The sequence below is a fragment of the Cyprinus carpio genome, chromosome A11, assembly GCF_018340385.1.
Source record: "Cyprinus carpio isolate SPL01 chromosome A11, ASM1834038v1, whole genome shotgun sequence".
In the NCBI taxonomy this organism is placed as follows: domain Eukaryota; kingdom Metazoa; phylum Chordata; class Actinopteri; order Cypriniformes; family Cyprinidae; genus Cyprinus; species Cyprinus carpio.
This window is the reverse complement of record NC_056582.1, coordinates 24,457,294-24,529,382: the sequence shown is the minus strand read 5'-3', so window position 1 is coordinate 24,529,382 and position 72,089 is coordinate 24,457,294. Positions and strand designations below refer to the sequence as shown.

At 34.8% G+C, this 72,089-nt stretch overlaps 2 protein-coding genes and 1 pseudogene across 2 annotated transcripts; 1 reads left to right on the top strand and 2 right to left on the bottom strand.

Annotated features, from left to right (window-relative positions):
• Positions 1 to 28,880: 28,880 nt before the first annotated feature.
• Positions 28,881 to 37,333, bottom strand: LOC122146684 (annotated as a pseudogene).
• A 2,351-nt stretch (positions 37,334 to 39,684) lies between these two features.
• LOC109072691 (ras-related protein Ral-B-like) lies at positions 39,685 to 44,529 on the top strand. Its single transcript, XM_042766903.1, has 5 exons — positions 39,685 to 39,807; positions 40,463 to 40,607; positions 42,138 to 42,346; positions 43,542 to 43,719; positions 43,803 to 44,529. Exons 2-5 carry the CDS (start codon positions 40,494 to 40,496, stop codon positions 43,920 to 43,922), a joined length of 621 nt encoding a protein of 206 aa, XP_042622837.1. The 5' UTR covers positions 39,685 to 39,807; positions 40,463 to 40,493; the 3' UTR covers positions 43,923 to 44,529.
• Positions 44,530 to 47,356: 2,827 nt separating this feature from the next.
• On the bottom strand, positions 47,357 to 56,734 carry LOC109107602. Its single transcript, XM_042766988.1, has 14 exons — positions 56,669 to 56,734; positions 50,399 to 50,587; positions 50,216 to 50,342; positions 50,023 to 50,133; positions 49,743 to 49,910; positions 49,587 to 49,629; positions 48,882 to 49,079; positions 48,677 to 48,802; positions 48,459 to 48,585; positions 48,229 to 48,365; positions 48,050 to 48,149; positions 47,884 to 47,963; positions 47,699 to 47,802; positions 47,357 to 47,533 (listed from the first exon to the last, which is right to left on the bottom strand). Exons 1-14 carry the CDS (start codon positions 56,732 to 56,734, stop codon positions 47,418 to 47,420), a joined length of 1,692 nt encoding a protein of 563 aa, XP_042622922.1. The 3' UTR covers positions 47,357 to 47,417.
• Positions 56,735 to 72,089: the final 15,355 nt, after the last annotated feature.

Genomic DNA, 72,089 nt, shown 5'->3' with positions numbered 1-72,089 from the left:
GATGTTGACATCTGCATTGAAGAATGATGTGCAAATGTGAGCATGCCTGTGTTTTAATCAAGTTATTGACTCTAGTAAGAAGCCAGTTGTCGGCGCTAAACTTCTTAGTTAGTCCTAAGTGTAGTCAGCTATTTGTTTTATTTTTTGTCTAAGAGACGAATTCAAAAACTTTATTCAGTATACATTAAAAAGTGAGATGCCATAGTTGATGGGTCCCTCCAATGACCTTCAAATACGCGAGATGGAGAAAAAAAACAATAGAACGTCAAGATGGGGCTAACAAGTCGAACCCTTTGGTTACCAGCAGTTCAGTCACACAACACTATCTTCTTCTGTGTGTAAGGGCCAGTAAATAATTAAAAAAGTACATTTTTGGGTGAACTATCCCTTTAAACGAAATATGTTTTACATGAAAATACCATTTCAGATTTTTACTTCAAAATTTCATGTTTAATTCTAAGTGTTACTTGCCATTTCTTTCATCTGAAGTGGTTTGTTGGCCACCAAACTGGCCAGTCCGGTCTGGTTTGGTGGTTTTAAATGGGTTTTGGACTGATTACTCCTTGACCGATTGCTCTTTGCTCAGACTAGTTCTGAAGACACAGTCTTAATATGCTATAGTGTTCATGTTTAACTGGCCAGAAAGAGCATTAAGAATGTAAAACTTTGTATTGTACGTTGTATACTATGCAAATAGTTGACTTGGTTATTCATGTCCGTAAAACTGATTTTGATTGAAGGCACAAATCTCATAAGAATGTAAAACGTTGTATTGTACGTTGTATACTATGCAAATAGTTTGCAAGGTTAACAAAATTTTCCATTTACACAGAGAAAGATGCATGGGGAGGAAAAGAGCTTAAACCAGTCTTGAAGTGGTTTGACTGGTCCTTAACTGGCCAGTTGGTCTGGTGTGATGCGTTTTCGGGAGGTGGGTGTGTTCAAGTTGGAAACAAGTTGTTTTATGTTATTATGTGGTGGTTTTGTTGTGTTTTGTTGGTTTTTTGTTGTGGTTTGATGGTTTTAAATGGATAGTTTAAATCAGTCTGAAGTGGTTCGTTGGCTCAAGCAGCAAAGATCTACAAGTTACTCAATCAAAACTCACACTTCAGACGCATGGCACGTCACTCCAACTGGAAATGCCAGCCAATAAATGAGTTGGTATGGGTTGAAATGAGTTGGTTTTTGTCAACTGATCCACTCCAACAGTACCTGAACTGAGGAATTGATTCAGACTCGAACCGAAGACCGATGAGCCGCAGAAAGAGAAGCAACCCATGCTAGTTAGCGCTCCCGTTGTACGCAGGCGAGCACGTATACGTCGATTCGACTAATTACCTTGTACAACTATTGATTGATATCTTGATTAATTGCCAGGGTGCGAGCGGGAACCCAGGTGATGACCTGGAGTGGAGATTCCGGGCTGGACGCTGGGTTTTGCCCGTTGAATCTTCACGGTCGCCATTATACTGACGCGACGAAGGAACCCGACAAGGTCGAAAGCATTGATGCCATTGTTTAAACATTGGCATGCCGCGTAGGTCATCCCTTGGCAGGTCCCCTGGCAGGTGCATTAACACACCGGCTTTGTTCTGATTCACTGGTGGCTATATGGAGTGCATTATTGTAGAAAACATTGTGGCCCTCCCTTCTGAAAAACTAGCATGGAGCAACTGAAAGAATGCGTAATGTTGGTGCATAATGACGTCGCTGCTTGGCAGGAAACATAGATGCAGAATGGCTTTTCCTTTCAGTGCGCTTTACTCATGGAAATGAAAGCCCCTTCTGCTTGTGGAGAGGTTGACAAACACCGTTTCCACACCACACATATCGGGTATCCCATTCCCAAACAGTTATCTCCATACCCGCTGTTAGCCCTATAATGAGAATTGTGAGGGGAAACTTTGTTACACACGTGTTTATCGACTTATAACCAAGATTGAGAATATCGAGGCCGGGGTTTTCTTGCTGATCTGAGGAGAGCGTACAACACTTTAGCACTTAACCACAGCAGTGGAATCCCATTTATTTTCTCAGAATAAAAAAACAAAAAAAAACTAATATATAAACCTCTGGTAGACAGACCACCATAAAAAAAAAAATAATAATAATTTAAAAAATTAACTTTTAATATAAATATTATATATAATATTTGCATTTATTTACTGTACTTTTAAATATATATATATATTTCTTTTATACATAAATTTTCATTTGCATGCATTTTTAATTTAATTACATTAATCACAATGATTTGTGGGATTTAATTACACTTTTACATTATTTATTTATTTTTTATTTTTTTATTTTATTATTATTATTATTATTATTATTATTAGCTATTTCATTTATTTATTTAATTATATTTTGCTGATGATTTATCCCACAGCTAGTTGGATTAGTGCAACCCTTTTTCAGTCATTTTTTATTTTAAATGTCTCTAGAGAAAATGAATGCTAAATATTAAGTCTTTGTTGCATTTTATTGTCCTGTGATCATGCACTGTTTACTATAAAAATTAAGATTTTTACTAAATAAAATTATTGGAGTACATTTAAAAAAATAAAATAAATAAATACTATTTCAGCCTTTCAAATGTCATGTTTAATTCAATGCGTTACTTGCTTGTTTCTTTGTAAGTTGTTTCATCCCTCCTGTGTGGTGTGTGTGTGTGTTGTGTAGTGGTGTGGTTGTGTGGTGTGGTGTGTGTGTTGTGTGGTGTATGCTCAGTACTAAACAGATTTTAGGAAGCGAGATGTCCAGGCGAGTTAATGGGTCCATGAGTGATTCATATGTGTTTTCTAAGAGTGAGGGACCTCTCTCAGATTAGCGCACGTTGTGCAGTGTCCAGGCTACTTAATACATGCAGACAATGTATTAGTCTCTCCACTCGGCTAATTCTTGGCCGTGAGGGAGGGCTGGGAAGAAACACAATAATGTGAGCATCATGTTGAATGCAGCGGCGCTATTCGCACGATTTCAACCAGTGATTCCACGACATGCCATTGAGTGGTGAGTGATCGAGTTTCAGTGGTTCAGCAGATTGGTGTGGCTGTGAGTCGTACGTCGGTATTGAATGGTTGTGAATGTGGGGTTTTTATTGTTATTTAATTGTTTAATATGTGTTGCTTTTATTATTATTTAATTGTTATCGAGTTTCAGATAATAGTAGAGACATGGTACCACCGATAGCATCTCTAGCAACAACTCTACACCTTTTGACGTTTTGTTCTGGTACGAATCAAGCAATAGAAGATGTCGTTTTTTCTGCTTCAGGTTGTTTGTTTTGTTTTTATCTAACAAACTAGTCGTAATTGAACCAAATTAATATAATTTTTTTTAAATGTATGATTGGACCCTAGAGTCTCGTAGACTAGCATTCATGAAGTGTTTATTCAAACTATGTCTCTATATTTCATAGTGTTTTAAGAAGCATCCCATGATGCACCACATTTAACGTTGGTGATGAATGTCCAGAGTGACAGAGAAAAAGCTGAAATGTAAGATGTAAGAGTTTTCCTTTGTGTTCATCATTCCACTATAATTATGAAATTGATGTAATGTAGTATGTAAGAGTTTTCCACGTTACCATGTTGTCAAAGTGAGCCCAAAGACTTTGCTTACCTTACTTCCGTACTTTATGTTAAAAGAACTGTAGTGAAAAGTTTCCCAGTACAAAACATCTAAACAATCTTAAATCAAGACAGAAATTGGGCTGAGAATGTATGATGAATGTCCAGAGTGACAGAGAAAAGGCTGAAATGCAAGAGTTTTCCTTTGTGTTCATCACTCCACTATAATTATGAAATGAATAAAATAGTAGATGTTTAAACTTTACCATGTTGTCAAAGTGAGCCCAAGACTTTGCTTACCTTATTTTCATGTAATTTTATGTTAAAAAGAAATGCTAGTTGAAAAGTTTCCCAGTACAAACATCTAAACAATCTTAAATCAAGACAGAAAAGAGAAGTGAAATGAATTAATAAATAATTATGTTTTCAGACAAATTTATAACATTGAGGGAGTTTTTGCTTAAAACGAGGAAAAAAATCGGCCATTGTGCTAAGAAAAATTATTATTTATTTTTTATTTATTTTTCTTACCTGTTTTAAGTATACAATAGCTAAAACTAAATAAACTAAAACAAAATTAATAAAATTAAAAAAGAAAACAATAAAAATTTAGAACTATTATTAAAATCCCAAAAAAAAATGTAAAAAAAAAAGTGAAAAAAGAAAATATTAAAATAAAATCTATTTCTAAATATTAACAAAACTATAATCAATTACACTAATAAATAATAATAATAAAAAGTCTCCCCATTGGACATTTCTAAATTTACCCTTAACTCATATTTTAATTCTTTAGCTTTTAAAAATATGAATATGTTGCTTTTGCTGTGTATATTTTTTCCCTGTATTATACTGTATATATATATATATATATATATATATATATGTGCGTGTGTGTGTGTGTGTGTGTGTGTGTGTGTGTGTGTGTGTGTGTGTGTGTGTGTGTGTGGGTGTTTCCTGTTTTAAGTATAAACTCTTTTAATTTTCAAACATTTTTCATAAAAAACTTATATCTTAAGTCGTTTTGCTTCTCAAGTAAATGTATCTTAAGTATGTTTCTTACTGGAAAACAAGACAAAAGTATTGATGAAAAACATAACGTTTTTGCAGTTTAAGGTCTTTCGGTGTTGTGAAATATCCTAGAAGAAGATTTGATTGTTCTTTCAGAGTACAGGTTCTTAATATTTCATCTTTAGTTGTTTTTAAGTAGGTTTCAACTTGTCAGATGTTTCTCCTTAAATTCTTAAAGCCAAAAAATAATTGACCTTGGAAGAATTTGTTCATATTAAATTCTCAGATTTTATTCGCAAACTTCAGACAGTCTGAGCCGTTGCTGAGGTGTGTCTTGTGGAACAATTAATGAATGTCCAAAGTTACAACTTAAAAAAATCTTTTTTAAATGTAGTCTATGTATACAGTATGTTAAACTATCTTTTGCTTTTCTCGCATAACTTGAATCAACTCACTCAAAATGTCCATTTATGTGAGTTTTCATCTCTTTTACTATTCTCACACATGCAAAAAGTGAAATAGTATTTTTTTTTGTAAAATATACTAATGTGAATTTTTGAAATATAATGATGAATATTATCTACTGTAATCAAAATATCCATTTGTGTGAGTTTTCATCACTTTTCATGTACTGTTGCAAAATAGCAGCAATAAACACAGCAATAACATGCATATTTTTGCAGTTGTGCAATCTGCAGTATGTGAAATATTCTGTATATTTGTAAAACTGTGAGCATGCACGTTCAACAAACAGCCTCAAGAGCCCAGGTTTGGCTGGAAGACTCTCGTTCCAGAGTGTTGTTTTCGAGTTTCAGCACGCCGGCATAACGATCTATGAATAGGCATTACATTTGTTTAATTAAGCAGTCTAAGTGGATCCTATGAAGATGATAAACTAATCCCAGATGTCTCCAACAAACGAATATATGTAAGCAATGAGAGATGTTTGCAGCAGCGGCGCAGATAATTACCACGATTACCACGTTACACAAGAGCTTGAATTTGTTGGTGCCATGTAGGCTCTCACAGATGGCATTGTGTTGGTTTAAGGGCTAAACATTTGAAAGACGTCCCTCCATGCATCAACCTTCATGGCTTCCCTTTAGTGCCTTTCTGCGGCTAAACAAGGGCTTGTTCTGTTCCAGCAAACACTCCAAACACATCTTCCTGGATTTATTTAAGGCGCCCATTCATCTCCGTTGGGGGAAAATATGCATGCATTTATGTGATTTGTATGATTACCATCACAATATGCCTTTGCTGGGGATGTTCATCGGAGGGCAAATGAGATGGGCACTTTTTTGAAGCTCTTTGAAAGTTGGAGCTGGCGCTGTGTGCCTTCTCCTCATTGTTTGGGACTCTCGGGTTGGCTCGCTTGGTATTCCTGCTCACAGATGGCCTAAACTTTGGCCTGGAGTAGATGTGCTTCAGGAATTCATGCTTCAGGCTGCTGCCAGTCCAATTCACTCACTAGTGCAGGTCTTTCTTCAGCACTTTCCAACTCAACGTTTTCAGACTCACTAGTCAGTTTTTCTTTTTTATTTCTCTTCTTTTTTCGCTTTTGTGTTTGTTATTTCTGTTGTTTTTTTCTTTCCTGTGTTTCTCATTTTGTTCTGTTTGTGTCTTCTCACTTTCAATGGTGCATGCCTTCATTTTGCAGAACAGCTTTGTTTGTCAAAAAAAACGGGTGGTAGAAATCATGCACACTATGAAATCATTATCACTGAGAAATTGCTGGTAAATTGAATGATTAATTACAAAGAAATGGCAACATTGAATTAAATGTGATTTGATTGACTGATTTGATTGTAAAACAATTTGATTGTGAAATATGTGAATCAACTTTACAATGAAAAAAAAATGGTGTAGGATTTACTTTAAATAATTTTTAATATCACAAATAATTACAAACAAAACGGCAAGTAATGCATTGAATTAAACTAGAAATTTTGAAGCATAAAAAACAAAAATAAAACATACTCAAATAAAATTTATTTACGACTCTAAGAAAATCATAAAACGTACTGTAATGATATTTACAACTTTGAAAATCAAATACAAAAATATGTGAATCAAAACACTAAATAAAAAAATCGCTCAGAAAATACTATTTAATTTCACAGTAATGTAATGCATCAAATTAAACATGAAATTATAAAGTTTAACAGAAAATTCTTTTTTACAATGTAATTTATTTAATATTAAACTATTTTCTGTTATTGTTGCAAAATATAAGAATCAATTATACACAAAAATTATGTTGAATTTACATTAAAACAATTTTCATTTATAAATTTCTAGTTAATCTAATTAATAATTACAAAGAAACAGCAAGTAGCATATTGAATTAAACATTAAATTTTACATAATTTTTTTTTATTTTGTAAAATGTACTCCAATAATTATTTTTTTTTTTACAACTTTTAAAAAGTTTATTTAATGATGGTTTATTTAATGTTAAACTATTGTCTGATATAGTTTCATAATAAACTAAAAAGCAGAAAGACTAAAAAGAATATTTTCTTGTAAAATAAACTTTTTCCAAACTTTGATTTTTTTATTTATTTATTTATTTTTTTTTTGTGAATATGTAAGGTTGATTTGCCTGAAATGTTTGACCATCCTAACAACTGACAATTGCCTAGCAACCTCTCGGAACACCCTAGCAACCAAAGAACTCTTTACATTTGTAAAAATACAGTTTTTAATGTTCCCTGAACATTTTTATTGAATTTTTTTGCTGCACAGACTGACAAATGTGTCAAAAAAGTGCTTGTGTTTCGTTCATCATCAACTTTCAGATCCAGCTGACGTCTCTCCACCTGCGTTCTCCTACAAGATCCCTTTCACATCCATCCACGCCGCAGCTGCTTTCTGTGTACGTCAGCGCTGACTGGCAGACTGAGCTGATTTGTTTCTGTCTCGCCGTGTCACTTCTCTCAGGTGCTTCTCGTCACACTTCTGCTTATTTGCCTCCGTTGGTAAATTAAAACTTCATCCCATATTTATGCAGCTTGACGCTTCACTTCAGTATGATTGATGGCTGGGCCCCCCCCATTTTCTGTGAATGCTTGCACACATATATTAACCAGTCAGCATAACCTATACAAACCGATGGGAGACCTTTTGCCAGGATATAAGGTCCATTTAACACCATAAACTGAAAACTGAGAACTTATAGATTGTAATTCATGTATTTGACTGGACTGTTTTGTATTCAAGATTTTATTCTTTCACAAATATTTTAATGATAGTGGATCGGTTTGTCCAAAACTATTCCAAAATAAAGCATCTTCTTTCAAGCAAAGATAGTGAATTAGTGATCAAAAATATAATTAGCATAAATTAGTGACTTTCTCTACTTTTCTGTGACCTGGTCTTATTTTAGATACTTATTTTAGATATTTTGAAATACTATTAGTTTTTATTAATATTTTCACTCAGTTTGTATGTTTATATTTTCCATTTTCAGTTTAATTTAGCAAATTTTTTTGTATTTTTGTGTTTTATCATTTTTACTTTTCTTATACATATAGGTCCAAAATTTAAAAATAGGTTATTAAAGTCAGCTAAAACTAAAATTAACACAGAAACAACTAAATTATTTTCATTACTTTAATAAATAAAATAAAATTATATATATATATATATATATATATATATATAATAAACTATAGTTGCCAAGGAAACATTTAACATTTTTTTAGTTAAACTTGATGTAATAAAATAAATAAAATAAATAAACTGAAACAAGTTTTAAAAATTGACATTTAAAAATTAAGAATTAAATTAAAATAATTATAAAATAATTATGAATTGAAAAATAATCAAATAATTAAAAAATTAAACAATTAAATAAATATAACTGACAGAACACAACACAATTACTGAATATTGCTTGAAAAATAATTTTGTTGTGGTGAAAATAAAAATATAAAATCTAATTCAAAAATATTAACAAAAACTAGACAAGTATTTCAATGATAGTAAAATAATATGTTTTTTTTTTTATAATAATTTTTTTTTATGTGTAAATGTTACTTTTACTGTGTAGATTTGTTTTCTCCCTTATTGTACAGTAAGTGGGATCGAGTTCTTCTGTTCTTTTTTTTTTTTTATTTATTATTGATGTGTTTTAGTTTTTTTTCTTCTGCTGATTGGTTGGTTAGTATGATGTTTTACAGCTCCGCCGATTGGCTCTAAAGCTTCTCCCTTGCCAAAACTGAGCAAAGATGGCATTTCAGGTATTTCAGACCTCTTTCTATTGATGCAGTCGATATCTGAATCTTTTCTCTGTCGGAATGATGTGATAACGGAGTTATCCGATTAAGACCGTCTCCTGATCTCCTGAATAATTAGATCATTTTCTGTGCGCTTGAAAGCTTGGCTTCTTGGCAGCCGTCGCATCTTGATCATTGTGAAAGCGGGTTCATTCAGGACGGATGGACTGGTTGGTCACGTTCGCGGTCTGAATGGCCATGTCCTGCCCGCTGCGCTGGACATTAAGGTGCTGATGGACAGCGTTAAGCCTCTCTAAACACTTGAGTATGAACAGAGCTGCTGGGAGAGACACCTGGCTCACTGGGTTAGCGCTTAGGGAATAAGTACACAGACTCTGTCTCTGCTCGGGCCCCTCGGTGCATCTCTTGATTGTGTCCATCAACAAGCTTTGTGTCTTCTTTAAACATTGAGATGCACATTCAAAATGAACGCATCATCTACAGGAGGATTCATGCATCGTATGTTTGGCGATCCACTGAAAAAAAAGAGGACGCAAGATCAGCCAGACGTTTGCTGCTCCAGCGGCTCGCTTGCCAATATTGTTTATGTTTCAGTATCTGCGACATCGGCTAATTTAGTACGAACACAAGCTGCGAGTTCGTCCAGTAATGACACCCTCAGATTGCTTGTTGAACCGCTGCCATCGGTGTGCTTTTTACCACACGTGCAATTACCAGGTTGGTCGGCGATCGGGACACAAACGGGGTTAAATGACTGTGTGGGATTTTGGCTGGAGAGTTTTTGGCCGGTGTTCTGAAATATTCGGTGTCTGAGATTTTCGGTGACGCTGGGCGGAGCTTACATGAATATTCATGTGTTTCTGTTTCGCGTTAAAGCGACTCTGATAATATTAGTACGTTTTCACCGGAGCCCCAAAAACTGTTCAACAAGGTAGGTTTAATTACGTTTCAGCTTCTAACGAAGCAGATAAGCAAATGGTTGAATATCATTGTTCGTTTTGTGCACAAAATGTTATTGTTTGCTGTTTAAATGTTTACTCAACGATTACAGCCACCTGATTTGCCGAAGAAGCAGCCTATCGTTAGAATACGCTACAAGTAAATGGGCCAGTAGCTGTTAAATAATTTTCTCATATTCCTCTGTTTTGCTATTAAATGTATGTAATTTGAAGTTGTGTAGCATATGGTGGCACAAACTTGCTCACTGTATTGTAAGACTGTAAGGTGAGAAAATGAAGAACGATATAAAGAAACTCTTATGTTCGTAACAACTTCTGATTTAACTTTTTTTTTCTCCTTAAAAAAGGATGTCACGCTGGAAGTGCATGACAGCCTACAGTTCATGTGGAGAAGCTGTTTGTTTGTAATTAATATATCTGTTACAAATCAGACAGAGTTTTGATACTTTTGCCTGTTATTGTTTTTCCTAAGAGCTTACGCAGCAGCTCTTCTAATGGGGGAGGACTTGTATCTTGTTTTGTCAAGTTTTATATATGAGGGGCCACTATTGCACACAATACATAAAGACATGCGTAAACGTTGTCTGCAGAATTAACTTTATGCTTTTTTATCTGATGCAAGGGGATTGGTGGATGTGTACTTTATCAGTGTAATAGGTCTTAAACAAATCACATGATGCAAAATAACAAAACTTGTATAATAGCCTACTATTTGATACAAAGTGTTGTATTATGTAACCAGTGTTTTAAAGTTTACTACAATTTTTGTTCCTGAAAATCCACACGTTTGGAATCAATGATAATCAAAGGTAATCATAACCAAGCACAGAAACCTAATAAAACAGGTTCATGGATATAAAGGGTTTTGTAAAAATAGATCATGTTTGGTGGATATTCCACGAAATATTAAAAACATGTGGGTCATTCTTGAATGCTTATTCTGCAGCTGGTGGTATCAAACAATATGATCCATTTGATTGAGAAAGCATGTTTCTTCTCCAACATTTAGACTGCTTTCAATGTGAGGTTTCTTTTTTTGTTCTTTTGTCATGGTGCATAAAATTCTGTTTTGCCATTTCTTGTTCATATAGGAATTTACTTTAATAATGTATTTAATAATTTACTTACCAACAGAAATCATATAACATGTGCTTTGCTTATGTTTGATCAGTAGGCCCTATCCACTGAACACATATATACAAGTTGTTACATCCTCCTGTAGCTTTCCATGTTGTTTTTTTTTTTTTTTTTTTCTCTAAACATGACCATGTATTCTAATACTTTATACAGGTGTGTGTAGTAAATGTCATTTATGTAATGCCTTCACGCCACATCGGTTAATAAAACTTTTAACACACCGGGCATCAGTTGAAGTCGCGTATTCAGCAAAAGCAATCTACTTTTTATCATTTGAATGAATAGTACAAAATACTGTACTGCGTAGGGTTGCGTTAGCCACTTTATATTAAACTACAAAACATTTAATTGTTATAAGTTTGTAGAAAATAAGCAAAAAATTGTTGATTTGTTCCAGTACTGCAAGGTTGTGGATTTCAAAAACTTGAACCAATACACATTTGAGTCAAAATGACTTTTTCAAGTGCACCACAACTGTGTATATGAGTAAAAACAATAATAAAGTGTATTAAACGACCTTTGTACATTTTTTGTTTAACTATATAGTGCATATATAGTGCGATTTGTAATTTACTACTGTATAGTGTTTTTTTGACACAAATACATAAAAAATACAGAGATTAAGAATGTTTATATTCCAGTTCATGTGTGCATTAAAAAAAAAATCATCTTTTGCTTTGTGTTATTAAAAAACATCTTTTTTTTGAATGATTGAGCAAAAACGATGTTTAGGAATGACACAGAATAATCTCATTACATTTTATTATGGCACAACAGATACATTTTGGAACATGTTATTAAACGACACATTTTAGGACTACCCCCTAATATTATGAAAAATGCTTAATTGTTTTGTAGGCTCATTTGGAGCATAGCTACCTCAGGTAAATCATTACGCCAATCCACAATCTTTAAATTATTTTGCATATTAGAAATAGTAATAAAAACAACAATGACACTAAGCATAATGTCATTCTACGCTAAAACATACCTTTTTGAAAATCGTTTATGTTTCAGTGACAAACGTACTAATATTTTTCAGAGACGCTTTAAACGCGAAACAGGAAACTCATGAAATATTCATGTAAGCTCCGCCCAGCGTCACCGAAAATCTCAGACACCGAATATTTCAGAACACCGGCTACGGCGAACAATTAGTTATGCAAATACATATAAGAGATGTAGAAAGCAGGAGCTGGAAGGATGCGATGCCCATCATGTAAGCAACTTCTCGTTTTGTCGGCCAGGAAACACCAATTAATGAGAGCCTTCAGTTGGACGACGCGTAACAACAGAGCGGCTCGGAAACTACGACTCGGAGCAGTCAAAGACGGTGTCTGTTGTGCTTTTTGCCGACCCTTCAGGTAGACTGTAAAAATAAAACATTGTTTTTTTCCTTCAGCGATCCGTCTATGTCATGCCATCCCCTCGTTAATCAAAGCCAGAGCTCCGCAGGTTTGCTCTCCTCGCGCAGTTCGTGAACGTGAATTTGCTTAAAAGAGCTTTCGAACGTGCCTTTTGGAAAAGCAAACGTTTAGCCACTAATTCACAAATCCCTTTAAGAGGCTGAGAGTGTTGGTGGTTATCCCACCGAAGCTTTAAGTCTAACCCTCGTAATGATAGATGTTTGACGTCTCCTGCGCCGCCGCCTTCTTGACTGATGAAGTCACTTCACGCTGGTAGTGGATTATATGTTGTGTCAGTCTTGACCCAGAATAGTTGACCCGCCTGTGGTGGATGGAGTGCATGTGGTGCTGACCTTCAGGCAGAAATAATTCAGACGTAGCTGTTTAGAATGAAAGGGTTGATGGGGCATGCGTTCTGTACTAAGAAAAAAAAAAAAAAGGTCCAAAAGTCACAACGAGAGCTCTTTTATAGTACATATGTGACCCTGCGACCATCAAAGTCAGGATAAGAGTCAATTTTTTTCGAGTTTGAAGATTTATACATCATCTGAAAGCTGAATAAATAGTAGCTTTTCCATTGATGTATGGTTTGTTAGGACAATATTGGTAGGCCGGGTTACAACTATTTGAACATTCTGGGAACCTGAGGGTGCAAAAAAAAAAATCAAATATTGAAGAAAATCGCCTTCAGAGTTGGCATATGAAGTTCTTCATGCAATGCATATTTTACTAAAAAACCTCAAAAATTAAGTTTTAATATATTTACCGGTCTAGGAAATTTACACAAAATATCTTCATGGAACATGATCTCTTAAATTAATATCCTAAGGTGTGCATTTTTGGCATAAAGAAAAATCAATAATTTTGACCCATAACAATTTTTTTTTTTTGGCTATTGACCTACAAATATACCCCAGCGACTGGTTGTTTGTGCTCCAGGGTCACATATCAATTGATTTCTCTTTGACAACAATGATGTAAGACTTTAGTAAGAGAGAAAGATGTTAGTCTAGATGTTTCTCCTCTTTATTGGTTTTATGAAGAACCTTTAAACTTTTAATTTGCACAAAGTGGAAAAACCTTATTTAAAATGTTCATGACAGTAAGGAAAACGGTACTTTTTAAGACCTTTTCACTAAGAGGTTCTTTGAGGAACTCAAATGTGTTTTTTTATGGAATCACTGCAAAAAAAATCATGTGTTTGAACCTTCATCCCCCTAGTAAGATGTGAGAAAATAGCGATGCCACAGAAGAACCATTTTTGGTTCCCTAAATGGAACCCTTCAAGTGTTTAGTTTTTCATTTTCACAGTTTCAACCATTTTTTCTAGAACATTTGATCATCTAAAGAACCCTTGTTACTATAAAGAACCTGCTTTTAAAGCAAGTACTTAATGTTAAATTCAGCATGAAAGGTCCGTTCTCACCAAAGAGCCTAGAACTATTGTTGTAAATTGTGTTTCAAAACAACAAACTATAATGATAACAACACGGAGGATAATGATTATTGTTGGAAACCACTTTCAGAACAAACTTTTTCTAGTGATGAGCCATAAAACCATTGACTAATCTACTCGACTTTAAAAAGCTCAGCATTTAAAGCAGCAGATGCTGACAAAAATGCTGCTCGTAAGTGCTTTTAATAAACCATACATTATCGTGTGTTGGTGTGTAAACTAATATAGTTATTATAGTTATCGTTCTTGGTGGTAAATGGGCCTTTACTAGTATTGCCTTATGGTTAGTTGCATGCGATTTAAACTAAACGTTAACTACCTGGGACCCTTATATGTAAGATAATTTCTCTATGGAATTCTTCCACCATTAATGATATTTATTCTTTGTGCTATCTTGCATTATTCTTAGTATTTGATCTTCTATACTTTACCCAACGTGATCGAGGACCTCCCGCAGAAGCAGCAGCCCATCAGTGTTTAGCGCTATCGCACCTCAGCGAACTCTCGTAAGGAATGCAGCAGCAATCATCCCAGGTGTTTGGGCACAAATTCCTTCAATCTGGCAGGTTGACAAACTCTTGGTCCAGTAACACCCTAATGGGGCTCTTTAAAAGCTGCGCTAAAATGCTGCCCAAAAACTGGGGTTCAGTCTCTCCAATTTCAGCGCCGATGTTTAAGATATGCATTCATATTTTAATTTGCTTCTTTTAGAATAACAACTGAACTTCAGCAATAGATGCCTCTGGCAGTGAATGGTTGCCGTCAGAGATGAGAGTCCAAACAAGCTGATAAAAACAATCACAATAATCCACAAATTAATCCACAGCACTCCAGTCCATCAGTTAACATCTGGAGAAGACAAAAGCGTGCGTGTTTGTAAGAAACGAATCCATCATTAAGGTGTTTTCAAACGTCAAACCATTGCTTCAAACAAGTCCATAATCCATAATAATGCTTCCTCCAGCGAAAAAGTCCATCTCCTGTTGTCTCTCACATCAAGATCCAGCCGCTTATTTTTTTGTTTAGAGGCTGTTTTTGCTTGTTGTAAAAAAAACTGTGCTGGACCTGTTGGTGGACTCTCATTCTGACCCGGAAAACCCATTCACTGCACGAGCATCCATTGATGATACATTGATGCAAATGCTACATTTCTCCAAATTCTGATGAAGAAATAAACTCATCTACATCTTGGATTTTAATTTTGGGTGAGCTGTTCCTTTACAGGCACTTTAAATAATTTGGATTTATTTCAAGTGTCTGCCAAATACATTCATGTAGACAGAAAATAGAAAATATTGAATACTTCAAGTAATGTAGTTTTCCCATCCCCGCTCTATTCACAGTAATCCACTGCTGCCACCAATATGTGTAATATTTTTTAGTCACCAAAGTCTTTTGACTATTATGGTTTGTTTCGGGTTTCCTTGAAGGTAAACTTGGATTGGTAATGTAAGCCAAATTTATAATTTGGCGTATGCGGTGTGCTTATGCCAGATCAGAGGCACTACCACACTGTCTGCCAGGGGATGGCATAATTTTTGGAGTAATCCTTGTTTGTTTTGAACCCAGTTTGTTCAGTCCCTATTTTCACAATGCTCTCGTCTGACAATTGGTGATCTAAGGATTTCTGGTGGGAGCTGCTGCGGTTCTTGAATTCTGCTGCTGATCTGTATCGGTGCTTGCTGTTTGTTCACCTAAAAATGGTTTTATTCCAGAAAGTGTCTCACTCTCTGAAAGAACGAAAGCTGTCTCTTTATGAGTGTTTAATTGGCAGTGAAATCACGGTTCCATGTAAGAGTTTTTCCTGTCTCTTCAACTTTTGAAAAGTCATTAACGCCATGCTTGATTTGAACTTTTTTAGATTTGCTGTTTTGTATAAATGCCCCCAAAGTGTTTTATTATACTGGTCATAATCCTCTCGCTCGACCCCAAAAAGACCATCTGCTCGCCCAACAACTTGGCGAATCCCCTCTAAATCCCCCCCCATTATCTGTGCGGGAGGGGTGGCCCCTTTTGCAATTTACGTAAAATTTTTGTTTTCAAAAAACCTGCCCAAACCCTTTTGGGGCATTTTTCCATGAAATTCATGAGGGGGCACAACTCCCCTTTTTCCGCGAGCCGGACTGTTGAATATTCAAATGATGGAGGTGGTCGCGCTCCTAACAAGGGGCGGTCCCATGGATTTTCATGGGGGGAAAGGGGGGGCCCTTTTGAAAGCCCCAAGGGAAAAACCCGGGCCCGCCCTGAAGGGGGGCCGGGACCTCGGGAAAGCAGCCCCAAACCCCCATTTTATTTTTTTGGGTGGCAAAATATAACAACGCCTTTAACAGCAAGAGCCTTTGTCCTGAGCCCCCATAGCCCGGTACCTAAACGATCTGCTGGTGCACTTGTTCTCGGAAAGCCGAAAAACCCATTTGATGGTACTGGGGGCCCCGTTTTTAAGGACAAAAAATTTTTTGGTTTTTTTTTAAAAAAGAGAGAGAGAAGAGAGAGAGAGGAGAGAAGAAAAGGGGCCGAAATGCTTTAAAATGAAAATTTTTTTCTGTTTAAAAATTTCTTATTAAAAGTGCAGATTACAACAACTTTTTGGGCTAATTTATTAAAGCGGAACCTTGATTCTAGGTAAAAACAAATTAAGAAGTTCTGCCCAATTTTTTACTTTTCATAAACATAAAAAGAAAAAAAAAAACCTAATCTTAAATTTTTAAAAACCGTGGTTCTAAAATCCTTCCCCCACTTTCCCACCCCTTTTTGCATTTTTTGGGCAATTCTCTCTTTTTAACGCTGATTCAGACCACCAAAGGGGTTTTGAAGTGTCCCCAAATATACCTCTGTAAAAAAATACAGTTTTAAATTCAGGGTTTCCACATTTTAATGCCCTTTGTTTGGAACATAGATGCCCCCCTTCAAACCGGGAATTATGGTAAATTGTTTGTGATTTTCCCACTCGCGGGGCACTTACGGTCGAATAAACACCCCATCTAAAGTGAGAGAAATCCCAAAATGTGCTGGATTGAGAACCACTGCTTTAGAATGATGCATTAAATATATTAATGTATATTTTATATGATATATATAGGGGCATCTCAAAAAAATTTGAAAGCGTGGAAAAGTTCATTTATTTCAGTAATTCAACTCAAAAAATTCAGTGACACGACTGAATATTTTAAATTTTTTTTTCTTTTAATTTGTGGGGTTTGGGGCCCCAAAATTTAAAAAAACCCCCCCAAAATTCCCCAAACTCAACAAAATTAAAAATACTTCTAAACCGTAAAAAAAAAAAAAAAAAAAAAAAAAAAAAAAATTTTTTGTGAAATTTTTGGGCCCTTTTGGAAAGTAGGGTTTATTTCTGTACAGGGAACCTACTTGGTAGGGGCCCCCTTTTTCTTTAATTTTCTGCCCCATTGGCGTGGGGATGGAGGGGATTTATTTGTGGCCTGCTGAGGGGGGTATGGAAGCCCATGTTTCTTTTCAGGGGGCCTTCACTCCTCTCAATTTTTTTGGTCTCTTGTTTTTTCCCCTTTTCCCCCTTGACAATACCCCACAGATTCCCCCCTGGGGGTTTGGTCCCGGGAGTTTTGCTTTGGGCCCTTTAAGCACACTAACCTATGGGCTTTTTAAACCCCTTTTGGTCTTTTGGGAGTGTGTTTAGGGGCCAAATTTCCCGCTGGGAAAAAGAAAACAGCATCTTCCCCCAAAACTGGGCAGCAAAGGGCCTTAATTCTCCTAATTTCCCTTGGGGAACAGGGGCAGTGACTTTGGGTTTTCAAAAAAACCCAAAGGACCACACCAGCCGATGACATTGCACCCCAAATCAACCCCAGACTGTGGAAAAAATTAAAACTGGACTTTAAACAACTTGGGCTATGAGCTTCCCCCCTTCCTCCAGGGCCCAGGGCCTTGGTTTCCAAAGGAAAAAAAAAAAACTTTCTCTCATCTAAAAGGACTTTGGCCACTGGGCAACCTTCCAGGTTTTTCTTTTCCTTAGCCCAGGGTTTAAAACACCCTACGTTTTCTGTGGTTTTGGAGGGGGCCCAAAAAGAGGAAAAACACAACTGACCCAAAATTTCCCTTTACACGTCTTGTGTGGTGGGTTTTGAAAAGTCCTTCCTTGTGAAGGGGAACTAAATTCTTGAATTTGATTTTTCCCTTTACAATCCCCAAAGGCTGCGGTTCTCTCGATTTGGTTGTGCATTTCCTTTTTTGCTCAAAAATTTCTGTTAACCTGCTTTGGGAAAAAGCACTCGGGGAACGCCACTTTTTGGGAAAAAATGTTTTTGGCTTACCCTCCTTGTGAAGGGGGTCAATGTTTTCTTCTGGACAACTGCAAACGGGAGTTTCCCAATGATTGTTTAGTTAGTTAACCAAAATGAAAGACCCTATTGAAAGGGTCAGAAAAACCCTTTTTCAGGGGGTTTTTAGTTTTAACTGATTGGGGGTGTCACTTATTCAAAATTTGGGTGAGATGTGGGAAATTTGGGGGGTTTTTTTTTTAAAAAGTTTTTTTCCCAAAACATCACAAATTAAAAAAAAACCCAAAAACTTAAACTACTTTCCCTCCCGTGTCACTGAAATTTTTTAAAAAACTGATTTTTTACAATTTAGTTGAATTATGGAAAAAATGAACTTTTCCATGACTTCTAAATTTTTTGAGAAACCCCGTATTTAAAAATACTGTAAATTATTGGGGTTTAAAACCCCATGCAAGAAATTTTCTCCTATTTCTTATAAATTTTTTTTAAAAAATACTTTTGTAAAATAATCCTTTTTTTGGGTTTCAAATTAAAAAGTTTTTTTTGTTCTACAATAAAAAATTAGCAAAATTTGTAAAAAGTAAAATGAAAAAAAAAGTCCCAAAACTAATTCAGTTTTCACCTCAAACCTCTTTCTCATAACCTATGTTTTTAAAAATAGGGAAATCTATTGTTTGTTTAAGTTATGAGATTATAGTCTTTGCGAACTTCCCCAAAAACCAAAAAAGGTCCTTTTAATCCAAAAGCTTTTTAAAAGTCTTATTTCCCCATCCTTTCAGAAAAGATGGGTTTTTTAAAATTGGGTTATTTTCTGGGGGGTACTTTTTGGAAAATTTACAGGTTTTACCTCTAAGGGGATTAATTTACTTATTAATTTACTTACATTTACACACAGATTGTTTCCAAAACAACTTCACATTAAAAAAAAAAAATAAAAGTGTAAAAATTTGTAAAATGAAACAAATTTTGATCAAATTTAAATTTGGGGGAAACCCTAATCTCATTATTTTGGGTCAATTTAGTTCAATGTTTATCATTCATTAAAAATTTCAGACAAATTTTTCAAATTTTTTCCATTAGAATTTCAAATTCCGCTTAATCAACTTTACAAAAAAGCATATGTAAATTAAAATGCAGCTCAATTTATCCGATGTTGATTTTTAAATTTTTTAATAAAAAGCGTCAATGGCAAAATTAATCAATTATGGAAAAATTTTAGGTTTTTGCTATAAACAACTTTTGGAAAAAAAAATATTGCCATTCATCACCGTTTGACTTCCCCGTTTTATTATTAAAGTTGGGAAAATTAATTAAATTTGAAAACAAAATTTATTTAGTAAAAACAAAAAAGGGCCTTATTTAGCTCAAATTTGGGTTAACAGGGGCAATGTTTCCCAAAATTCGTTTAAAAATTTGCAGGCTGGGTCCTTATTCAACTCGCCCGTTTTTATTTGTGATTCAATTTATCTCGATAACAGTGTCAATGAGCAAAATTTTATCAATTATAAAACCCAATTTAATTTCACCCCAAAGCCCCTCTCTAAAAACCATTATTCAAATCACTTCGTTCAGTGTTGGTTTTAAATTCCCGTTCAAAAACTGTCCCTTGTTTCAAATTTTTCAATTATGGGAAAATTCAAATTCCCCAGACAATTTTTTTAATTTAACCCCAATTCAGTTTAATGTTTATTTTAGTTCAGTTTAAAAACTGTTAACCCAGCAAATTTAATTTTAAAAAGAATCCACAGACAATAGTTTAATTTTTAGCTCAATTCAGTTCAAGTTTATTTAAAAACAGCCCTCAGTGCTGCAAAAATTCATCAATAAAGATGAAGAGGTTTTTTTATTTAAAGACAAATTTAATTAGTCACTTGATTTTAGTTCAAATCAAAATTTAAAACAGTTTTTTTTATAAACTTTTAAGAAATTAAGGGTTTCAAAGTTTTTAAAATTTTTTAAAAATTCACAACTGTAGTTTCATTATTCACTCATTGAGGTTTTGTGTTGTTTTTAGTTTTCCCTAATTTTTTACTTTAGTTAGGGCTTTGATTTAATTTTACCTAGATTTCATATTTTTCCCTTTTAAATAGTATTTTTTTTTTGGGTTTTTGATTTGAGATCCCCGAGGGGTTTTTTGTTTATTCATTGTTTTAGGAGACAAAACCCTGGTGCTGGTGTTTCACTCGTCCTCGGCTGATATGCTTTGCCATGTTTAAAAGGGTGTGTAAGCCCGCTTGTTTTTTTCCCCGGCCCCGTCTGATGCCAGGGGCCCCCAGGGGTTTTTTTTCCCGCGTCTTGGGGACCCCCCGCGTTTTTCGGGCCCCTCGGTCGGTTCCTGTCCCCGACGGGTGGCTATGACAGGGGGCCCAACACTCCAGTCATAGGGCCCGAAGTGGCTTTTTCCCGAGCCGGACGCATGCAGGGAAAAATTTCTTCTTTCCCCGCGCGGTTCCAACCTCGAGTCACACATTTTTTTTTTTTCAGTCAGCTTTGAGATGTTAAAACCCTCTCCTACCTCAAAAAAATATAAATTATTTTTGTTTTAAATAAATGACAGTAATAAAATTTTTTATTTATTTATTTATTTTATTTTTTATTTTTTTATTTATTTTTAAATTTTTTTATTTTTAAAAATTAAAAAATATTATTTTCTTTAAAAAATTAAAAACAATAATTTTTTAATTTTTACAAATTATTTTCCCCCAAAAAAGCCCTTGAAAACTTACTAACCCTTTTTAAAATTTAAATTATGTTTGCAAACTAAAACTTAAAATTTTAAACACTTTTTGAAAAAGGGGAGTTACAAAGTAAAGTGAAATTTTTTTAAATTACTATTAATATTTTTATATTTTAATATTTACTAAAATTAAAATAAAATTTTTTTTAATTTTTGAAAATAAAATAAGGTTTGGAATTATGTAATATTTTTCATTTGGGACCTAATTTTTTATGTTATTGCCCCTAGAAAACTTTCTTTGCTTTTAAAAAAATTAAATTATTTTTTTCACTAAAATTTCCCAAACTTTAAAAAAAATTTTTCCCTTAAAAAAGCAAAGTCTGAAAAATTTTTTTTGGAAAATAATTTAAATTTTAAAAAAATTATTAAAAAAAATATTATATTAAAAATATTTATTTTAAAATATAACTATATAAATTTAAATTATTTTAATTTTTTAATTAAAAAATATAATATTGTAATTTTAAATTTTTTGTATTCCCTTTATTTTTGATTAGCCCAGAAAAACCCTTTTGTGCTTTCTTTTAAAAAATTTTATTGGGAAAATTATTGGGGTAAAATTTTTCAAGGAAAATTTCTATTTCCGTCATTCTATTTCCCAAATTTTAATTTTAATTTTCAATTTTTTCATTTAAATTTTTAAATTTTGAAATTTACTTTGCAATTTTTGAGTGAAAACTTTTTTTTAAAACCAAAAATTTTTAAAAAAGTTGTTTTAAAAATTTCCCCAAAAAAGCTGATGCTTACGGGGACAAACACAACTCATTTTTCGTTCCAAAAAGGGTTTCCCCAAAAACTTTCCCCCCCTGCAACTGGGGTCTTCCCAAGAACCGAACATCCAAAAAGCATACAAATTCCCCCCTATTGCATGGGATTTATCGAAATCTTCAAGTTTGTTGGAAGAACAAACGGAAGAGGGTGACATAAGGATCGGGGTTTAGGGCCCCCCGCCCGGGTTTTGACCCTGAGGGCCCTGCTTTGGCCTCTGTTTGGAAAACCCCTGTCACTTTATGTATCCCCAAAAACTAAAATTTAACCCAAAAATTAAAGAGCCCCAGTCCCTCTTCTATGGGTTTAAACGGAAAGAAAATGCCAAGTCCCCTTTTTTCCCTTCATAAAACCCTTTTTTCATTTCCAAAAAGGGTCTTCTTTTTTTTTCTTTCCCTCGGGGTAAGCGACAAGCTTCGGGGGCCCCCCGAAATGCCCTGATATTGGGAAAAAAGAGACCCCAAAGACTCGTCTTTGTTTCTGATATCCCGTAAATTTCCCAGCCGGATGTTTTTTTTCCCTTGACCCCCAAAGGCAAATGGGTTTTTTTCGTGCCCAAGGGGCATTCCCGAATATACCGCAAGCTAAAAAGGAAAATTGGGGGCTACAACTTTTTCCATCTGTAATTGCTCTGGCCTTCTTTTAAAAGCCCCAGGCTTTGTACTTCCCCCCCTTTACATCATGAAAAAGGTGGCCGGTTTTTGTTCGGGGGGAAAAAATGTGTTTTGGGGCCGGGGTGTCCCCCAAACGCTTTAAGCTTTTACATGCAAGTTAAAAAATGTTGGGATTGGGGGCTTTCCCGGGGGGGCCCGGACGCTGTGTTTTTTGTAAAAAGGGCCGTAGAATGAAAGCCCTGAATGGGGTTTAAATCTATGATGATCTTTATTTATAAATGGTTCCCTTTGGGGAATTTTGGTTTGAACAAAAGGCTTGGGGTTTTGGGTTGGGATTTCAAAAGTTTCTTTTAGGCCCCCGAAAGAAAATTTACGGGACATATTTTAAAAACCCTTTTTTAATGCAATTTAGTAATATTGAAGTTTTTTTGGTCTAAAAAGGACAAAAGAGCACCATTAAATTAGTGCAGCAACTATATTGCAATTCATTTTTTTTTTTTTTTTTTTTTGCCACTTGAAATAGATATCGCTGATTAATTATAATACTTAAAACTTAAACTTGTCAGAGATTATAATTGTTGTAATTAGAAACCTTATTGAAATAAATGTAAAACTATATGATACTAAATACTAAAACTCAATATTAAGATAAATGTAATATTTCCAAATTAAAAATGACAAAACGTACATCCATAAAATGACTAAAATGCAACAAAAATGAAAATAAAAACTGAAAATATAAAAATGAAATCTTATCCATATAAAATGGATAAAACTAATTTTTTTTTTTTTTTATTAAGAATTTGTTGTAATTGTAACACAATCTGAAATACGTTTTTAAAATTTAGAAATAAATTCAATGTATGTATTAAAAAACGTATAAAAATGACAAAATTTTAATGAAAACTGAAAATATAAAAATAAAAGCTAATTCATAATATAAATGTTAGATGGAAAAACTTAAGCAAAAATTTCAAATAGAATTGTTGCATTGGAAACTAGCTGAAATAGAATTTAAACACTAAAATGACTACAGCAGGTAAAAACTAAAATGAAAATAAAATGTAAAAATAATTTTTTAAAAGCATGCAAATATGACCAAAAGCACTACATAAAATTAAAATGGAACCGAAATATAAAATAATAAAGCTAATGCATAATATACTGTAAATATTAGATGGAAAAACCTTAAATAAATTTAAATTGTTGCATTGGCTGAAATAATTTTAAATACTAAAATGAATCAACTAAAATTAAAATAAATTCTAAATATTAAAAAGATGATAATAAAAATGAAAAAGGCACAGCATAAAACTACTAAAACTTTGAAAATATAAAATATAACAGTCAAAGCTAATTCATAACATGCAAAACACAAACCAAAAATATAAATCTAAAATACTGTAAGTTTAAATACTAAAAATTAAAATGAAAATAAACTAAAAGTAACAAACTTTTAAAGTAAAACTTTAACAAATGAAAACTAAAACTATTAAATTAAATGCTAATTCAAAATATTAATGTGTTATAAAAGTTTAATAAATATACTAAAATAATGATTTTGGGCGATGTGATGTATTTGATTTACCATTCTTATGCATCATTTTTAATATAATGCAAATGAGATGAGAGTGTGATAGTTTGTCTGTAAATATCCTATGTCTTAACTCTTTTCACTGCAAACTTTTATTGTGAGCTTTGGCCTCTGCACATGAATAGTTATGATGCTTCTAAGATTTCTTTGTTTTTAAGTATGACAGACCCTGATCATTGTATATTTTTTGTTTTTAATATATATAAAAAGCAACTCAGACTTTCTGCCTTACATCTAATTTTGTGTTTTGCAGAAGAAAAATAAGTCATCTGAGGTTTGGGATGACTTGAAGGTGACAGTATCTTGATTTAGGTGTTAACTAGTCCTTTAAAGCACTGAGACCTTTTTCAGTATTAGTGTCTCCTGGATTGCGGCGGGTAAAAATATCTGTGATCAACATATTTTGATTACTGAAGTGGAACATTCCAGAAATTCCCTTCCACAAACTCACCAGGATGAAGAATTCAGGAGCGTTTTACAGTGTTCATACGATGACAAACAAACTGTATCATGGCTACAGACACACCAGAGACATTTATTAGCAGCAGGCTTTTTATCGCAATATCTAACAGTTCTACATCTATTGAGGTGAAGTTAATGAATTGTTTTACAGTTGTTACCTCATTACTCTAGCGGGTTTAAGATGCGGGCTCAAGGAACTTCAATCAGATCACTTACCATATTTGGTTTGGTTTTGCTCTCGCATGATCTTTTCAACACTGCTTCTAGTTTGTGTTTGAGCTGAGAGACGCTGGAAATAAGCTCTACAAGCTTGTAAAAATAAAGTTCAGCTCAGCCTTTGGAAAACAAGCGTACGCATTAGAGTCCTCATATTAAAGCTGTGGTATTTTGTCTGGCTGGAACAGGATTGTCAAACTTTGTCCACATCATTCAGTGTTACTGCTTTTTGTGTTGTGTTCAAGGGGACACTGGCACTGCTTTCAGATTGTTTGGGCAGTTTAGCAGGCCTTTAATCACTTGCTTTTACTCCTGATCAAAGATTTCTTTATAGTCTTCTGTGCGCAAGGCTGCATTTATGTGATCAAAAAACTGTAAAAATTGTGAAATATTGTACAATATAATAATACTGTTTTCTATTTGAAGATCTGTTCAAATGTAAATAATATCTGTGATGCGCAGCTGTATATTGAAGATTGATTATCGAAGCCTTCAGTAACACATGATCTTCAGGAATGATTCTCATATGAGGATTTGCTGCTTTAGAAAACACTTCTGATTATTATCAAGGAAAGCCGTTGTGCTTTATATTAGATAAGAAAGGCAGAAAAAATACTTTTTATTCAGCAAGGGCTTACGTAAACGGATCCAAAACGATGATACTTAAAGATTTTATTAGGCTACAAAAGATTTCTGTTTTCAAATAAAAAATGCTGTTCTTTTTGAACTTTCTTTTCATCACCAACGGCAAAAGTAAAATCCACAAAAGTGACTGGTACAACTGTTTTTCAACATTTATAATAGTCAGACTTATATTATTTCTCAAGCAGCAAACCAGCATATTAAAGAATTGATTTCCTGGAAGATCATGTGACACTGAAGGCTGGAGTAATTATGCTGAAAATTCAGCTGTGCATCACAGAAATAAATTACATTTTTACTATATATCTACTTAAAAAACTGCTATTTTAAATTGTAATAATATCTTATAATTTTTAACATATTTTTTAATCAAATAATCACAGCCTTGGTGAGGCAGGAGAGACTTTCTTCAAAAAACATTAAAAAAAATCATACTTGTGCATATTCATAATTCTATGTTTATTGATTATACGTCCAGACTCCAGCTTTCTCAGCTCTGATCTGTTGTCTAAATGTGCATCACATGAGCATTTCCTCTGGTTCTAGCCATGTGTGACTGAGAGGTTGTCTCTTTCCAAAACATGTAATTTGGTTCCTGCTGACAAACACACACAGACACCTAATGTGCCGATGCTGAAATTGGTGGTGATGGATCTGGGCCTTTTAAAGTACATAGTCATGGTGTTCAGTTTGGGCTCGAGTAGAAGATCGTCATGACTTGTAAAAAGACAGTTTGTTTTTTACTTCCTTAACTTGTACAAAAAACAAGTAAATGCAACAAAATAGTCCATATGACTTGTGCACTATTGTAACTCGCAAAATATGGTGTCAGTAGTGTAGTTGTGACGTCAGTGACTACAAACATTGGCTCTCGTGAGTCTCACAAACAAACGGCATTGATGTCAGACCTGACGCAACCCCGATTTGAGATTTTCAGCTGATTTTAAAACTCATAAGACTTGAGAAGACTTAGGTGAAAGTACATTTTTTATGATCTTTTTGTTGTTGTTGCTGTTGTTTTTCTCCTTACTGAAACTTGATGAGGATCTGGAAAAGGGGAAAAAAATCTTTCACGTGTATTCCATAATGTACAAATATTGCATTTTTGTCTCTTCATAATAATTGTAACCAAGTTGAAATGATTTAATATTTGCAATTTTATCGAAATAAGTATGTGAAGTGTGGTAACAAATGCTGTCATGTTATCTTGCAGCCTGATGTTGGAACCATATTTAACCGTTTTGGGATGAATTATCCAAATCATTTTTTTATGACAGCTTCAGATGACTAAACAATATTTTAGACTGGGGCAATGCTGGGTCCGTTTTCCATACATCAGGTTTTTTGTTGCATCCAGGAACTTGTTCAGTAAATGTTTTTGATATGTTTGTAGTTTTCTTGGCTAATAAAAAAAATTTATCCACTTCAGTTGTGCTTTTTTTTATGCGCATTTTAAGGTTTTATGCAAATTTTGCCGTTTCTATCCAGTTTTTAGCAAGTCCCAAATTTGAAATAAAGTAATGCAAACATAGATACTATAATACACTATTTTTAAGTAATACTGACACAACAGTTCATGCATTCCCTGGGAATCGAACCCATGACTGTGGCACTAGTTACAGCAAGGTCGTTGGTTTGATTCTCAGAAAATGTGTGAAAATTTTGAATATTGCATAAAACATTTCCATGACTGTGGCACTAGTTACAGCAAGGTCGTTGGTTTGATTCTCAGAAAATGTGTGAAAAATCAACCACAACTTCCTGAAAATAGGGTTGTTTCCCCGAAAAGATGAAGGGAAAAAAGTATATTAAATGAAATGTAAAAACATCGTGCATCGAACAAAAAGTAAAGAAAAAGTCATCTTGATGCAGAATAAGAAATTTATTTAAAAACCGCTATAAAGAACAAAATAGCATTTTTATCTTACATAAGCTGTACATAGAGATGGCAATGTATTTGACTCTAAATGACTGAATAGATGCTAAAAGTATTAAATAGAAAACTGAGAAAAAAAATTAAAGTTGATGGAAAAAATACGCAGTCGTTCCATTTATTTACTGTACAAAACAACAACTTGAAATGAATCCTTTCATTGTACCATTATGGCCTCTTTATGATTTAAAAGTATTTTACAAAGTATCCGGCCATTCGCACTTACAATAGCTAAAATCTTACCTCTTTGGTTCCATATAATTCGTATAATACATTTGAACAGAATTCAGTTGCTTCTATAAAAATAGCTTTTTTTTCAATGGCAGGTTTTTTCTTTTTACTAATAATGCAAACTTCAGTGCAAACATTGTAACAACCATCCAGCCGGGAGCAGGAAGCTTCTAAAGTTTACTTCAAGTATTGAAAACGCTTCATAACAAGTGGGTCATCCGCCGCAGGTCACTACCATACATTGCATAGCTTCCAGCGGCACTTACTTCAGAGGAATCGCGGAACCAGGCGCACTACTTCTGGTACCTCTAAAGGCATTTTAAGTCTGCAAGTGCTTTATATTGTGCATTTACGTGTAATTTTAAGTGCTATGCTGCACCATGACGTAACTGAAGAGTCTATGGAGTCACTTGTAGCTTCAAAAAGCGTCTTCGGCTTGTTGCATAAATAATCACAACCGAGACACATAACAAGACAAGCCTCGTGATTTATGAATGGATCCTCATGTCTGTCGAGAAACCCAAGGATTGTTGTTGTTCTGGTACAGATGTCCGCTGGAAGACGGATGCTCAGCGAAGTGGATTGGCTGTCACCAGTGGACCTGCTAATGTGGGAAGTGCTGGCGCTGCTTTGAGAAGATGGTCAGCGCTTTTAGGGTTTTTGGGTGAACTGTCCCCTTCAAAAAGAAACCATGTTTTCTTAGTGTACAGAACATTTTAATAATCTAAAGAACTTTTTGTTCAATGGATGATCTTCATGGCAACACCACTGATGCCAATAAAGAACATTTGTCTTTTTAAGAGTGTAGACATAGATAAGAACAACAATCCCGGTCCCTTGACAGGGACAGTATCCGTACAAACCTGTAGACTGGAACTAAATCGCTCAATGATTAAGAAACATAAATATATGTACAAAGAAGCGTGGAAGAGTTGGGGTGTGCGTGTGAATGTGTGAGCACGGATGAGTCTTAACATTATTAGCTTCACTATGATATTTGGAAGTCTTAAGCGCAGCCACACTCCTCGACGATCATGTTGCTAGCACGCCCCGCTTCATCGATGTTATATCTGGCTGGCCGGCACAGTGATGGACATGGTGCTCCAGTTTGGTCGGGATGCAGCAGGAGTTCGCGATCCCGACTCATCTCCCTCGCGATGCATTGGTTCACGACGGGCCGTGCAGGAAAGATCGAAGCCCATCCGGGAACCCCCGCCATGTAAGCCGGACAGTCTCTACACACCTCAAAGTACCTTGATGGGCGATGATCCAACCGCTCCAGCCGATGAGGCGTGAAGTCGATGTAACTGTTGGGCGGCAGCACAAGCTGCCGCTGCCGCCGAGATTCAAGGCCTCTGCTGGCGGATGCGGTGTTTGTTATCGAATAACGCCGCGCTTGGACCACAAGGAAAGGATCGGTGATTCTTGCCGGGTCGTTCACCAAAAACAGGCATCGACGCCCATCTTTCGCGACACTTCGCCAGACCGCACGCCCAGGTTCTGGCCGGACGCTCGCCTTTAAAAACCATTTGCACGCCTGGGTCCGGCCAACGGAAAGTGCCATCCATCCAGCGCTTGAGATCCACGCTTCTCCACCTCGGTTCCACTTGCTCCCCGCAGTCCCGTTCCCGCGCGAGTAAAACCTTCTTCACTCGTGACCTTTCCTCCTCAGCCTTTCTCCAAAAACGCTAGGCAGGAGCTTGAAGTACAACCACAGGCTGGCCTGGCATACGTAGCTCTTGCCGTCTCCCCCTCTGGAGATCACGTAAAAACAGGCTGGTTTTGGGAGGTCAGCCACACGGGCCTGTGGGATCAAGAAAAGAGATAATAAAAAATCAGCTCAGTGCATTCTCATCGGCTGTTGCCTCAGCTGACTGGGGCTTATATGTCCCTGTGATCCTGGTGAAGTCTATAGCCTGCAGGATAAAGACTGGTATGCTAACACTCAGAGAGGGCAGTGAAGCTCAAGGCCATCAGGAATGGCCCCCTAAACTGGGACCACTGCAATCTAAAGACATTTTATCATGTTCGTTCTCATGTTATACAGTTATTTTATTTTCATTTATTTTATTATTTTTATTTTTTATTTTAATATGCTTTTCAATTTAAATAAAATACCATAATATACTGAAAATAATATACTGTATTTTCATAATACTGTAGTTATAATAGAGGAGAAATGTGCTTAATTGAAATAAACATGTCACATTTATTTATTTATTTATTGTATACTAAATATTTTTTCCCCACCGTAAATAGGTTGCATTTTGTGGAAAATATAATTTTTTATTTTGAAATATAATTTCTGTTTTTGGGATAAAATATGACCTGGACATGTGCTTGGAAGATTTCATGAGATTTACCCATTTTATTTTATTAAAAATTCAGCATGAAGGCAGAACAAAAATACTACTACTATATATAACACAGATATATAATATATTTAAAAAATACTGATTCTATTTATTATTTCATATAGTCACATTACAGTAATGAGAATGGGGAGAAATATGCTTAATTGTCATAGAAAAAAATGTCACAATAAATAGATCTGTTTTTGTCTTATAAATAAGTATTAAATATTATTATATTATTTGTCTTATAAATAAGTATTACAAAATATTAAAAAAATAATTCTGATCTTAGGGTAAAATGTGACCCTGTCCTTGGAAGATTTCATGAGATTCACCCATATTATTTTATTAAACCTTAAATTAAATTTAGCATAAATTTGATTTTTATATGGGTCACATTACAGTAGATGGGGGAGACGTGAATGCGAGGAGAAATGTGCTTAATTTTCACTTTAAAAAAAATTATTTCCACAAATAAAAAAAAAAAAAACAGTAGAGACGACACGGGGGTCTGAGATGGAGATGACAGGAGTCCGAGCATAGGGCACCTCATTATTTGAGCACAACACAATGCATGCAAAAGACACACAATGAGTCAAAGTGGACATCACAGGACACGCCTTGAGTCGAGAGCACGCGCATCAGCACGTCCTTCTTGACATTCACATTCACAGAAGAACACATTTACATGATACTGAACACACTCCAGAGTCATCCGAACCCATCTCTTCTGCATATAAACCGTACATCTGAAACAGCTTCTCAGGATTTTACACCTGTGTTATCAGCATGCATCTGATCACAGGAGGGACTCTTGGCAAACAAAACTAATATGACATGTTTTTGGTTTTTCCCACCGCTGCCCGAGGACATGTACAGACTTCAGCCTCCCAAGACACAAGAAAAAATGATCTTTCTGTCTCTCTCTGTAATGGATTAATAAATCTGAGCCAGGAGTTTGGCTGAAAAGTGTACGCAAACACACACATAAAATAGAAATGTTTAAAAAATAAATCTAAAAATATTGTTCTGGATATGTCACGCGATGTGTGTATTGTGTAACATGTTGAGTGCAGACTGCAGCGAGAGACAGAGAGAGAGAGAGAGAAAGAGAGAAAGAGAGAGAGAGAGAGAGAGAGAGTCACATGGGGACTCGCAGTAGGCCTCTGATTGATAATCACATTCGGTTTCAGCCCAGCCTGTAACTCATTTAAATATAAACTCTGTCTTGCTGAATTAGAGGTAATACTCATTAAAACTTTCACAATAACAAACAATATTACACTGTATGATGCTTCACAGATCACATTCCCCCAAAAGTGACTTTTTGTTCTCCCTAGGCAAAAAACATGGTGCATTATAGGAAAAGTTCACCCAGAAATGAACACAGTGTTGTTCTTATGAAGAAAAAGTCACCTTTGTGACAATATGATCTGTGAAGCATCATATAATGTAATATTGTTAATATTTTATGTATTGTACAGTTGAATGTGCATTAAAGGGATTGTTCATCCAAAAACATTAACATTTAACGCATATTTATCTATTTTATTATATTAAACCTTAAATGAATAATGAATATTATGATACATGTATATAAAATACCAAAAAAAATAAATAAATACATTATTTCAAAAAAGGGGGAACATTTTTTCCCAAAACAATTTTTTTACTAAGGATAAACCACAAAAAAATTGTGTTTGTTTTTGGGTGTCAATATTTAGAAATATCATTACATTTCACATATATTCATTGTATTTATATCTGAATATAGATGATCTTATTATAGTTATGTAACTACTGGTTCCTTTCTGTGTATGTTTCAGCATCTGGCAGATGAAAATTGTGATCACTTAGAAGAGTATTAACACCAGTTTTATTTTAGTAATATTTATATATTATAGTATCTATTAATATTTTCCATTACTTATACATTATTGTATAGATTTCTGTATAGTTTTAATTTAATTTTATTTCGGTTTTAGTAATTTTAGTATTTAAATTTAAAATTATTTATTTCAGTTAGTTGCCAAGACAACATTTCTTTATTTTTGTTTAAGGTTTTCATCTAATATTTTATTATATATATTATATATTTTATTTTATATCAACTTTATTTCAAATGCTTAAAACAATTAGTTTTAATTTACTTTTATTTCAGATTTAATTTTATTAATTTGAGTACTTCAATTTAAATTTATTTAGTTAGTAGCAAAGGCAACATTGTATTTTATTTTTCATTTTCATCTAAGTTTTTCTATCTAATATTTTTTCTAATATTTTATTTTATTAGATTTTATTTTATTTCAGTTTTATTTCAATTACAAAAAAAAAAAATAGTTTAAGTCATTTTAGTACTTCAGTTTAAACTTATTTATAAATTTTCATTGCAAGTTTTTCATCTAATATCTTATTGTATATTATATTATATTTTATATTAGCTTTATTTCAATTTCCAAAAAAGCGTTTTAATTTACATTTATTTTAGTAGTTCAGTTTAAACTTATTTATTTTAGTTTCTTCATTTTAATTAATTTTTTTTATCTAATATTTTATTATATTTAATTATATATTATACTTTTATATTTATATTACTTTTCTTTCAGTTTTAGCATTTTTTTATAACTTTAATTGTAATTATTACTTCAACGTAAACTTAATTTCATTTAAAATCAAGATTTTCATCTGGTATTTCATTTCACATTATTTATTTTGATATTTTATTTTCATTATATTTTATATGTGCTATATTTTATTTTATATCTTATTTTTATATCTTATAAATTTTCAGCAGTTTCAGCAGTTTTTTAGTTAAAAATACCCATCCTGATTAGCACACCTCACCTAATCAGATGTCATTGATGTTTATTACACATACAGCACTAGTTACTCTGTGTTGAGTGTTTGTTAAGATCACTAACCCGTAGTAGTAGCACTAGTGATGCCTGAACACTGCTAAACACAGGAGGGAAGGTGTTTTCTGTCACCGTTGCTTCCAGCTGGCAAAATCAAAGCGTAAAATCGCAGCTAAAAACAAGTGGTGACGTGGGGCGACGCATGATTACATGCTGGACGGCTTCCCGCTTCGATTCAGGCCTTTTGCAAAGCGCAGAGAGCATTCATCACTGGCTCTAATAGAGAGCGCGAGCGCATTCTCCCTCTTGGCAGCCGTCCTCACCTGAGTCTCCACACACCATTAAGATGTCACAGAAACCTAGAGGGACTCACTTGGCCTCTGCCAGCGCAGGGCAGCACCATTCTTAAAGAAAACGAGATCCTCACGAAGATCCTGGACGTCTTCCAGAGCTCCGTGTCCTGAGGTCACCCCCCCACAGAATCCCGACCCTCTTCCACTGCAGCGCGACTGCTGCTACACTTCCAGCCTTCACCTTAAAACTGCTTTCTCTGAGATGCTACTCTGCATGAATTCAATATCGTGAAATGTAACGCATTTTTGAAAAAGAAGGTTTTAGATTTAGACATGCTCTTTACTTTTTAAGTCTTTTTTAAATTTAATTTGTGTTTGATTCTTATTTTACCACTATACTACTATTTTTATATTTTTAAAGAACGTTTTATTATTATTATTGTTGTTATTATTATTTCCTTCTTGTTTTATCTTCCTTTTTTAGTTTTATTTTTGCTTTTTTCTAATATTTACTAATTATTTACTAAATTGCTAATTATAAATTCAATAATTTTTCTACTTTTTATATTCTGACCCATAAAGCATTTTAAGCTGCATTTTACTATTATTATTATTATTATTACTTGCCTCTTGTTCTATTTTCCTTTTTCATTTAATTTTCATTTTTGTTTATTTTTATTGTTTTTAAATTTTCTTTTATTTATATATGAAGCATTAAGTAAGCATTATGCATTATATATATATTTTTTTTAATGAAAGTTATTATTATAATTATTATTCCTGGTCTTATTGTGAATGATTCATCAGTGCATGATATTTAAAAAAAATTTATTCTTTATAATCTTTCATCAAAATATAATACTCGTTCTGATTCTAAAACGACCTTACTTTTCATTTGTCTTCGTCAATCTTGTCAGTAAATGAAATCATGTTTTAAAGCATTCTCTTTTTTTACGTTTTTGTCTTTTTCTTTCTTAAATATGTCACATTATGGTGCTTGAAATCTTCTGACTTCACAGGGCAGGGTTTGCTGGACCGGACCTGCAGTGCTTTTGGTACGATTCATATCCTGCGTGCTGTGACTGCTCTAAAAGATCTGCTTCACTAAAAGAAGGATTCCTTTTTTGTTGTTTTTGAGTGCAAGCCAGGGACTCTTAGCTTCTTGAAGTTATTTTACACTACCATTTGACCGCTTGCTGCAGGCATGCTGCAAGCTCCAATCTTTGGGCTTTCGTCAAATACCCTCCAAACATACGCTGAAAGCTGAGTTGCTGAAAAAAACTGTTCAAATTCTGCTCAGTGCGAGATGATCCAACATGCAACGCCTTGCAATGTCCCATTTTAACTGCTACTGTACAGATTTTTGAATGTAGCCATGTATATTCAAGAGGAAAATGCAGCACGTTGATGTGGATTTGTTTCCAGTGGGGAACTGATTTGGCCGAGTCTGAAATGTGAAGTTTGCAGTACTAACCAACTTTTTTGATGGCTAAAGGTTTTCGGAAGCTTCCCCCAGTGTAAAACCAATAGTCTACTCTCTAAAGGCAGCTTATATGTATCCCAATCCTGGACTTTTTCTTATGAATAAACTATCATATATTATGATTTTATTGATGCATACCTGTTAGCTGCATTATGCTGACAGCACATTAGATTACTCTGCGGGTTTTGACGACTCTACTCACTCCTGCAAAGGACTACAAGACCTTTTTCGATTTTGACTGAACTACAATTATAGAAGACTACAACATCTTTTGTGTCTCTTGTAAAAAAGACGTGCCCATCAATGCAAATATGATCATAACGGCCATCACCGGTCACTATGGCAGAGACTTTGTTTGTTCAAGCTGCAATCCCAGATTAAGTTTTAAAGTAATCATTTTAACAAAAAATGATAGATTTGCTGCTGAAATCGTGCTCCCCCTCAAGCCATCAAAGACGCTAGATGGTTTGTTTTCTTTCTTCTCTTCAATCAGACTTTTGTAGAAACTTTAGGCATTTGCTCAGTGTCTCCGGTTCATCACTCCAACTGGATTGCTCTGCAGCTGATATGGCGCTCGCCTCAATGTCCGAAATGAAAGTCCACACAGACTGACTAAAACTAAACCACTCACTAATCCACACACAAGTAATCAGACAGTCACTCCAGTCGTCCACAGTTAACCTACTGGTAATAGAAGACACAAAAGCTTAAACATAATCACATCATTAAGAGTTTTTTACTTCAAACCGTCCCACTTCTGGCCCTAAAATATGAGTCTATAATCCATAATAACACTTATGCCCAGTGAAAAAAGTCCATCTCCTGTTGTATCTCTCTTCACATCAAAAGCCACCCACATATTTTGTTTTCGAGCTGTTTTGGACTGCGCAGATTTCTCTCTCTCCTGTTTCGACCAGACCACTTTTTTCACTGGAGGAAGTGTTATTATGGATTTGTATTTTAGCTGGAAGTGACGGTTTGAAGTTTCACTGGAGGATAAGTTGGCTGTGGATTTTTTTCATCTTTTGCTGTCCTTCTCCAGATGTTAATCGATGGACTGGAGTGGTGTGGGTTACTTGTGGATTATGTGATGTTTTTATCAGCTGTTTGGACTCTCTGACTTCTGACGGGCGGCACCCATTCACTTGCAAGAAGCATCCATTGATGAGACACTCTTGCAATGCTCTGGTTTTCTACAAATCTGATGAAGGAACAAACTCGTCTGCTTCTTCAATGGCCTGAGAGTGCAGCAGCCTTACAGCAAACCGATTTCAATTTTTTTGGGGAACCTGTGCTTCTTTCTAACACAACACGCTTTTGATCTCACTGTGAGAGGGATTCTCAAGTCGTCGATTCATTCATCAGATCAGTATTAGAGCCCGGATTCTTGAGATTGGAAACATTGCAATCTGTCATTTGGAAATAATAAATAGCAACTGTAAGTGTGCTGTGTCTGGTGTTGTGATGTTCAGTGCACGGTCAGATAATAGATCAATGATGCATTTGATTTCAGATGAGAGCCGATTCTACAGCTCCATTTGGTTGATTTATCAATCAAGTGGCTTTAGTTTGTTGATTCTTTTAAAGAGGATTTGGAAATGTTTACTGTGCCAATTAAAATGCTCATTTTATGATACTTAAAAAAAGGTTTCTGATTACCTTAATAGAATAAAAAAGATAAGATCATTAGAGATAACCACAGTGGTTTGGATGCTTTCAAAGAACTCACAAAACTCTGATCTGTAAAGACATGCCCGCCACCATACCTGAACTCGCGCCAAAAGAAATCATAACAGCAACGATTACATTCTACAAACCAAAGAACAATTTATTTGAACACGGAGATGACAGTATTGTAGAATTCCCGTCATACCAAGTGGTTAGAATAAACAGCATCATCCTATACACAGGGCGAACACACCGGGGCTAGTTGTCACAAGAGATGTATGTCAATAACAAAGTAGTTTTTCTCTATCAGTGGTTTTTATGATGATTTCAAACACCTGATACAAAACCTTTTAAAATCTAAATCTTTTTTGTTTGTTTGTTTGTTTGTTTGTTTGTTTTTACTTCTTTCATCTAGACTAAAATGCTAATTTTTTGCAATATATATATATATATTATATATATAATTATATATAACATATCATATACATTATATATATATAATAATAGGAACACCGACACTTAATAGAAAGAGTCACACCTATATAAAAAAAAAAAAAAAAAACTTATGTTTATATCTTTTTTTAACTGCCAAAAGGTATTTTTTGCACAGGTGCTTGGCCGGGGCAAGTTGTCAAAGTTTATTAATTATGTTTTTAGTTGAATGTTTATGTATGCTTTGCTCTCTTTTATTCATTGTTTCGTTCTTCGCAGTAGTTTTACAGTTCGCCTATTATAGCAGATTCGTACTGTGACAACATGCCCCGCTATATTCATTAAGCCTTTTAAATGAACTGTATATTATGTCCTGAAGCTTGGAAAAGTTTAATAGTTTGATTGGCGTCAAAACTTTAAGGTTTGTGCTTAAACCCACCCATATAAAACGTCTCTATAATGTCGCAAATCATAGCCGTACCTGCGCGTAACCGCGCAGCGCGCTCGGACACACGCATGCCCGCCCGCAATACACACCTGTCTCGGCGAAAGCTGATGATCTCCGAGGTCTCCTCCTCCACCTCGTTCATGGACGCGGCGTGTCCGTCCAGGTTCGGGATCTCCACCCTCCCGTCCTCGCGCACCTTTTCCCGGCGTGGAGCTTCTTGAGCGCGGTCACCATCGCCGCCTTCGGGATGGAGTGCGTGATGTTGGGGTCTGTCTCGCATCTGTAACCGCTCAGGATGTGTCTCTTCATCCCGCCTCCAGCAAATCCACGTCCATCCGTGTGGCTCCATCCGTCTGGCTGAGCCCGCAGGACGCGCGCAGCTCGGGCTGATGCTCGGGGATTCGGTGTCCGGTGCCGGTGTGCCGCGGATGGAGATGAGGATGGACACAAAACAAAGCACTTCGAATATCAAGCTTTTCATCTTCCGTGATAATAAACAGCAGTTCCCGAGCGGACACGAGAGCTGGATTGATGGAGATGAATGCGGCCAAGTTCGTATCCGCCTCCTTTTCTCCAGCACTTCGAATATCAAGCTACATCCCCAAAAAGTGAGACTTAAAAAGTGAAATAACTGTAATATCCACTTTTAGAGAGGAGTCCTGTCCGAATTAAACGCAAACGCGGTAAATCTGTGTTATATGCTCCTGCGGATAGGTTGATGTCTTGTCTTTGGTGACTCCGCGATGATTTTCAACACAATTCGGATCGAATATCACAGTGAGACACGGCTCGTCACACTAAAATTCAAATCTCTCAGAGCTAGTTTGATAAAAATGCATATATGATGTTTTTAATAATAGAAGTAACCAGAGCTCTTGATATCTGTCCACGTACAGCCCGCGATGGCACTTTTCCTACGCACGCGTCTGATGCGTCATGGCATGGCTGGAAAATCTCAGTATTACCCCCCACAAGACTAAACACAAAGGACCTGTTATGATTTGTCCCGGTGATTTCTCAACTCTAACGAGTTAAACTCATCCATGGTAGAAGGGAAGCGAGCGTGAACCAGTCAAAAAAAGCGTAGAAGACCCCTAGGTTTTCCAAACATCAATCAATTCGCCTTTTTTAGTTCTTCAGCTGAAGATCGTGTCCTCCTTTGTTGGACATCCTTTGAAACGTTTTTTTTCGTTCGTTTCCCATGTACTTCTTCATCATAGCTATCGGTGTGTGTGTGTGTGTGTGTGTGTGTGTGTGTGTGTGTGTGTGTGTGCGTGTGTGTGTGTGTGCTTGGGAGCTTCGGCTTGTTTCTCGTGCAAACAGACATTGTGCCGCTTTTGAGCCTCTGGAGAGTTTTTATATGCGACTGAAGAACCACGTGAGCGAACCAGCACCTCCAGAATCATAAAGGCTGAGAAACCTCGGGATCTTCAGGGGAAATGTGTAAAAGTAAAATTACATGCAAAATAAACGCCATAAACAATATATATATATATATATATATATATATATATATATATATATATATATATTATATTATATATATATATATATATATATATATATATATTAGTTATTAAATTTAGATGCATTTATTTAGATCAGATTCTTATTAAAAAGGGGGGGGGGGAAAAAACACTTTTTAAATTTGCTACTAAGTACAAAATACAATTTTAGGTGATTATGGATAATTTTGTTATAAATCGAGGTCAAATATTTCTGTTTGCAAAAGCAAAGGACGAAATGTGGATCTGGAAAAGATGAATAAAACCAGTAGGTTTCAGTCAGTGAAAGCTTTGAACTGGTTTGAGTGAATGACAGTGTGAACTCGTAAACTGGTTCAGCAGGCGCCAGAGAAGCTCATCTAAAGGCTCTCACAGAAAGACTTCATAGCTGTAAGCCTATCTTCAAATAGAATAATGTGAAAAGCGGGTCTTTTGTAATAAGAGTAGTTTGGACCAAAATGACATTTTGTTACAGTTTTGTATAAATACACAGGCGTGTGGTTTCTTACTGATATCGCCTCACTGATGAAGTTTAAAGTTGTAAAACAGCGCCCCCTCTCGATAATTCACACAAACTAGGCCCTGCGCACTGTGTACATTTATAAATGCAGCAAAATTAAAAACATTATCCAAAATATTAAATATTCGAAAAAACTGCGCAATTTACATAAAATATACACAAAAATAATAGCAATATTTAAAGTTACAAATGTTTTGCAAATAAATTTAACACTTAACATATTTCAAGCTTTCACTATGAATAATATATATGTGTGTGTGTGTGTGTGTGTGTGTGTGTGTGTGTGTGTGTGAGAGAGAGAGAGAGAGAGTGTGAGTGTGTGTGTGTTATATATGTGTGTTGTGTGTGTGTGTGTGTGTGAGAGAGAGAGAGAGAGAGAGAGAGAGAGAGTGTGTGTGTGTGTGTGTGTGCACATGCCTCCATATTAGAGTTTGTAAATTAAGGAGAGAGTCATTAAGGTTGTTCAATAATAATAATAATAATAATAAAAACTATAAACTGTGCATCTCATAACTTTTAATACAATTCATGAAATAAACAGGACCCAGGGTTTATTATTATTATTATTATTATTATTATTATTATTATTATTGAATAACTCAACATTTTACAGTAGCCCGAGGGTGACGACTAAAAAATTTTAAAATAAAAAATACAAAAATAAATTACAATGAAAAAAAAAGATAAAAATGGAAATGTTTACAAACAACTTTCTTGTTTATCAGATTAAAAATAGATGTATACAGCAGAATTTCTGAAATAGTGGTTTATAATCACCTTACTTGCATTTATGTATACTAAACTTTGCCAACAAATTCATCAAATAATATTTATAGAATAAACGCGACACAGGTCAGAAATATCTATATATGGTGCCGTGAACGTCATGTCCGTGTGATTTGAATATCCTGTGGGCGGGGCTGTGTAGCTGGATGGGAGTAGTGGATTTGATCCCTTATGTTTTAACCGTTTATATGCGCGAATCCAGGCCAAGGATCTTCACAGATCAAACTTGAGGTGAGCAATCTATACGAGTTTATATTGTTTTGATCAGTTTTACAATGTTTAGTCAGTTTGCGCAGACAACAGCTTTGCAGTTTTGAGGTATTTCCTCGACAGAAGCGCCCATATGTCTTTGTGGGAAAACTCTGTGATTGATAGTTTGGATATCCAATCAGATCTCGAGTAGAGGAGGACCCGTCTTATTATTTGTCTGCTCAACCAATCAAGAGCTAGAAAAGGCGGCTCTCGTCTATAACAATAAGGAAGGGCTGGAAAAGTGAAAATCGCTTTTGTTATTTTAAAAAAAAACCTGCTTGAAATTTCTAGTGTTTTAGTAATATATTGCTTATTTCTGTTTCTTATTGATAATCAGTATTCGCTGACGCTGTTTCCATTACAAAGTAAAATTCAGTGACTGTAAAGTGGCACCATTGTACTTTTACTATGTATCATAATAGTCAATGATTACTGTATTCATATACAGTAGCATGGCAATAACGTGGGATTTCAGCACTAAAAACTATAATCATGAACTTTAAAGTATAAATTCCCTTCACAGTTGTGAAATAAGGTGCATGTCATTGGATATGTTGTATGCATCAAATAAGCAATGCTTTTATATAAATGTGTGTGTCTTTGAATTTGATTAATTTGATTTGCATGTTTGCAGTCTCAGCTTCTTCTTCTGGAACACTAAAGTCATGGCAGCAAATAAGAGCAAAAGCCAGAGCTCCCTGGCTCTGCACAAGGTGATCATGGTGGGCAGCGGTGGCGTGGGCAAATCAGCTCTGACGCTGCAGTTCATGTACGACGAGGTGAGCTGCTTGCGCCAGTCATAATCTTGATGTCAGCTACAGAAATACTTCTTCCAAAATTCCTTCATTACATCTTTTTGTATTCCTGTATTATTTTTGTATTTTTATCGTTTTTAATACATTTTTTAACATATTTTCAGTTTTAACTTGAAAGTTTTAGTAATTTTGTTATGTGCTGTTATTTTATTTTATTTATTTTTTATATATGTATTTGTATTTAAGCTTTCAATTATTTTATTTCAGTTAGTTGCCAAGGCAACACTTCTAATTTTAATTTTAGTAATGTACTTTTGTTATTTTTATTTTTTTATATTTTTATTTAGTTTTAATTTTATTTGATTTCAGGTTTAGTTTTAGTCATTTTAGTGCTTAAATTTATTTTTCTTTAGTTAATTTTATTGATTTGTATATTTCTAATTAGCTTTAATGTATTTTTATTTCAGTTTTAGTAAATTTAGTACTCTGACTTATTTTATTTCAGTTTTTTTAAATAATTTTTATTTAGCTTTAATTTATTTCTTATTTTAATTTTAGTAGTTTCTGTACTTATACGTATTTTATTTTATTTAGGATGCTTCTGTTTTTTTATATTTCTATTTAGCTTTATTTATTTTTATTTCAGTTTTAGTAATTGTAGTACTTAAAATTAAACCTTTTTTTTTTTATTTTATATTTATATTTAATTTTATTTTTTTTTTTATTTTTATTTTTTTTAAATTTAGTACTTCAAATTCAACTTTGTTTTTACATTTCTATTTAACTTTAATATATTTTTATTTCAGTTTTAGTAAATTTAGTACTCTGACTTATTTTATTTCAGTTAGTTTTTAAATAATTCTATTCAGCTTAAATTTATTTCTTATTTTAGTTCTAGTCATTTCAGTACTTTAACTTATTTCATTAAATTTTTATTTATTTCTATTTAGCTTTATTTATTTTTATTCAAGTTTAAGTAATTGTAGTACTTCAATTTAAACCTTTTTATTTTACATTTCTATTTAACTTTAATGTATTTTTAATTTCAGTTTTAGTAAATTTAGTACTCTAACTTATTTCTCCACTAGTTTTTTTTAATAACTCTATTTAGCTTTAATTTAGGTCTTATTTTAGTTTCAGTAATTTCAGTGTTTAAACATGTTTTATTTAATTAAGGTTGTTTCTATTTTCTAATATTTATATTTCTTTAATTTATTTTTATTTTAGTTTTAGTAATTTTAGTACTTTTATTTTTACTTAAAAGTTGTTAAATTACTAAAATGACTAAAACTGAAATAAAAAACCATCTGTAATTTAATTTTAATTTACATTTTTAATTTAATTTTATTTTTAACAATAATTTTAATTATTGTAATTTAATTTAATTTTTTTTAACTCTAAGTTTTCCATCTAATGATTGTTTTATTTCATTTAACCTTTATTCTTAATAACAAACATGATTTTTAATAGTGTTAGTTTTAGTTAACAATAACAACTCCATAGTAAAAACTGCTACAGTTACGATCTCTTTGTCTTCTGCGGTGCTCGCCTCAGTTTGTGGAGGACTACGAGCCCACGAAGGCAGACAGTTACCGGAAGAAGGTGGTGCTGGACGGAGAGGAGGTGCAGATTGATATTTTGGATACGGCGGGGCAGGAAGACTACGCCGCCATCAGGGACAACTACTTCCGCAGCGGCGAGGGTTTCCTTCTGGTGTTCTCCATCACAGAGCCCGAGTCCTTCAGCGCCTCGTCAGACTTCAGGTCAGATCTTCACCAGGTTATCTGCTGCAGCAGTGCGCTCTGTCCTCGTTTGGTGGAGTGTCGTTGTTACAGCACTCTGCGTTCTCAGAAAGATCTTATCATTACAGCGGCATCTGAAGCGATCAGATACAGACCCAGTTTCCAGCGTCACAGTGGTTCTCGCTTTCACTTTAGTTTGAGACCAAACAAGCTTTCAAATAAGTTAAAACAGCTAAAAATCAAGATGTTCGCTGATGTTATATTTCTTACTTTAATTTTTTCCCTTAACTGTCATTTTATTCATGAATCAGGACTGGAAAACCTCAATATATATGCGAGGATTTCAAAAGTGTGATTTCTAGACCTGGAAAAGTCATGGAAATTAATACAATCTTAAAAATTAAAATAAAAAAAGACTGGAGGTTTTTATAATGGATATTTCTCTAATTGTGTCAGTGAGTAAAGTATTTTATTGGATAGAAAAAGCTATTTGTGAGTAATTTTTTATATATTTTTTAAAGCTGTAATCACAAACATCATTGGTAAAAAAAATAAGTGTAAACTCTTGAAATGATTGGAATATGATTATTTTAATATATTGCCACTCGTAGTTTCTGAAAATATTATACATATATATTTGTCATTACGGCAGATGTGTCATAAATATCTAGTTGGATATGTGAGGGAGTTTTAAAAGGTCTGATTTGTAGATATGGAAAAGTCATGAAATTAATAAAATTTTTCAAACTATTTATATCAAATATTTTTTGGTTAGAATTTGCTATTTGTGAGTAAAACATATATTTAAATAATTATTTTGTGCTCAATTAATTAGTAATATTTCTTAATATTATCAGTGCTGAAAACAGTTTTACTGCTTAATATTTTTGTGTATATTGTTATTATTATTATTATTATTATTTATTTATTTTATTTTATTTTCAGGATTCTTTGACGAACAGAACATTCAAAACACCATTTAAAAAAAAAAAAATATATCAGAAATATTTCTTCAGCATCAAATCAGTATATTAGAATGATTTCTGAAGATCATGTGACACTGAAGACTGGAGTAATGATGCTGAAAATACAGCTGCGCATCACAGAAATAAATTACAGTTTAACAGATATTCACATAGAAAACGGTTATTTTAAATAGTAATAATATTTCACAATTTTACTGTATTTTTAACTGTATTGTTACCGGTCCACACAGGGAGCAGATCCTGAGAGTGAAAGCGGAGGATGATAAAATCCCTCTGTTATTGGTGGGGAATAAGTCTGATTTGGAGGACAGGAGGCAGGTGTCTGCGGATGAGGCCCGAAACAAAGCGGACGAGTGGTCCGTCCAGTACGTGGAAACATCAGCCAAAACCAGAGCCAACGTCGATAAGGTTTGTGCATTAAATATCATATCTGAACCTCAGGTGCCATGTTTACTCTGACGGATCTGTTGAGCGGGTTTTGTTGTTCGCAGGTCTTCTTTGATCTGATGAGAGAGGTGCGGACGAAGAAGATGTCCGAGAACAAGGAGAAGAACGGGAAGAAGAGCGGCAAGAAGAAGAAGAGTTTGAAAGAGAGATGCACGCTGCTTTGAGCCACACACAAACATCAAGCTTTCCTGCACTGAGCCCTTCTTCTGATGATGAGGAGACCAGATCTTCCAGATCTTCCTCCTCGAGCGGATTTCTTGCCAAATACAATCGAACCAGAACCTTAAGCCACTGTGCCCACCTCAACTACAACTTTAAAGGACTTTTCTACCAGTTTTCCTTGTTGTTGTAATATTAAATCAGTAGCGTAACTCTAATCTGTAAGGCTTTGTAACTTTCCAAAAGTCACTTTTTTTATACTCGAACGCAAGTTATATATTTTTTAAGTAAATTGTTGCATTGAATTAAAGGTTACAAATCGTGACAAACTATTTAGAAATGAGTTCTGCTTGAATTTCTCACATGCATGTAAATCTTTCTGTGCTAAATACTCTATTTTATCTGCCTTTCACTTCTTTTAAGGCAAAGGCAACCGACATATGCGATATGTATTTGCTTTATATCGCTCAACACAGCTGAGGATGATGCAAACTGTGCGCTTTTATTATAAAACAGACACACAGTTGAAAGTATATTTTTGTAATCAAATCACTTTGTTTATTGATTTCTCTGCCTGGTGATTATAGACCAAATAAACCTCTGAATTTGTGACGCTCTTGTTTCTGTGTTTGATGACCTCCGGAGTTTTGACAGAGGATGGCAGCAGGGCTATAAGAGTTTATGAGAGCAGTAAAATGTGTCCGGAGGTAATCAGTCACCTTGACTTTGAATGTGAGAAACCGTCTACTCAGCATTTAACACCCCATTGTAAAGACACTAGCAATGGGCTTCACTCACACATGCACAAATATGAGGATGATGCAACATTCAAGATGCAAGCAATCTGGACGATAGGCTCCAAAAACAAATCCATAAATAAAAAGTTATTCACAGTTATTATATGCAAACTTTTTGTTTGAAAAAATAAAATAAAAACAAGGAAAATCCATGCAACCTAGTGATATGGTTACAATTCCATCCGCCAATAGAGTTAATAGAATTTTGTTAAATTATTTTTTAATAACCGTATTTTCCGCACTATAAGGCGCACCTTCAGTGAATGGCCTATTTTAGAACTGTTTTCATATATAGGGCGCACCGGATTATAAAGCGCTTAGAATAGAAGATACTGCAGTCAAACGTTTGATTGGATTTGCGTTATGCATCCACTAGATGGAGCTGTGCTAAAGGAAATGTCAACATTTTGACAGAGCGCCTTGATCCATATATAAGGCGCTCCGGATTATAAGGCGCAGTATCGTTCTTTGAGAAAATTAAAGGCTTTTAAGTGCGCCTTATAGTGCGGAAAATACGGAAATTTTCTTTCTTTGTTGTGATAAAATACAGGTGTGTTTTTAATTCGTGTATATAACGTGGAGACTTTACTCCTAAATAAAAAAGATGCGGATTTTAGCTAAAATATTTAATTAGTGAATAATAAAATGTTATGAAAATCAAATTACTAATATTGTGAAATTGCAATTTAAAATAATGCTTTTCTGTTTTAATATACTTTAAAATATAATTTATTCTTGTTATTTCTTCTTTAATTTTTTTTATGATTTTTTTTTTAAGAAATGAATGCCTTTATTCAGCAAGGATGTGTTAAATTGATAAAAAAAAAGTGACAGAAAACTTTTCTAGAAATACAAGTCTTACTATTTTAAATAAACGCTATTCTTTTTAACTTTATTCATCAAAGAATCCTGAAAAACAAGGATCACAGGTTCCAAAAAAATATAAAGCAGCAAAACTGCTTCCAACATTAATAATAATGCAGCATATTAGAATGATTTCCGAAGGATCATGTGACACTGAAGACTTTGCATTACAGAAATAAATGATATTTTAAGGTATATTAAAATAGAAAACCGTGATTTTAAATGGTTATAATATTTTACAATATTACTGTTTTTATTTCTGTATTATTGATCAAATAAATGCAGCCTTGATGAGCAGAAGACACTTTAAAACACAAAAAATCTTACTGATCCCAAACTTTTGAACCGCAGTGTATGTGTGTGTGTGTGTGTGTGTGTGTGTGTGTGTGTGTGTGTGTGTTTGTGTTTGGTGCAAAGAGAACTATGTAGAAATGTTGTGAAAATGTTAAATTACAAATTAGCCTAAGTATATGTCAAAATGTGTTTAGAATTGAGAAACGAATATTTCTGAAGATTGCAGCCTATGTCTCACAAGACAAATGTTTCAGTTAAAATATTACACAAAAAAGTGCATGTAATTTAAACATTTTCGATAAATAACATTTATTGATGAGTAAGGATACAATGTAATGTTTACTTGTTTTATACATAGTGTAAAATTATATATATACATATACATTATACATTTGTGTCCTGACCCAAACATACACAAGTTTCAAATGCCACTGTCTCGATTAACATTAATAGAATAGTACTATTAGTAATATAAATCTTTAGTGATATTAGATCAGTAAACATGTGTAATAGGTAAGATCCGTATGCAACTATCCAGTTAGGCACAGGCTGCTTTTCCTGGGATTGCGTGTGGAAACACTGATGGAGATGAAGACAATGTGGACCTGTACAGTCCTTAACAGGTGAAGAGATGCGATCCCCGGGATGTTGAGGAGGAATTGAGGGAGACGGATGAGCTGGCGTTTAGAGTCTGTGACCCGGAGGAACCACAGAAGGATCTTCACCAAGCTAATGTCTGCGTTTGCGTGTAATTCCCTTCTCTTGCATCAACCAGCTTGCTGCTCAACTACAGATACAGTACAGCAGTGACTCAACAGAAGAGAACTGAGCAGTGAGTAATATCAGAGCACTAGTAATGTGCTGATCTTTACCTCTTCACGTAGAAGAGCATGTATCCGTTCTTCCCGATGTTCCTCGACGCCTTCGACCAGCTGGATCTTCTGATGCTGGTGTCACTGCATCCCAGCCATCCGGATCCGGTGAAGTCACGGATGTGACTGATGTAGTGCCCTACACACAGAGGAGCTGTAGTGTGATGCTGAATGAGACGACTGAAGCTACAGAAGAAGCTCTTACCACAATACAAGCTGCTGCCCAGATGAGACACGACTCCAGCGAGTCTGTACTGAGCGCTGCTGCAGCCGTCTGAGGCTTCCACCTGTTCAACACAAACACTGACTATTACAGTAGATCATTACATTCACGCTGTCTATCATTCTATTGTTCTATTGTTCTGTCATCCATACTGTGATTATCATCCTATCTAATTATTGTTTTATCATTGTAATCTATCTATATATCTGTCTATCATGAATCTATCATGTATCTATTATTTGTTCGTACAGTCATATTATCATATTATCAATCGTTCTGTATAGTATTCTGTATAATGTTCTATTTAAAGTTCTGTCATTCTATCTATATCTATCTATTGTTCAGTCAATCTATCATTAGTTTTATCTATCTATCTATCTATCTATCTATCTGTCTGTCTGTCTGTCTGTCTGTCTATCTATCTATCTATCTATCTATCTATCTATCTATCTATCTGTTGAATTGCTGTCTATATCTTTCCTGTTGTCCTGCAGTCTCAACCCTATCTTTCTTCGTTCTCTCTCGCTGTTCATCTTTTCTTTTTATCACTCTCATCTCTCTGCTCTCTGTTGAAGATCACACATAAAATAAGAAAACAGTAAGTATTCAATGCTAAAACATCTCTGAAAAGCAGTTTTTCAGGGCAAATGCCCTCCTGACGCTGTCTTTGAGAGTAATTGTTCCACAGGCGTCCAGCAGAGGGCAGATGTTTGATGGACTGTGACCCGTACCTTTACCGCAGGACAGTGCAAAGTCTTCTGGAACTTCCAGTCGATTTTTCATCTTGCGCAGTGAGGATGTGACGTCAAAGCGCATGACCAGAAGCACAAGCACCCTGTAGAGAGATTCAGGAGTTACAGACTAGTTCATGTTTAGTAATTCTGCAGGATATAAACTGATTGACAAGGTGTTGTACCGCGGCAGAGTGATTAGTTCCAGCGCCTCCGAAGCCGTACTGCCGGCACACTCGCTGCAGGAGCATTCAAACGAAGATGTCTGGAGAAAACAAACAACACGGACCTCAGACACATTCAGAATCTGCATCCTCCTGCTGATGTGATGTCATCAGTGATGTCACTCACTTTGAAGTACTGCTGCAGGCTGTCGACGAGGCATCCTTGAGGACCGATGACTAGAGAGAGATAGTTGGAGTCCTCTCTGAAGCTCCTCTGGAAGCCACAGCTGGACCGAGAGAAGAACATCAGTGACTCACACAGTGAATGAGTCTGAAACGAGTGCAGGTGTGGACGTGTGATGCTACCTGTCGCAGGTGCGCCGGCGCTTGAGCTGGAACTCCATGTTAGCTACAGGACAGGTGTACTGAGGCCAGTAGCTCTGCAGAAGCTCGCCCTCCTCTTTAAGATGGGACAGACAAACCATCAGGAACTCATGGGCGTCCTGAGAGAAGAACGAACGAAGGATGATGAGGTCAAATGCAAGTCTAAAAATCACACATTTGAACATGTGTATCCAGTTGTTTATCTCCCGTACCTGCTGATGGTCTCCCAAGAAATCAGGATGGCGAGTTTCAATACATCTCTTCACTGTAGACAAGAGCTTCGCCTTCAGATTCGTGTCATTCCCTGTCAGCCTGGTCATGTGCAGGTCGGTGAGCGCCCTGGAAAGTAAAAAAATTTAGTTTTGTTGCTTTGAAATTGTGATTTTCCATTTAGATTGAAATATAATGTTGCATAAATTCAGTGTTGTACCTGAGCATTGTGCTTCCGTCATTCCACCGTTCCCGCTGGGAAAGCACATCGTCCCGGAAGGGGGAAATGGTGAGGAGGCACTGCAACACCGAGTTCATGTAGCACGTGTTTCCTAAATTGGGAAAACTGTGACAAGAGGTGTTCAGTTAGTGGGTGTCTGTGAGGCACATTATAAGCGAGGATGAACGTTCAATCCAACATTTACCCCAAGTGCTTGATTTTGGTCAGCGATGCTGTTGCCACAACATCTGCCAACTCGACATCGTCCTCCGTATCGCTGCCACTGCTCTGCTGCTCGACCTCGATCTGCTCCTGCTGAGGACTGCCCTGTATGAGCTGCAGTATTTCAGCATGGGACAGACCCTTGGACTGCACCGTCATACCAGCAATCACACCGAGGATGCTGGGAAAAAATCAAGAGTATGTTACACAATAGTGCAAAAGTTGGGTTCCAGAAGTTAAAATCCCATTCATGTTTTGCATAGTGGATTTTTAATGCAATGAGGATTAGAAAATATTTTCTTATTTTGAAAATAATCATGTTTAACAGCAGAATTCCTTGCGAAAAACTACATTATCCATGATTCTGTAAAAGACTGAAAATATATTGTTTGTATATATAATCAGCATGATTTAAATCATTCTTTCCCTCACTAAAGTCATTAATTTCACAGTCTTATTTAAAATACTTTTTTGCTTCAAATCAAAGTTTGTAGTGTTATAATTGACTTGTAGCTAGCTGGTTTGGTGCATAGCTTATACTGTAACTATAAAAATCTCTCAAATAAATTACTTCCGGAACCAACGATGTTGAAAAAGTGTTGAACTCTACTGTGCTTGTCCAACCGAGGTTTGATTTCAGTAACTCTCTGCATTATGTCAACACACAACATTCATTCCTATCACCCACTAGTCGAGATCCGCATCAGAGATGGCTTGATCGCCAGCTGCACCTGTAAAAAGATTAAAAGTTAAGTTTTAATTAATTATTGCACATCACGTATTCGGCTAATGAATTATATAGTAGTTGGTTAATTCAGTAGCAGCTTTAATAAACTCCTCTAACCTTCAAGAACCGCTGTGGCCTGAATTTCAGCCAGCAGGTTGATCTTCTCGCTGTCTTCGGATGAGGAAACACCCACAGCGCTGGAGGAGGTGTAAACTCCACTGGTCTCCAGATCTGATGGTCCATATGAGACAGAACCATCAGTGCTGGTTGAGGTGCTTGACTCTTCTGTGGAGAAACCACAAAACTGCCGTTACGAGATACTTTTCATACTCTGAGTCACACTATGAAAGATGAAGCGTTTTACTTTAAACCACACACAAAAATCATAAAGACAAACCTCCAATAACTTCCATTCCCAGGGTTGCATACAGCAGATCTGAAGGTGTGCTGTCTGTGGATGTGGAAGTATCTTCAGTGCTGGAAGCGGAGCTTTGCTCTCCAGCTACATCTGTGTGAAGATATTGATATATATATATATTTTTCTATTGTGCATACTGGAAAAGATGGATGAGATTCAAACATTTTCTCACCTTTGATTGCTTCTTTCTCCTGGGTCTTAGCCTGCAGTTCAACCTCTGGATCAGAAGATCTGCTGACTGCAGGTGAGGAAGAAGCATCATCACGTGTGTCGACGCTGGTTGACCGAGCCTCGATGGACTAACCACCTCACATGAGGACACACATGACAGAAAACACAGCATTCTGCGGAAAACCCGGCGCAGAGATGGAAACGTGCGCTTCCGGGAGGATGAAGAGGGAGCTTGGACACCTTCAGCAGGTGCAGCGGCTGAGACCACCACATCTGGAGAAGATGACACAGACTTGCCCCACTTCTGCTTTTTCTTCTGCTCCTTTTTGGTCTTTCGATCCATTTTGTAAACACAAGTTTTATTAACCATATTCTAGAGAGATAAAAAACAGAATTCAAATTGAGAAACCGCACTGAACATTGCTAACAGTAATTGTGGTCTTTTAATTAGGGGAGGTTATTAACTTTGTATCCTTTCATTTACAGAGCAAAAATAGTGGAATAACTTTGTATTTAAAGTCGGTGTATTGTATGTGGTTGCAGAAAGACTTAATAAAATAGAACTATTTATGCTAAATATTTACTAGGCCTAATTTTTTCCAATAGCCATGATTGTGTTTGATGGAGTAAGTGACTCACCTGACTCCTGATCACCCAACACCTGTGTTCAGCTGTTTGCGCTCTTTTACAGCTGCTGATACAATGACACAGCGCTGAGTTCTATGACGTCATAATGAGATGAACGCCTCAAACGTTCGATGCTTAGTGAGGACCAGCAGAATGTTTTCATTTGAATCCGATGCTTCTTGGACAACAGCAGACAGGCTATATATATTCATATATTGTGGGACTTTCTCAGTTTTCTTTAAAGTAAAATATAAAATATTGTATAGGCTACTATATAAAATATTAAATTGTATTCCTCGGTTCCTCATTTGGATACCAGCGTCTGCTGGATGAATAAATGTAATTTAAATGTCTGGTTGAATATCAAATAAAATAATAAGTACGTTAAATGTGGTCGTTGTCAATTTTTTTTTTTTTTTTTTTTAATAATGATTTCAGTTGATTCGCGCTCCGAAGTCCCGATCTGAATCAAATGATTCGCGATCATTTCAGTTTCCCCCATCGCCACGTGCTTTTTTAAAATCATTACAAGCGACGTTGAAAATCGAAAATTAATGTCTCTTTTGATCGTTTTTTTTTTTTCTAGTGAGCTGAATGATCGAAGTCACGAATGATTGAATAGCAAAAAATGCAAGCGAGGAGAAGACATCACAGCTCCCATATCTGTAGTTGTTGATGTCATGTCCAGTCAAATTTACCTGTTATGTGACACCCTCGTCTTTAAAAACCAGAAACAAAAAATACACAAAATATAACATTCACATGGTTCATCATTCCAACCGGATGAATTCAGGAGTCTTTTATTCATTTTATTCTTTTATTTATTTTTCACAGCAACATACAATCTCAGATTAACACTTCATTCATTGTTTAACTCAATATAATTATACATTTTAAATATATAAATATAAATATTATAAAATATGATTTTATATTCAATTTTACTGTATTGTATTAATGATGGTGTGTTTGTAATTTGAATTTGTTTCCTTTAAACCTTAAGAATTTTTTATTAGCCTTATGAAACTATTAAAAAGTGAATAATTTTTCTTTAACCCTGTTAGCAGTCTGCAGTTCCTCTCTTCACGAGCAGATGTCAGTGTGAGATCATAATTCTCAGCACAGAGAGTCTTTCACCTAGATATCACACAATAGAGACTGTGTCTGTTCCCCGAACTCACAAATAAAATAAATAAAATACATCCAAAACAATTTAAAGGTAACAATTTAATTGATGTTCAACAGATATAATGCAGATAAACAAATGATAAAGCTTGGCTTAGTTAAATTTTTTACAAAAGCACTTTTTGTAAATTATATGATCACTGATCATAACCTAGATGTGCTCTGTTTGACAGAAACCTGGCTAAAACCAGATGATTGCATTTTTATAAACGCGTCTACCTCCCAAGATTACTGTTATAAACATGAGCCATGTCCAAAAGGTAAAGGGAGGCGTTGCTACAATTTATAACAATATTTCCAGTATTTCTCAGAGCTCTGGTTTCATGTATAATGCATTTGAAGTAGTGGTGCTTTATATAACATTATCTAGAAGTGTAATAAGTCAGAGGTGGGTAAAGTATCCAAAAACTGAACTCAAGTAAAAGTACAAGTACTTTAGTAATAATCCTAAATTACTTGAATAAGAGTAAAAAAAAAAAAGTGTCCAAATAATAAAATAAAAAATAAATAAATACCCATCTATAATAATAATAATAAAAAAATGTAAAAATGTTTCTTGAGCAGCGAATCAGTATATTAGAATGTTTTCTGAAGATCATGTGACACTGAAGACTGGAGTAATGATGCTGAAAATTCAGCTGCACATCACAGAAATAAATTACAGTTTAATAGATATTCAAATAGAAAGCAGTTATTATAAACAGTAAAAATATTTCACAATATTACTGCTTTTGCTGTATTTTTGATCAAATAAATGCAGGCTTGGTGAGCAGAAGAGACTTCTTTAAAAAACATTACAAATCTTACTGTTCAAAAACTTTTGGCTGGTAGTGTATGTGAAGCATGTGTTTTAAGAAGCAACATAAGTCCACAAAATATCTTCTTCAGAATAGGTCTCCTACATGTGTTCATGAGAGCACCACAATGCTTGCGTGTTGTTTTGACACCATTTTTTAAAAAGCACTATTGTGAGCACCATTAAAAAAAAAAAAAAAAAAACAAGACCTAAATTTAATACATGAAGCTTGCATGGTGTCCCCTTTCCTCTGCTTGTGTGCATGGTGCACTTGTGAACATATGTTTGAGATGTTGTGGAAAAAAAAGACATAATTTGTTTGTTTTTATTTATTTATTGCACAAAGCATTTGCATCACTTCATAAAATTGAAAAAAGACACTGGAGTCACATACTTTAATGATGTCTTTATACCTTTCTGGACCTTGAAAGTGGTAGCTGCGTAGGCTGTCAATGGAGGAACAGAAAGCACTCAGGTTTCATTAAAAATAGCCTTCATTGGAGTTCCAAAGATGAATAAAAGTCTTGAGTTTGGAACGGTGTAAGGATGTGAAACTGATGACAGAATTCACTTTACCTTTAAAGAAAAATGTATTCTTTTATAGGAAAATGGCAACATCACTGGAACATTTAACTCGACTGTTCACTATAAGTCTATAGCAATTGTTATTAATGACAGCCTTGCCTTTTATTCATTTTTATTTTTTTTTGCCATGCATTTGAAAATGTTTTGAATCTTGACTGTTTTACCATTTGTGAAGTTTATTTGGTGCAACACCAATATTCATATTGCTCATGTTTCCTTTTTTAAAATGCTGTCTGTCGCGGATTAAAGCTGAAAAGTCTGACTTATGCCTTAAGATGGATAAAGTCCTATTTTAAAAATAGGAGTTTTTCGTATGGGTCCGTATGGGAGAATTTGTGTCGGCATTGGCACCCATTTCTTGTGGTGTCCCGCAAGGCTCTATTTTAGCACCTTTTTTCTTTTCTCTGTATATGCTACCATTAGGACTGATTTTGGATAAATATGGTGAGTCATTTCATTCTTATGCAGATGACACTCAGTTGTATTTGTCTTTTAACCCAGATTATTCCAGTGCCTTGGGGCGTCTGTTGGACTGTGTAGATGAGGTGAAGTCTTGGATGTCTGCTAACTTTTTGAGTCTTAATGAATCGAAAACAGAGATCATTATATTTGGTCCCTCTGTAATGAGCGATACAGCTGGAGATAACTTGGGAACATTAAGCCCTTTTAGAAAACATCACGTAAAAAATTTGGGTGTGATCTGTGATAGAGCTTTAAAATTTAACTCTCAAATTAGTGAAGTTGTCAAAGCTAGCTTCTACCGATTAAGAATGATTAGTAAGATCAAGCCTTTCTTAGCACGTATTGACATGGAGAAGCTTATTCATGTTTTTATTTTTTCGTGATTAGATTATTGCAGCTCACTTTATTACGGTACTCAAACAAAACTTTTGGACAGATTACAAATGGTTCAAAATTCAGCAGCAAGACTACTGACAGGTACTCGGAAGTATGATCGCATTACTCCTGTTTTGTGATTGTTGCATTGGTTACCAGTATCTTATAGAATTAATTTTAAGATTTTATTTTTTGTTTTTAAATCCCTGCATGGTATGTCCCCTCCATACATTGCTGGTCTTATTCATGTTCAAGAGTCAAAGAGATCATTAAGATCTAATATACAAAATCTCCTACATGTCCCTCGATCAAAACTAAAGTTTTGGTCTGTCTTGTATGTTGTGTATTGATGATTTTATTATTTGCTATTTTTTTTTTTTAATTGATCTTACTGTACAGCACTTTGGTCAATTTAGTTGTTTTATTAGGTGCTTTATAAATAAAGTTGGAGTTGGAGTTCCATGCACTTTTTAATGGTGCTTTGCACATTGTTACATTAATTGATGTCATATATCATCTTTTAGTCTTAACCTGTTTAAGGCAAACTAAAGCATTGAATGCACTTCTAAGAATGTTTAAATGAGGTAAAAAAAAAAAAAAAGTTCAATTTTTATATACTGTGCTGGGTTTATTACTAAGGATATGCTATAATTTTATAGTAAAATTCTGCGTAACGGATTGTTCATTAATGCTACAGAAGATTATGCAAATCTACAGAATTTTCCATTTTACAGTTGAAGGAAATGTCCGTAAATATATGAAAATGTAGTCAAATGAAGACTAATGTAATAAGTATATGCCTTGTTTTGTTAAAGGAAAAAGAAGAAGAAGAAAGTACCTGTCAGATACAACAAAATATCCATACAGTTCCAAAAACACAGTGATCCTGGTATTTGTTACTCATATACTACTAGGTTACCTAAGTCTTGTGGAAGAGAGCAAAGCTCTTCAGTAGTTGCTGAACTCCAGTAAGGCTGTTCTATTCACTTTAAACATCGGATGTAGTGATTCTTTTCTCTTTAATACAGATGATGCAAAGCCATTAATAAATTAATCATGACAAAAAATGATGATAACCAATGTATTTTTCCATGAGTCTGCCATGTTAGCGGTTATAATGTTACCTAGCTTGTTTGGTGGCTTGTTGGATGGGAAGTCCCCCACTACAACTATAACACAACGATCATCCTGTGTGTGATCTGATATTAGGCTAATATTGCAAATCTAGTGTTGTGTTGGGTTTCGCTCAATATGATGTTAAGTGGAGTTCAGTGAGCTTGCTGCGACAGAATATCCTCAGTCCCAGACGAAACCAAAGATAATTTTATTATAATATGACTGCATGGTGAATCTATGATCCTAGCCCATATTTAAACAACTATCGCTTTGTGTTGTTGGCCAGATAAAATGAAAAACACATAAGATCATTTTTTAGTGCAACAAAAAGCCAAGTACAAAAAGTCCCAAAACCTTACTGATAGATGTTTTAGTGCATTTCCTGCAAATATGGAAAACAAATAAAGGGTCTCAATTAAATATGTGCAGTGTCACATGGTTAGTGCATACTGTCACATAACCAGAGCAGTTTAATTACGGTTTGCATCATGAGAAGATGATGGCTGCCTGTATCAAAGCTCCAAAACGAAAGGCTAGTAAAGTATGTTAACATTAAGATATGACAAAGATTTTTGGTCCACGTTATCTTTAAGGTGTCTAGTATTAATATATGAATTCACATATATTCAGCTTTAAGTGTGTTCATAGAATGAGTAAATACGTTGATGGTCACAATAGTGACTGCTGGGATAACAGTGAATTTAGGTGTACAATATAAATCTAATTGCAGTTGTTAGTGAAGGCTGCACTGAAATGTTGCAATGACAAAATATTGCACTAAATTAAAAGTTCAAATGTTACAGATAAGTTACAATATAGATGTTGTAATACTGGTAGCATTAAAAAAAAATAAAAAAATAATTATTGATTATTTCAAAGGTTAACTAATGACAAATCATTTGGATATTTTAATGTCTGGGAAAAATTTGGGATTAAACGGGTTAAGGCAAAACATCTTTGTGTTCCCTTCAAAAAATGCTGTTCAGAAATTTTGTTTATTTTAAACAAATTTTAATACTTTATTTGAATGTGTAATTAAAAAAAAAAAAAAAAAAAAAAAAAACCTTTCAAATCAGCTCAAAGTCATAAGCAGTTTAATTTCTGATAATCTTACAGATCAATCTAACAACATTAACTACAAGAAGAAATAAAACACAGCCGTACATTAGATTATTCCCTCAGACGGTGTGGAAAATATTTGTAATTTCTTCCACAAAGTTACTGATTTGGTTACAGTACGAGTAGATGCACTTGAAGCAGAATTCAACGTCTGTCCAAAGATGTTGTTCAACGAATTGTAACTCTAACGATAATGCCGAGTGTGATGGATGTGAGGCCGATACCGAGAGCGACGTTGTTCAGGATAAACGCCATTCTGGAGCTGCTCCTCGCTAACTCTTGCTGTCCAGCCAAGTTAGCATCTCGAGTCTGTGAAAACATGAATGTCAAGCATACTAAAGCGATTTTGGAGAAAAACTCATATCAAGCAGCGCCAAGAAGTTTCATAGATTTCAGTCCATGTAGGCCTGAAGGTCTCCAGCACATGATAAGATTCATTGTTGAAGAAATCAAACGGCTGCCAGGTTTAATATTTAATAAATAAATGTAATTAAATATTTTATCATCCAATTTAACTTCTATACGGTTTAGGGCATTTTTATGAAACATCCAGTGAAGAAAATGTTTCAAATACAAGTGTTAAATTATCCTAAATATATAAATTTGCATTTAATTCAATAAATAGTGTAATTCTTGCATGCAACAGTGGACGGTGAGCAGGACTGTTTATTATTCTTCATTAAACACATGAATTAAAACATGACAAGCCACTTGGTTTGATTTAAGAGGTGTTTGAATGAGGTATGTAAGCTTATGAACAGAATAAAGATGTGCACATTTTTCTTATTTTGCCTAAATATCATACTGCCCTTCAGAAGCTATGTTTCCCAGAAGACAAAAATAAGTTAAATCCACCCTGATCTTTGTTTTCTGTGCGTTTTATGTGAAATGTCTTGTTCAGGTCAGTACTAAATAAAAAATAACATGCATTTTATATGATCCCTCGTATTTTGGTAAAATAATTAACATTTTGCAGATTCTGCAAGGTGTATGTAAACTTTTGACCTCAACTGTACATATGAAGCAGAAGAAGTCCCACTAGAATGAATACTTACGTAGCACGAGTGGATGAAGAGGTAAACAGCAGAAAACCGTGGTAAAGATGGAGTAGAAAAAGTAATCTGGCACTGCAGTGACCGCTGGCGTGAACACAGTGGGCTGAACGCTGACCCCAGTTTGACCAATATACGCTACTGTTGGTGGGTTTATGTGAATGTTCATTTCTTCTCTTGTTCTCCTGTAAGTGTACTAAATGATCTTGATGGTTTTTTCTCTTTGGTTTTGTGCTCAGCTGAGATGCTCCTCACTGGACGCTGGTTGATTTGCAGTCGGTCAGTGCTTTTATGAATTTTGTCTTTTGATGGTGATGTATAGATGCAGGAATTTGCAGGAAGTGTTTTTTTAATTTTGTTTATGGTTTTTGAAGATAAGGTGTCTGTTGACATTTGCATGAGCTTCTACCAAATAACAGATGAGGATATTTTCCGTGTAGATTCACTTAATACAGCAAAACCATGCAAGGGAGGAGAAAACATTCCCCTATATTTTTGTTTTGTTGATGTCAAGGATCATTTTAGGGCCTACAATCAATCGCTACTGGATTTTTCCTGTAATCTGATTGAAGCTCACGCAGATATGAGTATGGAAAGGTTGTATGACACCATCATCCTTTAAAAACCATTAACAAAATTCACAAGGGCAAAGAAAATATGACCCACTGAGAGTCAGTGGAGACTTTTAGAAAAAAAAAAAAAAAAAATTACTTATATCATATAATATATATATATATATGATATATAGATAGTAGATAGATAGATTAGATAGATAGATAGATCTTTTTTTTTTCTAAAAGTCTCCACGATCATTAATTCTTCTCCAAAAAAATCTATTCACTTTTTAATAGTTTTTGTATTCCAAGATTTTAATCCTTGAAGGTAAAATTAAACTACAAAACACACCATTATTAATACAATACAGTATATATAATTTTTCTTGAACAATCCTATTAGCAGTCTGCAGTTCCTCTCTTGCTTCACGAGCAGATGTCAGTGTGTGAGATCATAATACGACCATTAACAGATGTGCTCGACTTTCATGCAGCGCGCGCGAAGACCTATCACTATGACAGTAGCCGCTTGCAGTCGGGGGCGGAATGGAAAGTGAAGACGTGAAAGTATCGACCTTCTCCCTCTCTCACGTTATGCTTTCGCGGTGTTTGCATACTCTTATCAGAGTTGAAGGTGAATAACATGCAATATCTGTCAAATGCACAGACGTCTCAGAAACGTTTTCATGAGCAACAGAAACACTTTTTATATACTGCTAAATACAGCACCATCTGTTCAAGAAAAATAAAGTTCAGAATAAAAATGTTACTATTTAAATACCAATAAAAAAGGAGGTATATTTTCTTGTATCAGTGGTTTTTATTATTAAATGTGACTCAATATCAAATTGCATAACAGGGAACACAACGACTTTTACACTGTTCTAAAAAAAAACAGATTTGTTGAGCAGTATTGGAAATTGAAGATGTTGGAAAAACACACCTCAGTGTTGTCATGTGGTGAAATTGTGCCAATCGTGAAACAGTTGTGTCGTCATTCTGAAACTCCTGCAGTTGCTCTGAAATAAAGCTGCGACCCACTGAGTTCAGCCGTCAGCTCTCGAAACTATCGCTGCGTTACTTTTGATGCCAAACACGTGACAGTGACGTGGCGTCGGCGCCGTTCAAGTCGGACAAACTTTCTAACCGGCATGCACTGCTGTCACGTTCAGCCGTCCGATCGAGTTTGCGCGCGGCGCCGCATGATAGTCGAACGCACCTATATGTGAGATTGATGATTTCACCTCTCTCACCATGTGCTTGAAATACAAATATTTTTTAATTAATGAAGAGATTTTTTCTATACTTATTATATTTTATATACATATTTTTTCTTTCGCATACATTACATTTCTGTGTGAACGTGTTAAAGGAAACAATGTCCATTTTAGTGCATACTTGTGGTACAAAACACAAGGGGTTGTACAAGCTGTCAGAAAATATATTTAAATAGATCGAGTTAGATCGTGATTTTATGCAAAAATACATGTTCATTAGGGCCGAATGAACCATGGTGTCACTGGAAACGTGGCATTTTATGTGAAGCGCTTTGACACATATGTGTAGGCCTACTGTAAAAAGCGCCATAGGTGTCACTAAGAAATAACCAGTTGAAATGAACGCAATTTAGATTTTTTTTAAATTAAATGAAAATGTAAAAAAGATAACTATATTATTAACAATAATAAAAGTCCTTGAATGTTTTTTACTTCACATAAAAAAATAAAAGTCTTGAATCGTCTTAGCTTTTTATGTAACGCTTGCTTTGAAACAATTTAATATGTTCTGTAAAAAGCGCTATACGAACTAAACCTGAATTGAACGGAATACATTAAATAAATTAAAATCCATATAGCACATGTCTGTTAAAGAATATCTTCATCTGGAAAGGCATTTCTGGCCTTGTACAAACATCTGATAGAGCCGTCAGTTTTAACATACAATTCTTAATCACAAACATCTTAAAAGAGATCTTCCGAACGTCTCTTTGACATCTGAAAGGAAAACACCTATAGACGTATCGTAATAGAGGGAAATACTGTAACAATAACGTCTTTGCAGATGTAATGCAGATGTCAAATTAGACGGTCTCCGGTTGACGTATGCCTATCAGAGAAAAACATTAAAGTATTATAAAACAACAAAAAACAAATACAAAAGTTTGAATTTCGTTTAAATTAGGTAGAATACCGAGGGCTTTTATATTTATAACCCTCAGGCTTTTTACTCTGAAAAGCATCCAACGCGGCTGCCGGCCATTCTGAAACACCGGCGGCCCCCCACTCTCCGTTCGCTTCACACAGTGCTGAATATATGTTAAGCCTCCAAATAATCGGTTAACGGATTATATTCGCGGTTGCGTCCTCCGCGCTCTCCTAAAGAAAACAAGCACGGCCCCGCACCTGTGTCAATAATAAAAAGGAATAAAACAGTTGAAGAGAAATTACACCTCAGACAAGAAGAAGAAGCGCGGTCGTTTTTATTCTGACGAGGATATTATATAAACGGGTTATAAAGCTCGTTTCTTCTCTGCCGCGAGGGGATTTGTGGGAACGGATTTAATCCTCTTCGGGATCTGGTCACTGGAGCAAAGGAATACCGTTAACCGGCAAATCCCCATCGGAAGAGTGAACATGGTAACACAGGAGGTTTTGTTTCTGTACGCGTTTGTGAGTTTTTTGGCGGCAGTAGGAGTGATCTCTCGCTGTTTGGAAACGCGTTCGTTCGCGCGACCACAACATTTGTATCCGCGCTGGTTTGTTACAGGCAGCAGCGTGAACACATCGATTACTGTGTAACACATTCCCACCAGCCTGCGCTGCTGCCGGGGAGGACAGTTTCCCCTTTGTTTCATCGCATTCATCTCCCGTGAATGATTGCTTTGTTCGGTTTTCGGTGAATCTTCGTCGGGATCGCTTCAGAGACGCCCTGTGTCCACACGAGGGTTCAAAAGGCTTGCGACTTTAGCTATTATACATTGCATCTTCAAAAGCATCCTTTATGCAATTACCACAGCCCTGATTATTCAGGATGATGTAGGCCTGTTTTTTATTTTACTACGCGCAATAACGCGACAATGAAACATGACAGAATGCGCACATGTAATAATGAAGATTATTAATACAAAACGGTATGTTGATCAGATGAATGTGAGTTCGGCTGCAACAGTGCATGACTCTCTCACCCGGCAGCACCTGCGTTTGAGCTTTTTACACACTTCTGGAAAGGCAAAATTGGTTTTGAAAGGGGTTTTTTGAGTATTTCGCAGTGAGCACAGACTCTACTTTATGTAATAATAATAAATTTTATTTTATTTATTATTTTTTAAGGAAATCAGCGTTTAGTTTTTATTTTGACTTATTGGCTCTATTGTGCTTTTGTCTAGTTTATATATATATATATATATATAACAAATGCTCAAACTTTTTTTTAATTGTTTCTTCAAAATGTGTTAATAGTGAAAGCAAAAAGAAACTTAAAAATGTTTAAACAAATAAAATTAATTATATAAAATAAATGTGTGTGTGTGTGTATGTGTGTGTGTATATATATATATATATATATATATATATATATATATATATATATATATATATATATATATATATATATATTAATAAACTTATATATAAAACTTTATTAAATTTAAAGTAAATATTAATTTAAAACAATTTTGTCATTGTTTAAAGTCATTATTTTTATTTGAATTAAAATTTTTTATTTTAATCTTCTTTTGGAGGACTATGGTTTAATGAATGTCAATACAAAATTATATATCAATAATAAATTATTTATATATAAGATATATTACTAATCTATATATATATATATATATATATATATATATATATATAATTATTTTTATATCTATAAGTGGTTTATGATTATGATCATTGAAGAAGGTGATGGAATTGGTGGCCAGTGGTGATTCATGTGTTGATTTCTATTAGTTCTGTAGAGGTTTGAGTGTAATGCGATCATCATATTTTTTGATTTCCCTTATTGGGTTTCCTTATTATGGTGGATATGTATGTGATTGGAACACAATAAGTTTGATCAAGCAATAATGTTTTGCTGTCAAATTCAGTGAATCCAGTCAGGTTTGGTGTAACTAGTTTGCATGAATAAACACACGTGTCTTTGACTGTTTCTTTTGAAACACCTTAGTCTGCTTAGTTGTAACGGGCATTAAAGAAGTCCCTCCATTGTAATGAGTGTGCTGTCAATCAAAAGAGCATGTAAACTGAACTGTTAGTCTTCAGTGCCTCTCTGAGGTTTATATTCACAGCCCGACTGTAAGTTCAGCTCGTTCTCTCAGTCTCAGGTGTTGGTTTACACATGTAATCACCTTCAGTAATGATCTGAACGCTGCTGCATTTAACGTAGACTGTAAATGAGATCTCGTGACCTGCTGTCAAGAATCCATTAGAAAAAAAAAAAAAACATTTCTAATAAGTCTTCTCAGAAACATGTTTATGTGCTAGTGGCATCAAACTGAATTCCAATCTGTTTGTTTGAGTGATCCAACTGAGCATGACATGCCAACATTGACTCAACCAATGACGTTTTTGCAATTCTGTGCTGCTAGTGTTGCACAAATTACATAATAATGGATTCCTGAAACCCAAAAGTTTGACTGTTCCATTTGGGCTCAGTTTGAGTATCAGACCTCTTATTTATTTATTTATTTATTTATTTATTTATTTAATCTTTATATAAACTATATAATGTATACATTATATACAATATATTTTATTTTTTATAAAAAAAAAAATTTATATAAAAATATAAAATCTATAATATTAATATACAGTAAGTGTAAATTATATGTATATCAGCCTATATACATATAATTTACACATACTGTATATTATTTATATAATAGATTTTATATTTTTATATAAAAATAATTTTTTTTTATAAAAAATAAAATATATTTTATATAATCTATAAAAATCTTTATAAACAGTCTTTTCCCCTTTTTTAAAAAAAAAAAATTTTTTTTTTTAAAAAAAAATTTGGCTCAAATTTTTTTCTTTTTCTTAATTTTTTTTTTTCCCCTCAATGTTTAGAATAAAAATTTTTTATTTTTTTTATAAAATTTGTAATATAAAATTTTCCCCGTTTTTTGTTATAAAATGCTTTTTAAAATCCTTTTTGGAATCTTTTTTTTTTTGGAATGTTTAGAAATGAAAATATTAAACTTTAAAAATAAAAAAAAATTGTGATTTGAAATAAAAACACATATCATAAAAATTATTTTACAGTACTTATATAAAAAAAAAAATTTTTAAATTTCCCCTTCTGGAAGAAATTTTTTTAATTTTTTTTAATTTTCTTTTTATCTAAACCCTAAATATAATTTAGATATTTTATCTTTGATACATTTTATATATCTAAATAAAATTTAAATTGTATATTATGTATGTATGTAGAAAAAACAATAAAAATTAACAAAAACACAACAAAAAAAGTGGAAAAATAAAAAAAAAAACAAATTTCCCAAAAATTTTAAATAAAACCTATAATTTAACCTTTTTTATTTCCCTTTGGGTTTTAACTGAAAAAACTACAGCCTTGGGTATTGCTCCGGCCCCAATTTTTAAAAAAAGTCGCCCCCAATCTCTGATTTCTGGCCCCAGGACGTAAAAAAGGTGCCCCACAAATCACTTGAGACTTAAAACTTTGATTTGACCCTTTGTGCTTTACCCCCAAACCTGCTGCCAAGGACAAACTCTTAATGAAAAACCACAAACACCACAAGTTAAAGTCCTTATCCCCGTCCTCTGGTTGACGTTTTTTCCCGAAGGGGTCTTCCGTGTGAGAAAAGGGGGTTTTCCCGGTCCCGTGCGTCCCGTGTGTCGGGATCTACAGCCTGCCAGGGGGATCCTACTGCTGTTCATGCTGCATGTTTGTTTTTTACCGCCACCCGTTCCCCCACTGGGTTTTCATGACCCAAAAAACACAGGTCTTTTCTAAAGGGAAAGGGGGCAGCGGGGGAAACAATGCTGAATTAAATAAAAAAAGTTAAAAATAAAATATGCAAATTTTTTAACTTTGCTCGGGCGGGAAGCAAAAAAAAGCCACATCCCAAAAGTGACCCATTTTGTTTTTTTGGCTTCTGATGTTTTAAATTTTTTATTATGTTTCCCATTTTATTGCAGACCTTTTTTTTTTTTAGAAATGTTGTCTGTTCAATGCTGTGTGGATTTGGGATATTTTTTTACGGGTATAAAAGTTTTTTTGGTAAAGTTAGATAAAATGCTTTTTTGGCTGAATTTTTTTTTTATTCAGAGTTTTTTCGGTTGCTTTTAGACTTGGGACAGTTAAGAAGGGGTTTGCAACACAAGTTTGGGGGTTTTCCGATTCCCAGAAAAGAAAGAACTGGAAAGAAACGTTACCTTGAATCGGAAAATTTGCTTTGGATAAAAAGTTTTTAAAAGAAATGGCAAAAAATTAACGGGGGCTTTCTGTTAAGCAAAGAAGAGAAAGGTGCAAGCAATGCAAAAGGTCATGGGTTAAAATTCCCGGGGGAAAGAAAGGTGCTACAAATGTAAGTTGCTTTGGATAAAAGTTCTCTAAATCATGAATAAAAATGGTTTTGGGTTTTAGCTAAAACAGTAGAAAAAGGCGCTTACAATCCCAAAGGGTTCAGGGGTTTTGGCATGCATGCATGAACGGATAAAATGTAGGGGTAAAAAAAGGAAAGGGTCACTTTAAAAAAAAACCATCTAATAAAAGCGAAAAAGATGTCTTTTGGGGTTTTCCTGTAGTTCAAACGGAGATTTGGTGCAAAGGGGGCTGTTCATTTGGAAACGAGTCAGTGCGGAAAATTTAACCCATTACTCTCCACTTCTGGGGGGCTTTGATTGTTTGGAAAAAACGTTTTTTGAGTTAACAAAAAAAAACAAACCGGGGAAATCAGGGGTGTTTGTTAAACTCAAACTTGGAATTTTGGGGCCGGGTTTTGCATCAGTGTGGCATTTTTTGCATGAAAGATCTTGTTGGTTTTTTTACATTTAGATAATCTTTGGAGTGCTTTTAATCTTCAAGATATGCTTTTTTCATTCACCATTCATCCTGGGAAAACAACCCATAGCGGCATTTTCTAAATGCAAAGCTCATATAAATGAATTACAACACCTTTTCTCATTACAGTATGGTTTAAAATAATAAGGGTTTGGGTTTTTTGGTGTCTTGTGCTGTTTAAGGCAATTTGGTGCTTTTTAAAAACTTGAGATGTTTGGTTCTTGGAAAATGTTCATGGGGTTTAAAAGAAAAAACAAACCCTTAAAAGAGTGTTTTTAAATCAAAAAAAGTTGCTCAAATTTTTGTTTGATCTTTGTTTTATGATGTTTAGCATGATGTTCAGCATTTTTTTTGAGTGAATTTACTTAATATAGTTTGTTTACTTTTTTTTTTTTTTTTTTTTTTTTTCGGGCTATTTTTAAAACACTCTTTTTAGTTTTGGGCCCCGTGGTTTTTCCCTTCCTTTTTTTTTTTTCTCAGTTTTTTCATAAAAGTCAGTTGATGTTTTTGTTTTTACATTCAATTTAAAGCATTTTTGGGAAAAAGCTTTTTTCCAAAAAAGTTTTCATTTTAAAATGCATTTTATCCGGCACATTCCGGGGAATTTTAAACCCCGACCTTGAATTTTTAGTGGGAAGCACTTCGAAATTTAATTTCCACAATATCTAATTGTCTCAATTTCATTATGTTTCTTAAAAATAATGGGGTGGGTTGTGCACTTTAATTTGAGCAATTTGGGGCTTCCTCCTCTGGGAGATGTTCGGGGTTTTTTGCCTAAAACATTTTTTGAGTTAATAGAAAAAATGAAACCCGGGAATTAGTATGTCCTTTAAATTAACCCAATGCTGGAAGTTAGTCTTTGAACTTTAATTTTTCATGATAAAAACTGGGATGCATTTACTTCATAAAAATTTTAAAAATTTGTTTGCTGTTTTTTTTAGGGTATTTTCACATGGGTGAGAGAGTTATGACCTTTTGACTGGCGCTTTGAAGAGGCATGACATTTTAAGATTTCATTATTTAAATTTTTCTAGAGAGGGATTTTTAACAAAAAAACTCAAAACTTATTGCATGACTATTTTTTTTTAAAACATGAAGCTAATTTTTAAACTTTTTTCCCTTTTAAAATTTTTTAAAAAAATTCAATTTTAATTCGTTGTGGAAAAAATTTTTGGGAAATCTGAATCAGTGTTTTGGCACTTTTTTTTAAAGCATCTGCCCCCTTGTTGTTTTTTTTATTAAATATTCCCCTTTAAATTAGGGTTTTTCTAGAGCTCAATTTAAACCTTTCTTCATGCATTTTTATTTGGGGCACTTGCCAGATTTTTTTATCCAAAGATACAAAGGGGCCCTTTAGGCTGACCCGACGTTTTTTTTTTTCCCCATCATGGTGTACTTCTAAAGCCTTTTTTTCCCGGGGTTCACTCCCGGCCTTTTTACAAAGGGCAACAAAAAAGCACATTTCCTTGGAAGAAATATAAAATAATATAACGACAGGACCCCCCCCCCCCCCCGGCGTCCCTTCTTTCATCCCTCCCGACGGGCCCGCTGGGGTCCCCGGGGTTTACCAAGACAGATATTTCTTGATGTGTGTCCACCCCTCTGATAAAAACCCCAAATTTTAAAGGGAGCTTCAGGATAATTTATAAACCAATAAAGCAGACACTATCAAGTGGCTTTGGGAGGTTTTGGGAAGGGGAAGGCCCTGGGCCCTTTAAAGCCGGGAAAACTCTTAATGGAATTTTTTTAAAGTTTTAAATTGATTTCATCAATGCCTCAAAAGCCAGGAGATTTTTCAATTTCATATGGGCTTGATGCTGTGGGAGGTAACTCATTGAAAAATGGTTTTTTAAAAAGCACAGCCGGGGCAGGCTTTTCTGAACAAATCTAATTTCTCAGTAGAAACATTTAATAGTCTTTTTTCCCTAAGTAAAATCCCTTCACCTGGGCCCTCTAGGGAACCACCCCCCCCCCTCCCGGCCCCCGATTTCAAACGTCCATTGATGTTTCACTGTAGACATCGTCTGATGCCAGTTTAGTAGAAAACGCTCAACCGCAATTCACAGTAAATTCTGCTCCTCCTGATTTCTTCAGGGGTGGGTCATTTTGGCATTTTGTAACTTCAAAACATCTTCACTATAATACAAAGACTATAAAAAGAAAACCTCTTTTCATTATAAGATAGAAGATAAAGCAAAGACTCAGCGTGATCGGTGTAGTTTGATTCATTCAGTTCTTAAATGAAGGCGAATCAGCCTTCTAGAAACTGAGCGATCAGTCTGAATAAGCCGGAATGACTCTTACTGAATCATTTTGGAGATGGTGCTGAATCACCAGTTGATCTCACTCACCGATCATCATCATTTTTCAGAGAATGGTTGATGGTTGAGGGAGCTTAAGCTTAACCGGTCAGTAATTAACCCTCTTTAAGTCTTATGTAATCATAGTTAAAGATACACTACATTTAAGAGCGTTTGTCTTGAGTGTGGGGTTTATTTGTTTATTAACCCCTAAATATCCATTTTAATCTTTGATACCGCCTTTTATTTTTGGAATCCTAATAGTGCATATGGATTATAAATTCGTGATATTCAGAATTTGTGATGCTTTGAATGAATGGAAAAGTGCTTTGCGCTGCCCGTATCTGGATTGGACATGCCGTGTGAGTTTCACTGCACAGTTTTGCTCTGGTTGTGTTTTACGTTGATGAATAGGAGATACTAATAATAAAACGGTTTGACACCGTTTGTTTTTCCCAGATATTATTAGTTGGGCTTTGACTTTCTGTCAGGACGTTCTCTCGTGTCTTTAGATAAGCTGAGGACTCTCTGACATTGACGGGTGTCTGTTTCTTCACTAATAGCTGTGCCAAACCTCCATTATTAGCCGCTTGTTGTGCTTTGCTTGTATTATTTGGTTTAGTGTATCTGTGTCTGTGATTATTTTTCTTGATGTTATGCCCATGCTGTTTGTTCTGAATGCCACGAGTGATGCTGGTCAGAACAGAGACAGAAGGCTTCAAATAGTGCTGCTTTCACAATCTAACGAGCTCCCTTGTCGGCATAGGCAGAGCTGTTCCTACTAAGGGGACATTCACACAGGCTTTCCTTGGTATGTATATAGAGATATATATATATATATACTATATATCTATATATATCTATATTATATATATATATAAGTGTGTGCACACCTCAGAGGTGACCGGCAATTATGTATGCACATGACTTCGCCCCCCATATTCTGATCATATGTTGATTTCACACAGAGCACATAGTTGATCAGTTCAAAACCAATTAGTTGGCTATTCATTTTGTATTCAATATGTTGTAAGAAACACTTATATTCAGGTATGCATTAATTATTACGCAGGTTTTAACTTTTTACAAATAAATTAATGAGCCAAGAAAAGAGAGTTAACTCGAACTGAAAATGGTCAAAAAAATTATCTAGTTTGTCTGGCTTGTTGAGATGGGACTAAAATATCGACCTTGAAAACTTGCTTATTTATGATTCTTATTATATTATGTGTTTATGGTAACTATTAAGAATAGCAGGTACTTTTCACGTAAAACATGGTGTTTTTTATATCTTAGAGATTGTCAATATTGTTGTTGATATCTTAAGGTTGCAGGTTAAACTTTTAGGCACGTTCTTTTTGTGAAATAAACTGTTTGCAATTAACGTCTTACTAAGATGGATATTTTGACCAAGATAACACTTGTGCATCACAAAGTGATACTATTATTATGCCATATGCGCATTTAAAAAGCAGATCTGGTGTTACTTTAGACAGCCCGTGGGTTTAGTTTAGATTGGCCACTACAGCTAATGTCGAAATATTTCTGTTTGTTTTTTTTTTTCATGTCTTAAATATTTTAAATATTTCTGTTTTGTTCGCGATATTTTATTTATGATTTATATTCTTAGTGTTATATCAATAATAGTTAAATAGAAAGTATTATTTTAAAATCTAGATAAATTTGAGATACATTTAAATTGATCTGTCTACAATATATAAATGCCCACACACACACTTATTTGGTAACTACAGCCTAATTGTTTTTCATCATTATTATTTACATGAGATACGCAATAAGATAACTTGTCCCAGAGGTAGCGTGTCGTCTGTGATGCTGTCTGTAGAAGGGCAAGCACACTAGGTGTTTTGGAACGAGGCTCCTGGTGAGTTGAGGCCAGTGGAGCAGCAACAGTCTACACGCAAAGCCGTGTCACTGCAGCTTCGACCTCACCTTCTATATCCTCGCTCTCTCTCTGGCTCGCTCTCTTCTCTCTCTCACTTCTATCACTATATCTCCCTATCTCCTCTCTCTCTCTCTACACTAAAGCCTGCGTCTCAGCGGAGTCCTCGAGACGTGGTGGATGGCGCACAATCCCAGCGCTTGTGTGTTGTATGTTGGGGAAGTGCCAGGGGCTGGATCATGTCTCTTCAGCGCGGATCCAGTCAGCCTGCCGCCGTTACTGGCCAACAACACTGTGATGTAGCCAATCTTAATTCATTTAATACGCTTCTCATCTACAGCAGGGCCACAGCACTGAAGCAAGGGTTTCACGATTTAGTGCACCATGTTTCTATAGGGGTTTTTGTAACATGTTCAGATTGCTCGATTGACGTGTCAGTGTTTCGAAAATAAAAGACAAATAATAACAAATAATACACTAAATGCAACAGCACAAATAAATACATATAGAGTAAGATACTAAATAAAATAAAACTGGGCATCTCAACAGTGCGCACTAGTTTCTCAAGCGCTCATTCTTTGCTTGCATGTTTCAGTTGACAAGGCTTTAAAAACACAGCAAATGAGTTGAGTTTAAACGCCATATAGTGTGAGCTGTTCATGTTATGTTATCATACAGCATGCAAACGGCCATTCCGTGTTATATGGCCATGTTTTTTGACCATTGCTGTTGTAATGCGGGTCTGTTTTATGTGTTGGATTTTCAACTAACCATATTTTACAAGCATCGTCAGATTTGAGAGGAGCCGTACGTATCATGGGTGGTGTATCAGGGTTTTTTTTTTTGGTTGGTTCAGGTTTGAACATCGATACACCCCTACTGTGTTTCTCCTCCAGACTGGACACACTGACTGAACCGATTAAATACACTTTCCATTGCATATGCTAGATATTGTCCCACTCCCAATCCTTTTTTTATTTTTTGCAGCAGGAATAGATCACAATTTTTTTTTTTTTTTATGGCCGCTCTTTATATAAAGAGTACAATCTTTTGGTCTTAAAAGTAAAGATTTCTCACCTGGTGCAAATTGAAAACAATGAAATCGATCTATGAAAATGGTTAATTCATTATCAAAAAATTACATGAGCAGACAGTACCGAGGCAAGCCTATGAAATTTTCTGTTGTCAGTCATTCTTTTATTTTGAATGAAGTCTCATGCCTTCTGGGAGACAATAAAGAATTACATGTATTAGATTGAATTGTTTAAGAAACACATTTGTCCCTATTTAAATTTTACATTTTAAATAATGAATATATATAAACGTATTTGTGTGTGTGTGTGGATTTTTTTTTCCCTCTTCTGTTTTATATTATAGATTTTATAGTATTATATTATGTGATGTATTTAATTTATTTAAAAGTATTTTTATACATTAAATACATTTATATTATGTATTTTACAGTTATTATCATTACTCACCCAAAGGCATTTTTAATAATAATAATAATAATAATAATGTTAATTGTTGTTATTGTTGGTGTTATTATTATGCATTATAAAACTCAATCTGACCACATTTTGACCCAAATTGAAATCATCATTCACTGCAAACCTTCCTCTTTCCTCTATTTACTGCTGTGAATCTGCACAGATGACAATCATAATAGTTGTGTCCAATCATGTTTGAACTAATGATTGCAGCAGCTGGTTGAACTGTGGGCGTCTCGTCTGATACTAGTTACTTTAGGTAAACCTGTCCATCCATCTCCGTAACATTGCATTGAATCTACCTGCATGTGTTCGAACCTACAACCTCAGATCATTAGCAGTTAGACCTCTGTTTCCCTTCTGTCAGAAAACGTCCCACACAGACGTCTGTCCCCGGTGCGGCACGAACACTCAATCCCCTGCGCTTGCCTCAGATCAGTTTTTAGATGTAGCTGAAATGATCCGTCCTGTTTTTAGTGCCCGCGGATCTGTGTGGGCTGTTTAGATTTCCCATGGTTCCTGCCATGGTGTTGGCGGCGCTGGTCCGCAGAGGGAATATCTGTTGCTGGCGGAGCGTGTGAGAGCAGGTGAGCTCTGGGACGAGTGGGCAGACTCAGACGGAGGAGAGGAGTTGGAAGCCCGTCAAACGAGGGTCTAGTGTTCCATTGCGTCAGAACGATCTGTATTATATAAGTGCACACGGTATGAGGGTGAGGAGACTGTCAGACGATGCTGACTGCGTTCATAGTTGCTTATTGATGATGACTGTCCTTTTGAGTTATAAGTGCATTGACGGGGAATTGTTGGAGAAAAACCAGAGACTGTGCGATTGTCGTGTGTGCTGCTTTCCCAAAGTAATAATAACAAATTATTAATAATTACTATTAGTGGTCAAACAATATGGATCTTTTTAAAGGCAGATATACAGATATCTTGGAGAGTAGGATGGACGATTGCTTATATTTCTGTATATATTATGTATGCAAATATATGCGTGTGTTTAATTTCAATAACATGTATAACACAATTGCTGCAATAATATTAAGTATCATTTTATATATTTACTGGCACTCATCAGCCATTACTAATAATTTAAAAATGTCAGTACCCAGTATCTGCCATGGCAAAATAACTACTATTATTAATTATGTAATAATATAAGTACCTCTATATACACACACACAAAGGGCTGCCAACTTTGATGCATTCAGCATTAGACTCCATTGTCTCGCGCGGTCAAAAGCACCCTCAGTTAAAAGTGGAATAATATGATATTGGGGGA

Bases quoted from the DNA above. Each gene is read 5' to 3' on its own strand.
- LOC109072691 (XM_042766903.1), top strand. From the start codon at position 40,494: ATGGCAGCAAATAAGAGCAAAAGCCAGAGCTCCCTGGCTCTGCACAAG. The intron at 40,608-42,137 runs GTGAGCTGCTTG...TGCTCGCCTCAG, and splicing joins TGCAGTTCATGTACGACGAG to TTTGTGGAGGACTACGAGCC. The intron at 42,347-43,541 runs GTCAGATCTTCA...CGGTCCACACAG, and splicing joins AGCGCCTCGTCAGACTTCAG to GGAGCAGATCCTGAGAGTGA.
- LOC109107602 (XM_042766988.1), bottom strand. From the start codon at position 56,734: ATGGCGTTTATCCTGAACAACGTCGCTCTCGGTATCGGCCTCACATCC. The intron at 49,080-49,586 runs GTGGGTGATAGG...ATTTTTTCCCAG, and splicing joins TCTGATGCGGATCTCGACTA to CATCCTCGGTGTGATTGCTG. The intron at 47,803-47,883 runs GTACAACACCTT...ATCTCTCTACAG, and splicing joins GAACTAATCACTCTGCCGCG to GGTGCTTGTGCTTCTGGTCA.